This window comes from Arachis ipaensis, chromosome B3, assembly GCF_059453495.1.
Source record: "Arachis ipaensis isolate K30076 ecotype BB chromosome B3, ASM5945349v1, whole genome shotgun sequence".
NCBI lineage: Eukaryota > Viridiplantae > Streptophyta > Magnoliopsida > Fabales > Fabaceae > Arachis > Arachis ipaensis.
The window spans coordinates 27,014,185-27,086,273 of record NC_142438.1 but is presented as its reverse complement, the minus strand read 5'-3'; the positions used below and the strand labels follow the sequence as shown (position 1 = coordinate 27,086,273).

Here is a 72,089-nt window from a genome sequence, read left to right as displayed (position 1 = left end):
CTCGCATCGTTGCCGTCTCTGCCCAGCGCCGCCGCAGATGATGGGTCGCCGGGAACCACCACTGAAGCCCGTGTAGTCATCATCCTTGCCAACAGCGAGAGAGGAGCAAGATGAATCTTTCTGCCTCTGTTGTTCTGGTCTGCTGAGAAAGGAAAGATGCTGCCTTTGTACTTCACGCGTCGCCGACGAGCACGGAGAAGAGGAGCTGTGTCTGCGTCACTGCCGTTTGAGGGGCTGTGCTTAGCCGCCGTTGTACCGCCCTGCTTCACCGTGACTGAGCTCTGTCACTCCCTGCTCTTTGGGCTTGTGATGTTGTTGCGGAAATTGCTACAGGAAGAGGAACAGGCTGAGTTACCGTGCTTTGGGCCATCGGGAGTGGTTATGTGGCTTCCGGGATCACCGCCGGAGCTCCGGGCTGAGCTTCTGCCACTTGAGACCCTGCTGCTACTGTGTTCCACCGCCGGTAAGAGTTTTGAGTTTGGTTTCTGCTCTTTCGGAATTCCAGAAAGGTTATTAATGCCTTGTGATTGTAACAGTTGCCGTCACCGGGACTTTTACTCGCGATTGTCACTTGGGGTCACTGATGGAGCCGCTGCTGGGTTGATATGGAAATGCGGCTGCTTCGTTTTGTTAATTCAGTGAGTGTTTATGTTTCAAAAAGCCTCGCGTTAATATTCGTATGTGTTTGATTAATGAATGAGTTTTGGTAACGTGGGATCGAGTCCTGATTATTATATGTTGCGAATAGTGTTGCTATGGTTATTGCGAAAGTGGCTGGGAGCTGAGGTTTTGGTTATTGATTTCGGACTGAGGCGAAAAGGACTCCATGAGACGTTTGGGTTATGAAATTGCGTTTTGAGGTAGGGACGCTTTCCAAAAACTATATTTCTATATGTTGGAATTATTACATATGGATACTGATGTGAGAAAATGTGTATTTGGTGATTGTATCGGCCTTATGTATTATTTGATTGACTCGAATGTTTATGGATGTTGGTTTGGCTGAGTTGTTGTGCGGCTTTGTGAAATGTAATGTTTTGAAGCTGATTCTTTAAATATTTGAAATCTGAGTTTAATCCGTTGAGGATTGGTTTGAATTGAGTCAATTGTTTTGATGATGTTAAAGATAGAATACTCTTTGGAATTCAGCCTGGTTTGCTTTCACTGATTTGGTTTTGATAAATGATTTGCTGCTGAACCGATTCTTTAAAGCTTTAGAAATGAGTTAAATTGATTGATATTGAGTTGATTTCTGAAATAGTTTCCTTGAGATATGCCACTGAGGCGACTGTTGGATTTAGTTTGCTTTTGAATTGATTTCTGGTTTTGGGCTGTTAAAAAGGAATGAGAATCGGTTTAGTTGGGACCCGAACCGGGTGGCAAAAGTCCAAGTTTTAGGGGAGGTGCTGCCGAAATTTCTACAAAATCCTACTCTTGTTTGTAAAGTTATTTAAAAAGGGTTGGATTTGAGAAATTGTATTAATTGATTTATTAAGAGAATATTTATGTTTTCAAGCTTAATTTATTTAATGAACTTTATGCGTTGAGTTCGGCTTATTTAGAAACGAACTATTTGTACAGTCTGAATCACTGAAGGAAAGAATGATGCTCTAATATTGATTTCAATATAAAAAGGAGCTTTTAGTGATTTTAAAAGAATTTAGACTTTTGATTGAGTAATCAAGTTTGAGGCATTTTGGAAGAGCTAGAAAAATGGGTTCCAAAAAGAAACCTGAAAGTGGTTTGATTCAAATGAACCGGTTCTGTTTCAAATGAGTTGATTTTTTGACCGGGTTGGAACTTGTGATTTTGTATGATCGGTTTCATAATAAATTCAGTTTTATTTACTTGAACCGGGAATCTATGATTTTAAAAGTTTCAATGAATTTTAAGGAATTTATATAAGTTGACCTTCCCTAAAGACTTGGGACTCTGGCAAGAAACTTTTGTTATAAAATCCCATTGTTGGATGGGTGATTTTGAATGTTCCCAAAAAGAATCTTTAACTTTCCATGGTTTTGGAAGTTTTGGAAAGAGAATGCCGAGAGTGGCTTTGTTTTAAAAAGGGAACTCACTTTGAGTAAATTTAGCTTATGAGCCTGAGATGATTTGAGAAATGAGATCTTTAAAGCCAAGGCTAAAAAGAGTTGAAATTTGATTTCAAAGTGAAATGGCTTGAGAAAAGTGATTTATGGCTTAAATGCCGGTTTTATGAATTTGATGATGTTGAATGGTGGAAGTGTTGTTTTGTTGTGAGCCGGAATGGCCGTGTACGCTATTGAACTATGGCTGATTGCTGAATGAGTTGTGAGCCGTATGGCTGATTATGAATTATGAACTTAAGCCGAAGGGCTGTATTTATTGATAAATTGGCTGGTTCCGGATTGAACCGTGAGCCGGATGGCTGAGATGGATGGTGATCCATGGTTGAGTACAAATGCATGTATGCAATCGAATGAATTGTGAATTTAAGCCGGATGGCTGAGATGAATGTTGTATGCGAGTATGCTTGTGTTTTCTCTCTGGTTGTAAGGGTGACAGGGCACCGATACCCTCTAATGGCGACAGGGCGCAGATACCCTCTAATGGCGACAGGGCGCAGATACCCTCTAATGATAATAAAGCGCAACAGAGAGACTGTGTCCGGGTTAGCTACCAGACACGTCGGGTTGGCTTGGTAACCGACAGATGATATCATCAGCCACTAGGGACAGGCATGCATCATATGCATTTGTGTGACATTGGTTGGGTGTGCATATTATACTTGGTTTGCCTATGTGATTAATTGCTAACTGTTCTACTTGTAATAACTGTTTGCTTGTGCTTGAACTTCCTATCTGTGTTTGCATCTGGGACTCTGTTGGATTGTGGTGATTGGTTGTTGGTTGGATTGTTTGGGCCTAGGGCCGTGGTTGGAATGAGATGAACCGATGGTTGATTTCAGTTTTGTGTTTTTGGTTTGGAATAAAATATGAAAGGCTATTTTGGTTCAGTTTAGATAAACCTTTTTGAAAGGCTTTTGATATTTTGAAAATTGAACGGTTCCTCTTTTTGAAAAGATTTCCGACTTTACTTTTATTGAAAACTGTTGTTTTTGAAAAGAGGCATAAGACGGTTATTAATCACTGATGCGGTTATCTTCACGTATCCTATTACAGTAATTCCCAAAAACCCTCTACTGAGAACCCTTTCAAGGATGATGTTCTCACCCCCCCTACATTTTTTCCCTTTCAGGATATGGGCGCAGAAGTTACGAAGAGTTTAATTAGTTGTTGAGATGCTCTGTATTGTTTTAGTTATGGTTTATTGAACCCTCGCCATTATCTTGATATATTCTGTAAGAGGGATAGAAATTGTATTGGTTAATGCTTGTAAAGTTATATATATATATATATATATATATATATATATATATATATATATATATATATATATATATATATGGATGTACTCTTTATGAGTTGTTGTAAGTTGTATGGCATTTATGGATATATGATATCGGATGAAAGTATTTTTTGGATCGGTATTTCGGTTTAAAAGTTTTAAACGGGCTCATATTTTAGTATTAAATAGCATAAGTGTCGTCGTAATGTCCGAGCTATCAGAATCGCGCAGCCGGAAGCGTGAGCTTTGGTAGTTAGTGTGTTACAGTTATCAAACGAGAAAAGAAAAAAAAGATGAAAAAAGAGGAGGAGGAGGAGGAGGAGGAGATGTTGGTGAGGAAGACGATGATGATGACGACGATGACGATGACAGCGGAGGAGAAAGAAGAAGAAAAAGAAGAAGAACAAAAACGTAAAAAGTGCCTTAACTTGATTGAACTTAGTTTAAAAAAAAGGCTTAATTGTCTACAATTTTTGATAGAATTAATACTCAAATTGACTCTTAAAATTTTAATTACCTCAATTTAGATAGTAAAATTTTACTTTGTAACTCATGTTAACCCCTAAAATGATTTCTGTTAACAATGTGATGCGTGACATGCTGATAAAAACAATCGGTGCCAAATGTCTCGTTCATGTGGAATTAAAAGATGATGTGTCTATTAGTGATACATGCCACGTGACATACTAACATGAATGATAGTGCCATGTGTCAGTTATATAGCATGTGTCACCATATGATTTGTCCACTTGTCACCGGTATACTATCACTTTAAGTGATTTAAATTAGCCTCTAAATTTTTACTTACGACCCATTTTAGCTACTGAAATTAAAGAAAACAAATCAAATTATTAGCCCCTAAAATATTTTTTTTTATTTTTTATTGAGATAAATACTAAAATTGATACCTGAAAGATTCTAATCTTAGCAAAATGATACTTGAAAGATATTACTAACAAAATGATACTTCTTTTTTTTTATTGCGCCATCATCCACATCTATTTTTCAGTCAATTTTAAATTCTTCTTTACAAAATGAAAAATGGTTATGGTGGTGGACATGGTGCTGCATAGAGACCATGGTGTAGCTGGTTATTATGGGGATGGTAAAGAAAGAGGATTAGAGAGATGTTATGGTAGTAATGCTGGTTGAGAGAATGACAATGATTATTGAGCCGGTTCGATGGAAAATATGGTAGTGCCTGTAAAACACATGAGCATTGATTATGGAGGAGATGGTGGAAATGGTGGTGGCGGTGGTATTGGAGGAGCACATGGAGGTGGCTATGGAAGTGATGGCGGAACTAATGAAGGTGGTGGAGCATACGACAGTAGTGGAGGTTGAGGCGAGGCGCTATTTGAATTCTCTAAAGTTTGAATTTCACTTTAGAGATTAAAGTGTGATCTCTCACTATTTATTTTATAGATGGGGCCAAAAATAAATATGAAAGAGAAACCATCTAAGAGTAGAAAATCACAATTTATCTTCTAAAGTACAAATTTAAAATTTAGAGGATCCAAATTCCTATTTTTGTGTGAGAGAGCGAGAGAGTGCATTGAAAAAAAAGGAGTCCAATCAATTAGAGCCAACTAGGATAAAAAAATATTTTAAAAATAAAAATAAAAAATCAACAAAAATTTTTTTTCCTTTTATGTTTTAGAGGTTTTTTTTGTGTTTTGGATGAGATTTTTTTACATTTTATATATTTCTTTTCTTAATTTTTGAATATTTTTTATCTAATATTTTTTAGATGTCTCGTTTTGTTAAGTTTTAAAATATTTAAAATGATTTTTGATATTCTTTTTTGTTAGGTTTTTGATGCTTTTTTTCGTTAGGTTTCGCATTTTTTTATTAAAAGATTTAAAATAATTTTAAAAATAATTTTAGAATTTTAAAAATAAATTTTAGAATTTTTAAGATGATTTCAGAAATAATTTTAGAATATTTTAAATAAATTTTGGAATTTTGAAAATAATTTTGAATATTTAAAATAAATTTTAAATTTTTAAAATGATTTTAAATATCCTTTTTTGTTAGGTTTTGGTTTTTTTTTTTTGTTATATTTCGAATGTTGCTTTTAATTAAATTTTTTTTAAATAATTTTGAAAATAATTTTAAAATTTTTAAAATAAATTTGGAAATTTTTAAGATGATTCTAGAAATAATTTAGAAAAATTTAAATGAACTTTATAATTTCAAAAATAATTTTAAAAGTTAAAATTAATTTAGAATTTTAAAAATAATTTTAAATATTTAAAATAAATTTTTAAAATAATTTTACAATGATTTTCGATGTTTATTATTATGAAGGTTAGAATTTTTTTTAGATTTTAGAATTTTTTTATGAGATTTTGGATATTTTTCATGATAATTTGAATGCATATTTACTAATTGATTATAGGTAGCTACACTCTTTGTTAATTCCCAGAATTGTTTTATTCATTGAAGGGGAAATGCATAATAATTATCGCATTAGTATTATATATAACTAAATTTAGACTCCCATGTTGTCCGGGAAGAAAATAAATATAAAATTAAAAGTTTATACATAAATTAATTTTAAATAAAATTACAAAGATACCCAATTTTAATTTATTTATATTATTTTATATTTTTTTAATTAGTGACTTTTTTATTTTTTTAGATTATATTTAAATACTATAGTATAAATATGAAATTATTAGATGAAATGCAAGTTTAAATATAATGTTTCAATAGTTGAAATTAACATTTAATTTTCTAATGTTATTTTTTACTATTCACGATAATACTATATATTTTTAATAATATTACAACTATATAATATTAAAAAATGTAAATTATTGAAAGAAAAAAAAAAGCAGTATATAGATGATATAACTAATGAATACAATCAGACCAAAAATTAAAAAAAAAAAAACTAAAAAAAGTATAAACGGCATGAAATATAGTTGAATTTGACATTTAATCTTCTAATTTTATTTTTCATGACTTAAGTTGTAAGATCCTGAATTTTTAAAAATTAAATAATTAATTATTTATGAGCTAATATATTATATTGAGATGTAATTTTTAAGAAATTATTTTTTAATAAAAATAATTAAATAAAATTTTATGATTATTGAAGTTTAATTTAATTATTACTTATTCTATTAAATTTAAATTATTTATCAAAAAATAATTTGATAAAACAAAAATTAAATTAATTTTTATTATTATTATTATTATTATTATTATTATTATTATTATTATTATTATTATTATTATTATTAAAAAAAGAAAGAAAATTAGGAAAGAATGGCCGAAGCCATTAAATGAAACAAAAGAAAAAAAAAAGTTAAACGTAGATATTTATATGCATGTATGTATATATATAAGGACACATGCACCTCAATCATCATATAATTCCATTTTCTTTTCTTTACTTTACCGAAAACCAAAAGGCAAAAGAAAAAGAAAGAAACGTGGCTTAGGTGCATGAAAAAAAAAATATATATATATATACACACGTAACTTGACACCTAATGAATCTTTTATATCTACGAATTACCATTAGCCTTAATTGTCTTCATTTTCTTTTATTTAACACTTGAACCCAAAGAAAAGAAAAAGAAAGGCCGAGAGAGAATGTGATACTTTTATGGAAACCAAGTTTTCGACTCTAATTTTTTGCGTGATTCGTAACTCTAATAAAAAAATTTAATTCGGTAAAAGTGTTTATATCCTTCTCTTCTACACGTTGGTGTTATTTTTGTTTGGTGAAAGCTGACGGTGATGTAACTCTCTTTTCTCTTGAGTTTGGTCAATTGGAGTTCTAAGAAACACAGACGATTTCTGACGTTTCTTTCTTCAACAGTTCGGTCAGAAAGCTTTTTCAAAATTTTCGTTGATTCTGATTTCGTACGAAAGTAGGAAATTTTATTTTAAAATTAACTATTTTAATTTATGAATGCCATGGAAGTCTAGTGGATATTTGCAAATAATCTATGATTGTTTGGAATAACTGAATGATAAGTTTGAATTGTATTTGTGACTGAATTTGATGAATAAGTGTTTGATTTCTTGTTGTTTATGAATGCTGAAAATTCTAATTAATGGCTGGTTATAATGAATATTTGTAGATTTGGTATTGCTTGTTGAATGAAAAATATAAATTGAGTGTGAATTGAGGCTGTAATTGATGCTGAAAACTCTGGTTATGTCAATATCTTGGTTGGATTGTTGATTTGAGAAAAATATTGGTTTGATTTAAGAGTAAAGGATTTAATATTCGAAATGGTTGAGAAATTGTTTGGTTGGGACCCTAAAAGGGTGGCATAACCCGAATTTTAAAGAAAATGCTGCCAAATTTTTATAAAACTCTAAGACTATTTAAAGTGTTATTTAAAAGCAAATCTGATTTAAGAATATTATTTGATTTCAATTTATTACGAAAAGAGTTTTGTTTCAATTCAATTTATTAAGAAAAGTATAATGTTTTAAACTCAATTTTTTTAGAAGGAATTTTTCTTTAAGTTGTGTTTTGAGTTTGGTTTGATAAGGAAAAAAAGAATAAGAACGAAAAGTAAAGGAATGAGAGATAATTAAAAGAGTCTCTGCCACAAGAGAGTAGAGAACAAAGATTAAAGGAATATATTGATTAAAGAAATGTCTGCCACAGGAGAGTAGATGCGACTTTTTTGGGTTTTAATGCCAAATGTATGTATAGTGGGGACACCCACACACTGAGAACTATTTTTCAGATGTAAACACATTGAAACTCACACTGTATGTGGCCTAGCCGTAAGACTTATAAGTACACTGGATGCATCTGGAAAGCCATATCTGGGACTCGTGCCCAGATAATGTCGGGAGCAGGTAGGCAACCGACACATGAGCTCATGGCCTGCATTAGGAATAGACATGCATCATGTTGTTTACACATTTGCATTAGATTGTGTTTGCTTGTATTATTTATTTGTGATTGTGTTGTTTGTCTTATTGCGACTTGCCTGTATGTTCAACTGAATCTCTTGCGTGTACTATTAGTTTGTGAATGTATTAATGTGATTAGAAATTGACACTTTGATTGAGAATTAATTATGTGGCTGAGAAATGGTTAATATAACTAGTCTTAGATTTAAAATTCGTTTTGGGTTTAGAGATTTTGAAAGAGGTAATTAATTAGTTAAAGTAAAACCAAGAGTATTTTCAAAAGGTTTGATAAAACTATAGTTTTCTTGAGTATGTTAATTATTCGCACTTTATTCATTACTTTTACGGCATTCCCATTTTCTACTGAGAACGTGTAGTTTGTTCTCACCCCAAAAATCTTCCACCCTTTTAGTGACATAGGTTCAAAGACTCACTGCGGACGGTTATTAGTTTTGTTTGAGTTAAGTTATGTGTTGAGTTGTTTTCATAAAATTCCCTCGTCTTTATTATTAAGGTTTTATTGTTATACAGAGGAATAGGAATTGTATTTGAGTTCCTTTTGATTTATTTTGTACAATATTTATTATTATTAATAATTATGTAATTATTATTACTTGGTGTTTTTTGATGATTGGGTTTGATTAATAAAAAAACACAAGTTTCCGGCATGTTCTTAAAATTTAAACGTGAAATCGAACTAAATACTCAATATTAAATAGTAAATAAGAAAAATAGGTTAGTAACGCCTCACTGTTGGTACGATCATGACGTGCTAAAAGTTAAGATGTTACATAAATTAATACGATGCATTTTCAATATTACAATAAATGATATTGAAAAGTATAAATTGTTAAAAAATAATATATAAATGATATAATTAATGAATACAATTAGACTAAAAATAAAAAAACTAAAAAAAATTGTAAACGTATAGTATTTTAGGAATTTATCACCTGATATACATGTTTAACAAACTAAAAAAAAAGAATTGTGGTTATGAATCAAATTCTTCAAATATTTGTGCAAAACATTGAAATACTAAGAATGATGGAAAAAGAATAAGAGACGAATGATGAAAAAAGAATAAGAGACAAGAGATTATATAAAAAAAATGAAAACGAAATGATTAAGTACGATTTTGGTCCCTAAGAGATAGGCCAAAAAATTTTTTATCCTTAACCTTTTTTTTGCATACAAAATCGTCCCTAAGGTTTAACTTGGTTTTAAAACCGTCCTTCGAACCGAAATACTCTTCTCCTTCTTCACCAAAATACCTCGTTCTTCTTCTCCATCACAGCAACATCTCTTTTTCTTTTTCTTCTTCATCATCATCCGTAGCGCAATCAGAAGAAATCAGAAGAGCACAAAAAATTAAAAAACAATGAAATAAGAAGAACAATAAAATCAGAAGCGCAATAACAATGAATTCAAAGAAATAGAATCAGAATCAGAAATACAACAACAATGAAAACATAATTAAAATCAGAAGCAGGAGAAACAGAAGCCATCAACCCAACCTCCGGTCGCCACCACCCCCCACTGTGCTGGTTCTACCTCCTTCTTCCTCCCCTTCTTTTCTTCTTCCTCTTCCCCCCAACTGCCAACCATCGCCATCCGTCAAAAGCCAGAACACGTCATACTACCGTCACATCTCTCTCTCTCTACATCACCCATCGCCGAGGTAACCTCCATCTCCGCGGTTCCACCTCTCTCTTCCCCTTTCCGCGAACCCAAAACCTCCGAACCCTAGCGCCGCCGTCGAAACCCAAGCCGCTGCAACGTCTCTCTCCTTCGTCCCTCCCCAACCTAGTCGTTCACTCGTGCTCGCCATCAGTTCCCTCACTGAACAAAGATCATCAAGGCTTGGCCTCTTTTCTCCACAAGCTCGTTGTCGCCGTCGATCCGCCACCGCCGGCCCCATTGTCCCAACCACCAGCGAGCTACCCATTCTTCTTCTTCTTCCCCTCTCTCCTCACTTCCACCGTGACAAATGTCGCAATCTCTGTTTCTGTTCCTGTAGCTACCAGCATCAGCGACCACCACAGCCACTGCCTTATCCATGCCGCTGCTTCCTTCACCACCATTTTTCCTTCCCCGTGGTTTGCTTCTCTCTCTCTCAGCTCTAGTACTCTCTTTCTTTTTTTTTTCTTTTTTTTTTATAATTTTTTCGGTTAAGGGTAATTTGGTAATAAAATTTAAGATTTAAGTAAAAATGACGATTTTAAAACCAAGTTAAATTTTAGGGACAATTTTGTATGGAAAAAATGGTTTAAGACGAAAAAAATTTTGACCTATATCTTAGGAACCAAAATCGTACTTAATGTGAAGTGAATGTTGATTTATATAGTAAATATAAGGAGTGAGTATGAAAGAAGATAATGAATTGTGTTTTATTACTCAATTTATACCTATTAAGAGAAATAAAATTAACATTAAAATCATATAATATCCTATATAAAAGTAAATAATAAGAGAATATGATAAGGATAGAGACTTAGAGTAATTTAAAGAAAATAAATGGCATAAAATTGAGAAAAAAAATGAAAAAAAAATATAACTTATAATAATGACACACATAAGAAGTAAAAGCAAAAAGATTAAAAAGTAATTCAATTAAAAACAAATGAATTAAAAGGTAATTCAATTAGATAAGTAATAAACAAATTGTACCAATTAACTACTTAAACTGACATGACAAAATATTAAAAAGCTAAAAAACTAAGAATGCATTAGGAGACTACCTTGGACCCTATTTTAATATATTACTTGCATGTTGCGCAGGAATAAAATAGATATACATTGTACAAAATGTATAAATTAATTTAAAATTTAATAATTATAAAACTAAAAATTTATACATAAGTTGGACTTTAAGTAGAATTATGAAATTACTCGATTCGAATTTATTTACTTGATTTTATATTATTATCTTTATTTTTATTCTTTTAAGTAGTCACTTTTATTTATTCTTTTTAGATTATATTTAAATACTATAGTACAAATATAAAACTATTAGATAAAATGTAATTTTGAATATAATGTTTCAATAGTTGAAATTAACATTCAATTTCTAATTTTATTTTTCATAGCTCACAATAATATCATGTATTTTCAATAATATTACAATTAAATTATATTAAAAAATGTAAATGGTTGGAAAGAAAAAAAGTGATATATGGATGATATAACTAATCAATACAATTACACTGAAAATGAAAAACTAAAAAAAATTTTAAAGGACATGATATATAATTAAAATTAACATTCAATTTTCTAATTTTATTTTTCATAACTCACATAATACCATGTATTTTCAATATATTACAACTAAATAATATTAAAACTATAAATTGTTGATAGAAAAAAAGAATGATATAACTAATAAATACAATTAGACTAAAAATTAAAAAAGAAAAAAAAAACTAAAAAACTGAAAAGGTCTAGTGTGTTAGAAATTTATTCCCTAATAGATATGTTTAGCAAATTAAAAAAAAAAGTTGTAGTCATTAACCAAATTTTTTAAATACTTCTGCAAAATATTAGTAAAAATAGAGGAAGAAGAATAAGAGGTATGAGATTGTATGAAAAGAAGAGATAAAGAAGACATGTGACATGTGAAGTGAATGTTAATTTATATAATAAATATAAGGAGTGTGTATGAAAGAAGAGAATGAATTATGTTTTGTTACCCAATTTATACCTATTAAAAAGAAATAACATTAACATTGAAATCATATAATATCCTACATAAAAGTCAAGAGTAAGAATATAAAAAGCATAGAGTAACTTAAAAAAAAATACCAAAAAAGTGAGAAAGAAAATGAAAAAAAATCCTAAGTTATAATTTTATATAATAATTATAAGAAAGAGTGGATATAAAAGATGATAAATTATGTTTATACTTAATAGAAAAAATAATATTAATATTAAAAACATATAGTATTTTATATAAAAATAAAGAATTAGAAAATATAAAAATTAAAAAGTAACCTAAAAAAAATAAATGTCATGAAAGTGAAAAAGAAAATTAAATAAAATCCTAAACTATAATAATGAAGCACATGATAAGTATAAGCAAAAAATTTAAAAAATTAATTAAAAACAATAAATTAAAAAATAATTCAATTAGATAAATAAGTAAAATACGCTAATTATTTACTTATACTAGTATGGTATAATATTAAAAAACTAGAAGACTAATAATATATTAAAATATTATCTTAAACTGTGTTTTAATATACTATAAATAGATCAATAAATAGATAGACATGATATTACCAAGAGATTGGAGGATAAACAAATTACAACGAAGAGTTTATCGCGTTTGTAAACATGCTTACGTACCTAGTATAACTTTTTGTCATCAAATAATTATGATAGATTCATAGATCCAAAAATGTGTAGTCAGTCTCGTTGTCAAATTGTATCATGTATTGAAAACTGGAAAGTTTCCATATTATTCAAACAGAACATCAAAATAGTTATGATTCTACGCTTAAGTGGTGTAACTTTTATACCAAGGGTCATAGTCTATTTGATCAGTTATATTTCTGGAATATTACTAGAAATGTTTCGTTAGTAAAATATAAGCAGAATAATAATAAATGGTTAGAATAATAGTGACTTCTTGAACATTCCGTCACCAGAAGGTATTAAAGAATTACAAGTGATCTAAAGTCTAAACTGGTGATACTTGGGAAAATAAGGTGCCTTCAGCTTTCATATTCTTTCTTTAGATGAAAAACAGAACTTCAACTATGATGGGGGATCAGAGTTCCAATTCTGTGCAAGACATGGTCATGGATGTTAAGCTTTCATCCTTTGTAGCGCAGTAACCACCTTTTCAAGCTGAAACTGAAAAGGTAATCATATGGGGTTGGTTTAACCATGGAAACTTGGGATACATGAGAACCCAATCAAACCATTCTGAATCTGATGCAAGCTAAGCATGGACAATATCAGCATGATTTGATGTAACTAAATTAACAAGAAATGCACCACCCTTCTGACGAGCATTTCTTAACCAATACATAAAAATTATCTTAGAAAGAGAACTCAAGCCTCTCGTTTTTCTTTCTTTTTTGTTACTTTCGTTTTCTTCTTTGCCACAGAGGAAAGACCAGAGTATGTTTCTTGACAGGCTTTGATGATAGCAGATACCTCGCTGTCATCTTTCGGAATTTTACTTAGCATAAAGTTAGCAGATCTATAATCTCCCGATGCCAAAAGTGCTTGATACATCCTACAACCACAGAAGTCGTTAGTCGTTAATAGCCCCAGCAATGAAGCAGATGGAGTTATAGCACTGGAAACTTTTAAAAAACGTACCTCAAATAACTTAGCACATTGTATGGAAATCCAGCAACCTCATATTCTCTCCAAATCAAACGAGCATTACTCAAATCTCCAGCATTGGTGCAGGCACTTAGAAGAAAATCAAGACATTGCCGTGAAGGCACGAGACCAAGCTCGTTCTTGACTGCCCAAAGCAAGTCTAAACCAATCTGCAAATTTGAGGACTCGGATGTTGCAATTGCAGCAAACACCTATATATACATGAACAAATTTGATGTGACTGGCTCCAAAAAGAGCAATTGTCAAGACGAGGTTTAGGACCAAACCCCTCATTTTACAATACTTTCATGATCCATCACAGGGTAGCCAAAAAGAGTTTCAACTTTTTCAGAATTGAATTAATAGCCAATGGATCCATTTTTCCAATATTGAAAGCAACCTTATACAAATTATGTTGGGAGGGAACAAGAACTCACTTCATCAAAGAGAACTTCCAATACTAGTTCATCACTTTCAAACTTATCCTTGAGTTTCTTGAACAAGTCAATAGCAGAACTGATTCAAAATGCGGTCACGTATAAATATAAGCGCATTACACATTGCAATTTAATTACAAAATGAATGAGAAATCAAATAGATACCGAAGGGGAAATAAATTAAACCTTAGATGCTTGTTGTGAACACAATATATGATAACTCTGAAGCAGCCATCGACCCAATAGTCTAGATCACTCAATTCTGTAAGTAGCATAAGCATCCCATCCAACTCTCCTTTGAATTTGGTGAACTCTTCCTAATATGTCCCTAAATTAGTTAAAGAGCTGAAGAAAGATAAAGCAATATTGTGTATTCAGAACCTTACGATAAGACTTATAACAGCTTTTGGTTCCAAATTGTATCCAGCTTTATTAATCTCCTCATATACTAAAAGTGCCTCGGACAACTGCCCATGTGATGCAAGAGCTGAGACAAGGACGCTCTTGATTTCATTTAAGCTTTTTGCTGGTATGTTCGGATCCAAAATGACCTGCAATGTAAAACAAATTTTGTTTAGTTGGATATTTGAAATTATATCAGATATTTTATCTATAATAAAGATTCTATAAGATGATGCATAAATGATATTAATAACTACTGTATCAATATCTGTCTACTTCTATATGCAAACATGAATTAAGGAAACGTTTGAAAAATAAATTCGGTGTAGAGAAATCTAGGTTTATTTTACAAAGTTACCCTTACTAATGCTCTCATTCTTTTTTTCTTCTTTCCACCTACTCCCATTTATTTGGGGTATAATTGGAAAGACATAATTAATATTATCTAGATTTCTAAAACCAGCAGTTTATTTGTAGAAAATTAAAATTTCAAAAGTAGACAATTATTCCAACATGGAAGTATTATAAAGAATAAAAAGGAAAGGTGAGAAAAATTGTTGCATATTTACATTTGATGAAGAAATCAAGTTTTGCTATTTTTAGTATTACTGGGTAAGCAAATATTTTGTATATAGAACCTGCTGAAGCACTTATTCAAAGTTCATCTGCAAGAGCTAATTCTACAGTATTTTATAAGCAAACATCATTTTACAATAAGTAAAATTGCATGCCTGATGTTATATTGCCAATGTAAGAAAAATATTGCCTGTGAATGGAAAGCAAGAACCATATAGTTATTTGGAATATTTGGAAGACAAACAACTTCAATCAGCTAACTGAATGAGGAGGATATGGTTCATGGGGGCAGTGAGGAAGCAGACTTGAATGGCCACATTATATCTGTCGTTTTCTTGTTCTTGGGTTTTATTCCATGATTTTAGTGGAATTATTCCAAGTTGTAAAATTAATGTCTAGGTTCCTGACACTTTTTTTTATATTTGAGACTGCAGTTGCTATAGAATTTTAGTTTTATTTATCGCTGTCCAGATCTTCCCTTCCCTTCCCCTCCCCTCCCCTCCCCCCCCCCCCCCCTTTTCCTTTTTCTTTTTTTCTTCTCTCTTAAAAGGACTCCAAGGTCTCGTGCCTCAGAAAATAACTTCATTTTGGTTAGATAGAATTTACTTTCAGGAAAATGCAACATGGAAGATCAATCAGATATTAGATAACTGTTGTTGCACAATGGATATACATCTCTCCTTCACCCATACCTGTTTTGCCATATCCAATTTGCCACAAGCTGCATATGAATTAATAAGGGCCATAAAAATCGGTTTTGCAAGTGGGATTTTATATTGCTCCATTTCTTCACGATACTGCAAAAATTATTCAAGTTAGCAACCTATAAAAAAGATAATATACAGATTGGCTAAGACCTTTTGTTGGACAATACAGTATGAAAGAATCAAGGAGACCTAAGAGGATTACCAAATCTGAAGACTATATAATTGAAGTTTCTTAAAGAAGCAGAAGTTCCAAGAATAAGGAGTCAGGTTCCATTAAAACAAACAAAAAAGTAAGTAGAAGCTGTCAAGTTATAGTTGTGAATTTTAGAATGCATGTTATAACACTGAGATACAAAATTCCTAGTAAACTTAGGATTTTCACTTACATATTATTGCAAAATTGATTTTAAAATTAAAATATTTTTTTGTTTGAAATAAAGAATATATCACATAACATCTTCACAGTATCTTTTGAATATAAAAGAGTGTCAGTATCTTTAGAATATAAAAGAGTATCAAATATCATCTAGAAATAGTTTTGATTATATGATTATTTCCTTATTTAACTAGGAATAGGGTTTTACCGTTATTATAAGTAGAGGTTAGTGATCCTCTCTTATAAAAAATCACAAAATAATCAAAACAGAACTTCACTTCATATTATTAACCTATTACTTTTCTCTTTTCCTTTTCTCCACCTAGACCCACAATCTCAACATTTTTTTAACATCATTGTACAATTCAGGACATCAAGCAACTTGAGTGATGAAATTTCAAAAACAACAAGCCTCAAGCATTCACAAAGGAAGTGCAAATAGATTACCTCATGCCTAAAGGAAAATTGATCGTGTTTTTCTATTTCCATAAAGCAACAACAACAACACCACTTTATCCCACAAGGTGAGGTTGACTATATGGATTAAACAACGTCATTGTATTCTATCCTATATATCATGTTTATAGTGGACGCATAGATCTTTTTTGACTACCCCGTGCATAGTCTTTTTAAGTCTACTTCTACCTTTCGCCACTTGTCTATGTTCCATCTGCTCCACCCTCCTAACCAGATACTCTGCCAATTTTCTCACATATCTAAACCACCTAAGACAAGATTCTATCATCTTTTCAACAATAGACACTATTTTAACTTCCTTAACTAAGATGGGGATGTTAATACACACAAACACACAAAAATGATCAAAACTTGAGAGATACAGAGGCAATGCCATCATACAAAAATAATCTTTTACCTTGATTATATCCTCTTCTGTTTCACAATTACTAATCAAATAGCTGAAAGTCTGTACATCAGGATTAACATTGGCATCCTGCATGTGCTTGAGGACCCTCAAAGCACCACTGATATTTTTCTACAAAAAAAAGTGAAAATAAAACAAATCAAAGTATGGTGAAAAAGGGAGCAAGTAATTTGAAGAAAATAGGAAATGGATTAGAGGGAACTACTCAGAAGAACAACATCCAAAAATGCAGGGGTAAAGAGAATAGAAAGGGCTCTCTAATCCAACAGTAGATTTATCAATATATTATTTAAAGAAATTTTATAAAAGAAAAGAAGAAAAACAAAACAACAAAACAAAAATGGATGCTAAAAGAAACCAAAATTAAAAAATATATAGAAATCAATACTAAGAGATCATCTGAGGTACTCTTTAATATTCTAAGATATATTGCGAAATATTCTATGTTTTTATAACATATAATGGAGAAATTAAAAAATTTGGTTTTTTATTTCTAATATTTCTCCTGAATATATAGAAATCAATACTGAGAGATCACCTGAGGCACTCTTTAATATTCTAGGATATCTTATGAAATATTCTACCTTATTATAACATATAATGGATATTACCAAATTTTGTTTTTTATTAGTAAAATTTCTCCTGAAACTAAAGCATACTAAGCTTATGTTTGCTCCAATCAAATCCTAAAAGGAAAAAAAAAAGGCATAAGTAAGCCAGGATTGCTTCGAACAAAATAGGCCAGACTAGAAATGCTACCAACAAAGTCAGACTAGAATTGCCAGAAACGAAAAAGAACTAAATGGAATTGGTTGTAAATCTGCCAGAAAATTGTGTCCAGTGGTAGCAATAGTTGACAAAATGGGTAATAATTATCACTAATAAGAGGTTGCCAAAATGATTATATGGCACCAACAATGACCAAAACTAAAGTGATGATACTGTTAGCTGAATAATCAGTGCAACATTCAATTGCTAGAAATAACTTGTGGCCACACATGACTGGAGAAGCACTTTAGAGCTGTATCAACCTGTTGGAAAATAACAGGACTGCCAAAAAAAGAAATCGAGACAGTAAAGAATTGCTAATGAATAAATCAGGACTGTGTAGAATAAAGAACTAAATTAAAACGAATCAGGACCATATTACAGTAAACACTGAGGTTGTATAAGACTGAAACTAATAAGCACTGCATGGGAGTGCCAAAAAATAAATTCAGGATGTTCAAAAGTGCCAAAAACAAATAGTAGGAGCTCCAAATACGCAGAAAAAATGCCAGACAAAATGAGAAGGACAGCCATAGGCCATAGAATACAAACCACAAGTGAGGTACCACAGAAATCAAAGAGCTCCAAATAGTAGGAGCTCCGCAGTAACACAGTGGCCACAGGTCATGGAAGATAGTACCACTTTGATAATAAGAATCTGAATAATAAGATACGTTGATATGTTGTGATATTGTGTAACAGTGGTGTAATGCAAAATACAAAGCACTACACTGATTATAACATTGATAACAAAATCCTAATCCTAAATCTTATCAAACGAAGACATAAATCATGAAATATAAGGAAATATAATGTGTAATACAAAGGATATGTTTGGTTGCAAGGTAAAATTAATGCAAAACTTTTCATGAATGAGCTCAATATGTAATTTTACACATTAAGGTCATCCATGAAAACATCCACTCCATGTCTCCATTTTATCCCCCAAACACCCTTAACATGTATAATAATCAATAGGAGAAGTCTCAAAGTGAGAATAGAGATATCCTCAAAAGAATGTCACCTCTCGAAAATATCCTGCCATTATAGCATTGTACATGGCGGTAGTAGGTTTGAAATTCATTTTCTCCAAGTCATCAACCATCTTGTATGCACCTTTAAACTGCATCATAGAAAGTAATTGCAATAAATTTTAATAGAAGTCAACATTTATGGCTAGCGATTGACCAACCAAAGAGACCACATAATTGAAAATATATATGAGTATATGTGTGTGTGTGTGTGTGCTTTTTTCTATAAATTATATAGAATATATATGAGATCTCCCTATTCTATTAATAAGGATTTATCTAATATAATACCAATCTAGTAATATCAATGTAACCATGCAAAAAAAAGAAAGGGGGGGCGGGGTTGTACAACTTACATCTTTCACCCTCACGCAAAAATTTACCAAACACCTACATATTTCACCATTCAACTTCAAATGGAACCGCTGTATGATAGAATAGATCCGGTAAACCTTGAATGTTGAGAGAGAGAGAGAGAGGGTTAAAAGAGAAAAGGATAACTGTCAAGAAGGCTTAAGACAAGTGAAAGTCGTTACAGAGAAAATTTTAACATCAAATAATTAAGCTCTGGTGAAACATTCAGACTTTTTATGTTATAATAGTTCTGTATGCGTAATACAGAAATGGAAAATGCAAGTATAACGAAAGGATGTTTAAGTTGCAAGTCTTGAGATTTTGACGAAATACAAAAAGTTCATTTGGTTTGTAACACTCCTCATCATATTTGATAATGGTGGCTGAAAGTAATCAAATCCTATAAACCATACTATCCTTTTTATTATAAAATGTTTTTTAAATGAAATGGGCTTAATTAAAAGCAAAAGTTCACTTGTCTTTAATCTTTCTCCCCTTTTATAAAAGAGGAGTGGGGCACAATTTGATAGTTATACACTCAATCACTTACTACAGCAATTGAAACAGTATGGACGAATTGCGAAGGGAGAAAAAAGGCAGAGCTGTTGCAATTAATCTGTCCTACCAAAATATGTTCATAGGTTTCCTCACAAATGTGTAATATGGACTGTAACATCCTAGTTGACAATGTAAAGCCTGCTTCACACATATTATCAACAAGATCAAGTGCAACATCAACCTGCATTGAAAGTTAAAATTATCACCAAGGGAATTCAATTTAAATGCATGCTCCAGAGAAGTAAGGATAACTCTATCAAACATACAAACATCAAGTTAGAATATCCCTAAAACACATTATGATCTTTGAAGTAAGAAATGTAAATAAAATAGGTAACAGAAAAGTACCATTATTTTAGGATCCCATTTAGTACATGATTTAGTTACCATTAGTAAGAGTAAAGAGTTACTTAAGAGAGAGTTAGTTAGTTAGTTAGATATGATTAGTAGGGGATCAGTATGAATAAAGAAAATAAGGAACACAGAAGTAATTTTAATCACTCGGTGAGCCTTTGGAGAGAATGTGGAGCTCTCATTCTTCTACATATTGTACTAAGGGGTTTTCCTAGGAGTAATGTTCCTTAGCACATAATTAAATTTTCCTAATTCTTGTCTTCTCTAGTACCAGTTCTAAGAGGGGAAATCGACCAAAAATTGCAAAGACCCCTAGAGAGTTCAGCTTCTGGCAAGAGAGTCCAAACCCATGTAAATATAGCAGCTAGAGAAGAATGAAGCTTTCAGTCATATTGGTCTTGGGTCACTGGACTTGATTCAACACCAATGGAGAACACAATTTGGGTCCATGATAGAAAATGTTTTGAGATATTTCTATTTTGGGGCCAAGCTGAAGAGGAGAGTGGAGCTCTCAACCTTCCAGATATTGAACTAAGGGGTCTGGCCCAAATTCTATGGTTCATTAACACACTATTCACTAAGGATTTCCAAATGCACTGCCTTTGCCTAATTCTTGTCATATCTGGCACAAGTTCTACCATCTAACAAACATCTTTAAAACGCTATATTTTACTAGGGATGGTAGAAATTAGCAGTTGGTACTTTGACTTCAAAGCAGAGCACTAATAATTACACTTGCAAATTCTTCAAAATCGGAAGCAACTGGTTCAAATCAAGCAAAAAGAAGAATGAGTTAACTTTTGGTAGCCAGTGGGATGGTGGAACATTATCAGCATAAATCCAATTTTGAAATTGCAATTAAGTCTTACCGACATTCAATAAAAAATTAGGGGTAGAGAAAGACCTAAAAAGACTTTGAATAAGGTGGTCAAGAGAGATTTAAGCATAAATGATTTTTTTTCTTGGTGGTAAAGCATCACTAGAGAGATCTTGGTCAATATCACTTTAATTTTTTTCTTTCTACTCTTTCCTTATGAATTTATATCCTTTTGACAAGACAAGCCCTCAAATGTCAATAGATAGAACAAAGGAAGAACCGGTTGTGGAACTAGTGGAGTTATGACAAGACTGAAGAATAAATTATATGAAAAAATTACATTATTGAGTGACTCGTTCTTTTTAAATATATGAATAAACATATTACTATTTCATCATCTTGTCCAAAGTTTGTTCTTCATATTATGGTCAGGCAAAGGATGATGCCAAGAGAAGTGCTTTAGTGCACTCCAAGGGTTCTAAAGGTCTTGTTATCATTTTCACTCTACCATCCTTTTTCAATCTGATGGACAAGCCTCTTGTAACCAAATGATACTCATAATACTAAAATGAAAGAAGTAGCTGTACCTTGCCTATATCACAGCAATACATAATCAGCTTTTCATATGATGACGATGAATGTAAAACTTCCAATAGATCATGCAAACTCTTGAATTTTGAGATGATATCTTCAACCTAAGAAAAAAGAAAGAAAGAAAATTTTCTTAAAAAGAAATTATTTTAGGAAATGTTATGCCAAACACCACCTTTGAAACTGAAACTTCTGCCCAGATCTCTGAAATAAGATCACAATTTATTAACATTTTGTGATTAGGGGCATGGGAGAAGCCCATTTCCAGCAGCACCCAACAGTTCCCCTCATGCCCTCAGAAGTATCTACCAACTTTCAGCAAACAATTCTGCATAATATATAAATTGAATAATGCATATACTATATAACTGGATTTAATAAGATATGATCACTTCGGGGGATTTATATCTGCTCAGACACTTATTAAGGTACATATCCGTCCACTGTTCAACTAGCATGTGTACCACTTCTTTTGCCAAAATCAGTAAAAGTGGGCAAAAACGGTTTTAAATCATTTTGCATGCACATCGGTCATTTTATAGATATGGAAAATGGAAAAGTTTGTTTGTCCCAGGTAAAATATACGCAAACTCACGGTCACGGACCAACTAGATTTATATAACATTCACAGTGACTCAAGTCTCAATTATCTTGAAAACGTAAAAGTAAAAACATAGGTCAAGGACTTCCGTTTCGGACATGTTGAAAGATTGGAAAACTATGCTTTATAGATAATTCTTTCTTTTGCTTTGCTTTTGGAAAGGGATCTCTTATCACCCAATCTTGTCTTTCCCTTTCCTCCTCTTGATGAAATTTTTAAAAAAAAAAAAAAAGAGGGAAAAGAGGAGGCAGAAAGTTATAGATATGCCGACAAGCCTCCTGACATCACACAGCATCAAGGACATTACAAGAAGCATTCATGAGAAGTTCCTCACCGCTAAATTTGGAGTGCTAACAGCAAAATCAGCAATGAAGCCTGAAATATCATCTTCATCAAAATCTGCATTACAGAAAAAATGAATAACTCTAACTACTTACAAAAGACCACCATTAAGGACAACTTTGTAGAGCAAAACACAACTCCCTAGCTAAACAAAAGTACAGAACCAGAACTCAACAGATTCAACATCAACTCATTCTTTCTGCTTGGAAACAGATTTCTAATGTCTTAATTTATTTTGGCTCAAACCCTATTTGGTGTTTAGAATTTAACTCATAATTGGAATTGAGCTTCTGAATCCAAATACTTGAAATGCCTATTAGAGATGGTGTGCCTTTCTAATGTTTGGAGTTGGTGCTCTAAAAACATGCTTCCTTTGGTCAATCCATCAATCTAGTTGCCTACATGGATAATATTGCCATTACATGTAATGATTGTAAAGGCCAAAAGAGATAGAAAGTAAACAATAAAACTAGAAGAGATGGGGTAGGAATGAACTAGTGTGAAATCACCCCTTCCCCAGTTATAGAATTATACTGGAAATGCAGGAAATTATAGAGCAGAAAAACACTATGGTAGTGTTAGATAGACTCCCATGCTCTGTTCCCCATTCTGTCTTAGTTCTACCTTCTCATTATCCCTTTTTCCTCTATAGAGCAAGAATCTCTCTCTCATCCCTAACAGAATCGGCCCAGGATCACACACCCATCCACTAACTCTTGCACATGGCCTAATTAGTTACACAAGTGGTTCCCCACCATTTGCACTTTTATGTCTCCTATTCATGCTAGTAAAGGAGGAATTCTATTGGCCCCCTGTTGCTGCCTCAATAGAATCTTCTTTCTTGCTCGCACCCTTCTCAGAGTATGTATTAGAATCATACAACAGGATTAGGTGCAATATTTTTCACAGGATTGAAGTAGCTCAATCAAAAACCAAAGTTGTCATATCTCGAAGAAATATGTTTCTTGATATTTTGGACAAAATTGGGAATGGTGGGTGACACTCTTGTAGACCCAATATTAAGCTTCAACCAGATCAAAGAGATTTGAACAAAAGAAGATATCAAAAGATTTGTTTTATGCATTACATGTATAAGCAGAACATCTTTAAGACAGACAACAAAAGCAGAGAAAAGAACAGGTTATTAATGAAGTGGAGTTTTCAGATTCTATAAATGTCTGACAGGGGAAAACCTCTAAAAAATCGTGAGTTTTACACCAAATAGAGGACAAATATCCAATTCTGCCCAAACTTTCTTGTCCATGTGTTTGCTATCTAATATAGTTACGCCCCAACCAAATACACCAATTAGTGGCACAGATAGCACACTACTGCAAAGATTTGGCTTCCTTCCTCCTCCCAAAACCAACTTACCTAGTCAACAAGAACTGCTCCAGAGATCTAGAACACCCAACACGTAAATATATAGAATTAGCCATAAAACAAATATCCAACTGATTCTAAACTAGCACTGTACATAATATATATATATATATATATATATATATATATATATATATATATATATATATATATCATGGGAAATAGTCTTTAATGTCTTCAAACCCACAATGCATCATTAGTGTTAATCTATTAAGCACAACTGCCCAAATAAGCGATTTAATCTTTAAGGAGCTTTGGACTTCCAATGGATGTATCAAGGCAAAAATGAATTTAGATCAAAGAATGGGCTAGGAAATTGAAAGTAAGATTTGAAAGAACATATTCTATCAGACTGTGAAGTACCTACTCCTTAGGGAAACCAAACATTAAGAGCTAGCTGTTACGAGGGAAGAGCTAATCTCCTTAAATACAACATCAAGCATCCCATACTACCCAATATTGGGCTTTGGGCACCCCATAATACCCAAGTACCTAACACAGACACAAGAGACAAAGACCTATTACCTAGACAAGGAGACAGGATGACAAAGTTAAAGAGACCCAAGAGTAGGTGAATTCCTAAACATGATAAAAACTCTGGATTGAGAAGTTGTGGATAGAAGATGACTACGTGGTTAGCATAGTATGATCTATACCCTCAATGTGTTGTATATTTTGTCACTATCAACATAATAACTACTTAAGCAAGTGCAATAGTTGGATTATACTTGATCAGCAGTGAATCTGTGTATATATTAGTACAAGAGAATCCAAAACACAAAAAGGAAACAAAAACATGCATGCATACATACTAACATACACATGTATAAAGACTTCTTTTTAAAACAGAACAATGATCTTCTTCTTGTACTATTTTAAAGGAGCTTAATTAAGTATAAGGTCATAGTCATACCTTGTGCTCTCAAATCCAAAAATAAATTCTCGGCAAGAGATTCCAACTGTAGCCTTCCTAATGATTGAAATACACTTGCTATAGATTTTGCAGATGAAAACATTGTTATGTCTATATTTTTCAACACATCTGTAATCTGGAACTTCAGATCACTTTCACAAAGAGCCAATAAGTAATTTTCTGCAATAAGATTTGTTTCCAATTAACGTATGTTAGTGCCATATGTAACAAAATTCCTTTTACAATGGGACGTCAACATACACAATAAGCGAAATTGCATCAATATGTGTCAGGTTAGGCTAGGCACAATCACTTCTATTATTATGAAGCTAGATGGTAGCTATGTCCTGGGAATACAATTTAGCATGAATTTTCAAACCATGTTTCTAATATCTAAGATGTGAACAAAGACTAACTTGTTAATTGCAGTACAATGGCAAAGCACACCCATGTCCAACAAAGATAACAAGTTAAACCAGAATATTTAGTATTTCCATTTCACAATGCATGGCACACAATCCCAAATCAAATGAAGAAGGATCTCTTGTAAAAAGCATCAACATAGTCTCTACATTAAAATAAAGCAAATCATGAATGTCCCACATGGTACTGCTAAAAACCTGTGCTGTATATTCAAAAATATGTTACTGTTATCTGAAATAAACTATAAAAAGTTCATGCACGTGAAACATAGATTCACCAACCTCGCATAGCAGCAGTGTCTTGGCCATCTTCTACGGTAATATATTCACAAATATCCCGAATCATTTCTTCATCTTCAACTCTTATCCACAGCAACATTTCATAGTAACCTAACCGTGAAACTGAACACTCAGCTCTGACCACATCAGAGAAAAGTTGAAACTCTTTAACCATGCCCATGTCTATGACATACCTAAGCAGTGGTTGATATGTTTCCTCTTCTAGCTTAAAACCGCACTCCTTCATATTTTCTAAAAGGTGAAAAGCCTTACTCAATTCTTCTATGGCAATGTATTCATTATCAGTAGTCCTTGCCTTCTGTATACTCATCTTTATTAATGCATTGAACTCTTTCACACCAGTCTCTCGACCCAGCTGACGAAACACATCAAGGGTCGTCCCTGTTCCTAGTCTTTTCGCACACATTTTAACTAACCTATCAAAACGGACATCATGGCTGAGTTTAAAAATCCATTTGCTTTTCCTCTCACGGGCTAACCCCCTCCGTTTAGTCAAAAGGTAGCCAGGAGACAGATTAGGACACCACGTTAAATCTGCTACTTTTTCCATTTTTGCTTTGCGATAGTCAACTTCTTCGACAACAGGTTCCTCTTTCACGACAACAGGTTCCTCTGCCAGAGATGGACCTGCAAAACGAAAAGGGTGCACAGCACACCCCAAAAGATTAGCATCAACCATTTTAAGATGTCTGGAAACATTCCAAATTGCAGCATAACCAAGTCAACTTTTAGCACTCCGCATTTCTCACAGTAAATTTCACAAACACTTACTGTACACTATAGAAGAAACCTCGGAAGCCGTATTATCATCATCAGGAGAATCCTCTGCACCTAAACATTCAAAAGAAAAAAACGTTACTACGAACACAACAGAGGGAACCCGATCATACAGCAACAAAAAAACAATGCATTTGATCACACACAAAGTTCAGTTATTATTATTATTATTATCCTCTTCAGGTGGAAAAACAAAAACCCAGCTACTTTACTCTATTTATTATTATTATTATTATTATCATTCTGTTTCGCTCCCTCTCAACTCCAAGAAACAAAACCCATTAATGCAACGAAGTTCAAAAGCTACTGAGAAATGAGGAACAACGGTAATGGTGGTTAGGGGTAAAAAAAGTTGAGACAGATTGGATACGGTTTGCGAATATGGAAAATTTTTTTTTTTTGTTACCTCGAGAAGGGACACGGTTGTGGCTCATAGAAGAATGGTTGAACTCAGAAGCATTGTGCTCAGAAATGGAAACGGAAGAGGAAGAGGCAAGTGCCATGGCTTTCCATGCTGAGTGAGAGCGATATAGGGTGCTGAGGGTGCATAGTTTTCTTATGGTGGAGGCGCGCATCTAAGTTCTACAAAAACGATGAACAATTGAAGATGACGGTTGGGGGTTTCGCTTCTTCTGCTCTTTCTTTTTTAGTTATAGGTTAGTTAGCGTGTGGGTTTTAAAAGGAAGTGGTTTGTTGTTGTCTTGCACTGCGTTCGGATTTCTGAAGTCGCGAGGCAACGATTGATTATACAAGTGGCTCTCTGAATGCAATTGAAGAGTGCAACTGCAAACCCAGCGCCAACAAGCACAAAACATGAATGATATTGCAGAATGGGGTGATTGTGATGGGGTGACTGATGAGTTCAAATAGAGCGACCCCGGAAAAAAGAAGAAAAAGAATTTGCTATTATTATTATTATTATTATTATTATTATTATTATTATTATTATTTCCTTACCTTTCTCTTATATTTGATTTAAAACTAGCCAATTTTGTTTTCTTTATTCACTAGAAACTTTAAAGTCTCTAAACATTTTCTAAATAAAATAAATCTTGCTTGAAGCTTTGGGTGTGAGCCAAGCTATGGATGCCAATTTGAAGCAACTTCTTCCAATCCAATTTATTCCGACTTAGATAATGACAAACTTTTTAACTGTTGTCTAAATTTGAACTTTTTATTTTTAATATTGGAGTGATAGTGGTATTTTTTTAAAATATGAATTGTTGGTGTGTTATACTCAATTGTGGAATCGTTTAATTATAGAAGCAGAAATCGGATCGTCCGATTTATTAGAGATACAGAAATCAGATCGTCCGATTTCTAGAAGTACACAAATCAAATCGTCCGATTTGTAGAGGTACAAAAATCAGACCGTCCGATTTGTGAGAGGTACACAAATCGAACTATCCGATTTATATTAAAAGAAAATTAAAAAATTTGAGATACAAAAATCAAACCCTCCGATTTATGTACTTTCTACAATTTAAAAAAACGCCAAAAATTACAATGTTAAGGTATATTACCACTTCTATTTCTATAACAAAAAAAACGGGCCTACTACACATACAAGCAAAAAGGCCTTACAAGTTATCCAAACCCCCAGCCCACAAACAATCCACACGCGCAGAGAAGAGCATTGAATGGGGCGTAACATTCACGCGCTCCACTCAAACGGTTACGCTTCGCATAAACTGCCCCCTTAATGGCAGACTCTTCCACTTCTTCCACTTCTCAAAGCCATTCAGAGAAAAAGCAAACGTTCCATTTTCGAGCATCATTCGATACTGAAAATATACAACTCGTCGCTAATATTGGAAAATTCCATCAACACAACAAAGAACTCTCGATCAAGAATCTCCAGAGAAAACAAAGCTATCATACTCAAGGTACGTTACATTACCATTCCTGTATATTTTCCACATTTCGAAATTGAAGAACTAGGTTTTACTGTTCTTCTACGTTGTTTTACGTTTTACTGTTCTTCTTGCTCTACGTCTCATTTTACAGTTTATGATGTTCTACTTGTTCTAGGTTTTACTGTTATTCTTGGTTCTATGTTACACTGTTCTTCTTAGTTCTTCTAGGTGTTACTGTTCTTGTTGTTCTAGTTCTTCTGGTAACTGATTTTTGGGGTATATTCCGTAGTTTGGTGGATGTATATGAGGTAATTTGTTGGGTGTATATGGCACAAATTGTTGAGTGTATATTTCTGAACTGATATACTGTAATAGTCAGCAGTTGCAACTGTTCTTATATTTGCTTGTCTATGGGTGTATATTGCTTGACCTTGTATATTGATGCATGTTTGAGTGATATCTGACTGATATATATGGGTGTATCTGAATCATATCTAAGGGTGTATCTTACTGATGTCTATAGGTGTATCTGACTCATATCTATGGGTGTATCTTACTGATATCTATGGGTGTATCTGACTCGTATATATGGGTGTATCTTACTGATAGCTTTGGGTGTATTTTTCATTTCAGAAAAAATGGCAGCGAGAAACCAACCTGGAAGAAATGTAAGAACAAATATATGTCTTAGATGAAATCAGTTTTATATAATAGAAACATATCTGACTATAATTTTATTTTTGTTTACAGCAAACAAAAGACCTTAAGTGTGCAACACATTTGTTAAATGATAAATTCAGAAACATGAGTGAGGAGAAGAAAACGATTGTGAGGGATTTGGGATTCGGTGGCTTGATGCACATCCCACCACTAAGGGTGCATCACCAAGTGTTAAGGGAGCTGGCTAACAACTTCAAATTAGGGGAGAACAGACTGGAAATCGGATACGGTTCTTTTAAAATAACACCAAAAAAAATAGGTGATGTGCTTGGCATCAACGCAACAGGTAACTCGCTAAAAATTATAGGTGTATATTAACTGACGCTTGGGTGTATTTTAGTTGATGCTTGGGTGTATTTGAACTGATATTCATACTTTGTTGTTTTCCTTTTTGTAGGAGATCTATTTCCTCAGAAAGTCGATTATAAGAAATTTTCTGAGGATGACAAAGAAATTTTTAGAAGATTCCAGGGTAAGACCCTCAAAAGTCTTACAGATGAGATGATGGATATTGGCGTTGGTAACGAAGAGGATCGCCTAATGTTCAAGAGGATTTTCATCCTCTATATACAGATGGCGTTCCTTTTACCAACGACAATAAACAAAATCTCGCCTGTGCACCTGGCCCCAATTTTTGAGATGGACACCATAACAGAGAGAAACTGGGGAGGGCATGTTTTGAGTTTTATCGTCAAGGGTATAACCGACTACAAGGAGAAAAAGAAAAAGGCAATTGATGGCTGCCTCTTTGCCCTGATGATAATTTATTTTTATCTTTCTAAAAATAAAGACAAGAAGAGGGCTGAAAGACCGCTAAAACCCTGGATTGCCAACTGGAGTAAGGAGCAGTTGGACGAAAGAATGACGGCGGAAAGAGAGAAAAATATGGTAAGTGAACATAATATGTTGGGTGTATTTTATTTACCTGAATGCTGCTAACTAAAATTTCTAATGTTTCAGGGGATTGTAAAGATGGCGCAAACAAGAGAGAAAATGAAAAAAATAGAGAAAAAAAGAAAAAAAAAACAAGAAATCAAAAAAACAAAAAAAAAGGAAGGCAAGTTCAACATCGTCTTCGGAGCAAGAAACAACTGATAGTGACAGTTCTACCTCTGAGTCTGAGACTCAAGAAGACTCAGAGCATTCACCAAGAAAACAACCTAGCAAAAAGGGAAAAAAGTAAGTACCATACTTGGGTGTATTTTCTTTATCGAGTTGGGTGTATTTTGTGGAACCATTTGGGTGTATTTTGTTTATGAAGTTGGGTGTATGTTGTTTATTAAGTTGGGTGTATTTCGTTTGTTGTGTTGGGTGTATATTGTCCATTCAGTTGGTTGTATCATGTGCATTCATTTGGGTGTATTTTATATCTTTAGTATGTTCTAAATAATGATTGTTTGCCTTCCAGAATGGACTCCAAAAAAAGGAAGAAGAGTCAAGAGGATGAGGATTCTGATTCAGAATCTGAATCAACTGATGAGTAATGTTCTGAAATTATTACTCCTTTCTCTTGGCTTAATTATCAAGATTTCGTGTATTAACTGAAGTGTCTCTTATTAACTTATAGAAGCGAAGAATCATCACCAGTGAAGAAGCAAAAAAAAAAAAGAAAAAGACACAAAGAACACCAAAAAATTAAGCACTTCTTTGGATAATATTCTGTGATAAAATTATTTTTTTTATTTCTGATTCATACTTATTTTTTCCATCTAGAACACAATCCAAAAAGAAAAAGGTTGTTGTTGAGCATTCATCTCCTGAAGAAGATCAATCCTATGATGGGTATAGTACTTCGTAAGCTATATTACCGTCTATCATCATAATTATTTTTGTTAACATCTTCTTTTATGAATGTAATGGCAGATATGAAATAGGAAGTGAAGATCTAGACGAATTGTTAAGGAAAAACAATGAAAAATCTGCTGCAGAGGGGTATGTCTTGTTGGGGTGTATATTTCAGATTTTAGTGTGTTTTCTTTGCTAATAATTGTTTCTTGTTTCGCAGGGAGAAGGAAGCTGACCTGCGATCGACAGAAGGTCGCTATGTCTCCTCTGAAACGTAAGAAGAATTATTTAATAAAATCTTGTTATCATGATTTACCTGTATCATATTTTGTCTGAATAACATGAAATCTGTTTAGAATACCGGACGTGAACTTGGGAAGTGATGATCCTTTCTCTCAAGGACACACAGAACAAAGTAGTATAAACAGGCCGGCAGAGAGCATGTAATTTCTCTTTCAACTAACCGTTACTTTTGTTCTCTTATTACCTTCTACTTCTAATTCTGTATATATTTTTTTTAGAAAAAAATCCCTTTATTATTTTATTCGAGAAAAAAAGGCAGGAAAAAAAAGCAAAAACTGCAAGTATGCAAGTTCTCAAAAAACAAAGCCTGTCTTCCTTTTGAATTGTTCGGGTGTATTTTTTTACTTCCTTTGGGTGTATTTTAGGTTGAGTCTGGTTCAAGAGTCAGCCAGTGAGCCGGCTGATTCGAATATAATGGTTGTGAGGGAAGAGACACCGTCGGAAGCGCTTGCAATGTGAGTTTTTCAAGAATATTTCAACCTTATAACCTTATTATTTTCAAAGGCGTTGTTAACCTTTCATTTTTCTTCTTGTTTAGAGTTCCAATTCAAGTTTTTGTGCCAGTGTCCCAAACAACCACTGTGCCGGAATTTGAAGAAACACCTGAGACAGATTTTGAACCAACCCCTCTGCTACAAATTGAAGGAACTACAAAAACGTAAGAAATAGTATTGGGTGTATATTTGTTTAGAGTTTGGGTGTATATTGGGTTACAGTTCGGGTGTATATTTGCTTACAGTTTGCGTGTATATTATTCCTGAATAATTTTTTTGTCATGATTAATTTGATGTGCCGTACAGCACTCCTGAACCCCCCCCCCAACAACTTGAAGAAAGCACAGCCACACTTCCCCCAGCTCCATCTAAAGGGTAAGTTCATCAGAGTAAAATCAATGTATGGGTGTATATTGGGTTATAGTTTGGGTGTATATTGGGTTACAGTTTGGGTGTATATTGTTCCTGAATAGTTTTTTTTATGTCATGATTAATTTTCTGTGCCGTGCAGCACTCCTGAACCCCCCCCCCCAAAAAAAACTTGAAGAAAGCACACCCACGCTTCCCCCAGCTCCATCTAAAAGGTAAGTTCATCAGACTAAAATCAATCTTTACTTATCATCCGTATATTCTTACTCTTATAATACGTTATACATGATCACGCAGTTATCCAGCCGAAGAAGACGCTGCTGCGCTGATGATGATGACACGGACAGCATCGTATGTTCCTAAAACAGATCCAATGCCATCATTCAGCCTGGACTTCACTGATTCAAGCCAAGAAGAAGCAGCAACGCAGGAAGGAGCGTCAACGCAGGAGGCAGACAGGGCAAAAACTCCAGAAACTGCAAATTTGCTAGAACAATTAGAGGATTTGGTACAAAAAATAGCAAGCAGTGCGGCGAAAGAAGAAAGTAAAAGACCACAAATTCAAAAGGAGACTGGCGGAGAAAGTTCTGGGAAGTTTGAAACTCCTGCGGGAATAAATCAGAATACGGGTGATATGAAAGAGAAGTGCTACATCTGGGCGACGCGAGTGAAGACATACACAGATAGCAGTACTAACGAGTTTGACAACCTGTGCACTCTGATTGCCCATGACAAATACATTTTGAATAGAATGCACCTTGCATCGCTCCAGGCAGGAAGTTATATAGAATCTGAGGTAATATTAGAATAACATTAATGTTTTAACACCAAAGTTAACTGCAATGTTTATTAATGTAAATTGATTTCGGCATATATTTCTAGATTGTATCTACCATGTGCCTCATCCTCAACCAGAAAAATGATAAAAGGTTTCAAGAACAAGTATACTGTCTCCCCCCTGATATTGTGGTAAGTGTTACTTCTACGAATTTTGGCTGTATTTTCTGTATTCCTTAGGGTGTATATTCTCTGATCAACGGGTCTATTTTTGTATTCATTTGGGTGTATTTTTTACGTTCAATTGGATGTAAGTTGTGTAGTCATTTGGGTTTATTTAAAGTATTCACTTGGGTGTATTTTCAGTATTTCATTTGTTGTTTCACAATTGTTGCAGAGCATGGCCGTTTCGAAGCACCCAAACGGGAAATTCATATCACCTAAAACCAATAAAGAATTCAAGGTGGAAGACTACCCAATGTTTATTCCCTTCATAGATGGAAAAAAATTAGCTTTGCATCGATATGTGAGTTTTCATTTGTAAAATTTGTTAGTACCGTTCTTTATTTATATGCCAAATAAAATAACACACTGTTGAAATGTGGCAATCCTTCAGATTTTTGCACCTGTTTGCTACTCAGGCCATTAGTGGTTATGGGTGATTGATACAACAAAGGGGAGATTTTATATACTTGACCCGCTACACAAGAAAGCTCCAAGCGATAGGAGAAAGCAGCTTAATAAATTCACTGTAAGTTGGCTCTGTGTTCTTTATTTTAATAGATAGGTGTATTTCAATTCAATATAAGGTGTATGTATGTTTTGCTTTGGGTGTAAGTATGTTCTCTTTTGGGTGTATTTCATTCGGGTATATTACTGATTTGTTTTGTTTTTTAAGGGATATATAATTTCAAGAATTAGAGCATATGCCGGCGGGGCACCTCTGAAGAAAAAGGAGAATGAGTTAGAAATTAAAGCAACATACGTTAAAATCTCAGGCCAAAAATCAAGGTATAAATTTGTGTCTCTGAACATTAAACTTTCCTAAATGAGATTTGTAATTTATTTTCTTCGTTTTCAGCTATGACTGTGCTATTTACGTTATGAAGTGGCTTGAGTTAATTGAGCCCGAAAACATTAAAAGGGCGAAGTATGAATGGGATAATTGGCCACATGTAACTGTCTTTAAAACTATATAACTCTGTATTACTTTACTGGAATTAATATTATTGTTTAAACAGAATATACTTTTTAATTGTAGGAGGAGGTGGACCACTATAGAGTAGAATATGCTTCGCGGATACTATTCAGTGAAATGAATAAAGAGAGAGATCAAGCAATTAGAGCGAGTAATGCAATAAGACTGTCCAAGCCATCCTTAGTATTATTGAGTCCATTTTGTCAGATAAATTCTACTGATATAGAAACTGAGTAATCTAACTGCTAGCTAGTTTGTAAATTGAACAAATGTTGTAAAAATTTGCCATTTATAAACAACTTCTGTTCAATGAAATTTTTTTCCATAGTTAAATTGTCTGTGCTGTATTCAAAAGCTTTGTATTACAGGTGGTAAAATATGAAGGAAAACATCAAGGCAGCTCGAAACACAAATTATAAACTTTTACATCGAACGGAAGTTTAATATACACCCAAGATTGCTTAAATATACACCCAAACTGTCTGTGTTGTTAAACTGTCTGTGCTGTATTCAAAATGTATGAATTATAGGTACTATAATATGAAGAGAAACATCAAATCAAATATACGCCCATAACCTGCGATTTTTTACACCCAAAGAAAGTTGAATATACACCCTGAGATCTATCCCCCCTGATGCTTTGAGCCTAAAACCCTGAACCCTAAACACTTAAAACATAAACCCTTACCCCTAACCTGTAAACCCTAAAACCCTGAACCCTAATATTATATATATGTATCTATATGTAGAATGTGAATCACAAGAAAATTCACAAAAATACACCCAAAAGAACAGTGCTTTTACACCCATATTCTGTAACTATACACCCAAAGAGTTATCCCCTGCTCCTGGTACCCTGAACTGATAATTCATAACATGTCTTTGATATTGGCTGGAATTTGAATGCACCACTGATGCGGCATCAAACAAGTTTATCTGAATATAAGAAACTCACATATTAGCTAAACTACTAACGAGAAAAATAAACTCAATCACCACAAATTTAAAGAACATTACTTTTACCTCGCTTAAAACTTTCGTTTTCTTCTTCTTTGTGGCATTTGCGATCTGTTTGTCCAACTTTGAACCTAGCCTATTTTTTGGACGTCCTCTTGTTCGAATCCTTGGCGGGCTTTGAAGCTCGTTAACGGATTCCAAGTTGGCGTCTTCGTGGGATAAAGAAGATGTCCACTTCCTTTTGGCTTTTAATGATTCCATCTCAGCCATGACGTTATCGTACGCACGGTGCAGAATTGCAGTCAGCTCCTCCGATTCGGATGCAAATTCGCAAATATTTTGCGAACGAAAAACCAATTGGTCAAACCTCTTGCTTCTTGGCTCCAACAGTGGCTCATCGTGGCTGCTCTTGATGTGTGTGTGTCGCCTCTTTACCTTCTTGCTCCATCGTTCCAGTATATATCTCGGTAACACTTGGCTTACTTGTTCAAAGCTTAACACGCTTAGTGCGTGACGACACAGTATCCCTCTCGACTCGAATAATAAGCATTGGCATTTTACCTCGGCTGCAACTGAGTCGTAAGTAACCACAAACTTGTTGAATATTGAGCTGGAAACTTGTTCTCCGAGTTCGTATACTGAATAGCCTAGAGCGGAATTCGTTAATCTGGTGATGCAATTCGCCTTTCCTCTGAATTGCGCTTGGACTTCCCTAAACTTTTGATGAGTGTACACATCTTGAAACTAAGCTTCAATGGAGGATTTGGTTGCACACGGTATGACCGTATGAAAATCTGCAGCATCTGATTCTCTCTCTGCTTGCTCCCGGCTTCCGAGGCAATTATCGTATTGTTTGACGAACTGAATAAGCGAGCTGTTCCGGGTGATAAACTTGTTAAAAAATGAATGTATGCTCTCGCTCATTTGTGTGTTTCTCATCCCTGCCCAGAAGTGGTGATCCAGATAGATAGGAACCCATATATGATGGTCTTCATACAGATCTACAGAATACACCCAAACACAGACTATAAATACACCCGAAAAAACATGCAATTTACACCTCTGCTGCAGATTTTTAACAAACATTACCTGAAAGCCACTTGTTATCCACAAGACCAAAATTCAGCAGAAAATCATTCCAATTCCTATCGAATGAGTCTTTCCTATGAGAGTTCCAAACAACTTGGCTCATTTCTTGTTCGATATCTGCATGTCCCTTGTACCCGTTTAATTTGCTTGGTATCTTCTTCATGATGTGCCAAATACACCAACGGTAAATTGTTGTTGGCATACAGGCCTCTAAAGCCCTTTTCATTGATGCGCATTGATCGGTGAGAAACCCTTTCGGAGCGTTTCCTCCCATGCAACGAAGCCAACATTCAAATAACCATTTGAATGATTCAATTTCTTTGTTTTTCATCAAAGAGCATCCGAGAAGTGTTGACTGACCATGGTGATTCGCCCCGACAAAAGAACCACAAACCAAATTATACCTGAAACAAATTACCATAGTGCAGAATGCAAAATCATTAGGTACACCTAACAAATGCTTCGTATACACCCAAAAAAACAGCCAATATACACCTCTGCGGCAGATTCAGAAAAATACATTAATTTAGCATCATAAACAGGGACAGTTTGTTACCTGTTTGTATTGTAGGTGGTGTCAAATGAAATAACGTCTCCGAAATACTCAAAGGCAGCTCTGCTTCTTGCATCGGCCCAAAAAGCCAGCTTAATCGATTGATCCTCCTCGAGTTCAAGCTCAAAAAAGAAATTCTGATTCTTCTCTTTCATTCTTAACAAATATTTTCCGAATTCCTTTGCATCTTCTTGTTCGGAAACATTCCGCACTTCTCTCGTAATGTAATTCCTCACATCCTTTTCGATAAAATTTAACTCGCGATGACCCCCCGCAGCCGCAACAAATGATTGGTAGGTTTTGCTTGGTCTGATACCGGCCTTCTCGTTATTCTCTATTGTACGACGAATGGACATGCTTAGTTCCCTGTGCTGTTTGAGCATCTCTGCTTTACTTGGACAGTAGGGGTGTGAATGATCCAGCACAACCTTTGAAATGATCCAAGCACCGACATCCTTCAATGTGTGTATATAAATTCTTGCAGGACAGTTTAAACCGGCTGTCGGATTAGTCTTCTCGGTCGGAGATATTTTAGATTTCCATTTTCCCTCTCTGCTACATGTAATCAATTGATTCTTAATCTCGTTTCCCTTCCTATTTGTGCTCCGAACTCTTGTAGAAAAACGTGCAGCCTTGGCGTAGTTCCTGTAAAATTTTTCAGCATCTTCAAGGGTGGTAAAGGTCATTCCAACCTTCGGAACAAACTGGTCATCAACAACAGAGAGAGGCTGCAGAATACACCATGTCAAAAACTAAAAATACACCCAATCATTACTGATATAATACACCCGAACCGAAACAACTCAACTAAAATAACAAAAAAAAACCATAAACTGTAAATACACAGGCTGCAGAATACACCATGTCAAAAACTAAAAACACACCCAATTATGTCTGATATAATACACCCGAACGACAACAACTCAGCTAACATAACACAAAAAGCCATAAACTGTAAATACACCCACACTTCTCGCAAAAATACACCCAAAAAAGTTTTGATCTACACCCGAGCGTCTGCTATAAATTCCAGATAATTAATCAAAACTAATACATTACATTCAATCGACAGATTCATGTTAACATGTTAGTTTCACAGTCAATGTTCACGAATTATTCAGCTACACAATGCTATTCAAATGACTACAACAAAATTCAAAGTAATCGTATGTAAATCAAACCTCAGGAACTTCGTTAGATTCAAATTCATAATCCACTTCGCCCTGATTCAGCTGACAATCTGAGGTTGAATCATCCATAATCTTCAAAACGAGTTCAAACTTTGATTTCAGAAAATAACAAATCAAATAGAAAACGAAGCTGGAGTTGTAGAGAGAGGAACTAACGTAAATGACGAAGAATATACCAGTGAGAAAGGAGGGAAAAAGAACGATTGAGAAGAAGCAGGAAAGAGGCGCGAGAAGAAGAACGAGCAAATCTGAAAATAAGGAGAACGAAGAAGGAAATAAATCTTTTAAATTTTGGTAGTTATATATACGCGAGATCTTATATAGCGCGTGTATTGGACGTATGTGTAGCAGCGCGTCTTTTGGGTTTATTCCTTAATGAACTTGTAAAGCATACAAGCCATTAAGGCTTGTATGCAGAGCTTTTCTGCAAAAAAAAAAAAATTAGCCTCTAAATTTGAAACAGATATACTTAAAATTTCAATATTACTAGTATAGGGTGGGTATGCGTAATAGTTGCCATGTTCGATATTCATGACACCCACAAACACACAAGCATATATATAATGATAAACTATCATTTTTAATCCTTAGTTCCTTACAAATACCTGTTAGCTCTCTCGTATGGTATACTATCTATGACTATTTTTTTTCTATTCTATACATTTTATCTTCGCCTCTCCGTTTTTCCCTTTATTTCTATCTAGATTCTTTTCGTCGTTGCCTGCTAGTTTTACTTCACTTTTTTTTTTGCCTTGTCGTCTGTCATTCTCATTTCTTTTTTGTCATCTCTTATTCTTTTCTGCTCTGCCTTCTTTATATTATCAGTACCTTTCCCTTCTACTCAACCTGGTCTTTCGTCAGCCAACTTGAATCATATTATCATCATGATACTAACTTTTTTTTTCTCCAGCGATCAAATTCTTTTCATCGTCGATGAGCCCACCAGTGCACATCATCTTTTCTCTAAAATGATTTTGTTCTTCTGGGCCAACTTTTGCTGTCCAAGACACTAACTTCATCAACCTCTTCCTCATGAGTTCAGGTATATAACTTATTGTGAATTTGTTCTTGTTATAGTTGTTTGTTAATTTGTTTTGTTATTTGGAAAATTCAATTTATGTAATTGTTCAAACTTTGCAATTGTTTTGCAATTGTTTAAGATACTTTCATGATAGCTACATCATTCTTTCTGATATTGTTTGTTATAGATTTGTAAACAATATTATATTTTCATTATACTTGAATTTAAATTATTTGTCATTGATCTAATTGTAGTTTATGTAGTTGTTTCTAAATTGGAAATGCATCATCAACTTATTTCAGACAAGTAAAAAGGTTAATCCTACAGTACCTTAAATTGAGTTTTAATTATTAAGGAATTTAAATACAATTTAATAGAAAAATTTAGATAATCAATTTTTAGTAAGTCAACATTAGACGAACTTTATTTAAGAGTTTATAATTTAAGGTCTAAAATGATGGGTTTATGATTTAGGATCTATAATTTAATATAAATTCTAATTTGTAAAAAGTTGGCTGATGCTGGTTTAAAAATATTGGTAACCTAGCATTATATAAATTAATAATTTAATTAATTGTTATCTATGTTTACTCAAGTGTTTAATGTACTAAGAAATTTTTTTATAAATAATATAAGTAAATTAGGTGAAATAAGAACTTGAGAAAATCTTAAATAACCTCAAAATCGAATACGAGCAAACAATTCATCTCTGAAGTACGACTTCAACTGACAACCAATCATAATTCTAAAAATTGAATCAGATTATCGGTTGGATAAAAAATTTTGCTCTTTCGTATGTAATTTGGTTTGGTTAAGTAGAAAACCTCAAAAGGGTTAACCACAAAAACGCCTCCAAAAATTTTTTACGCTAACAAAAATATCCTCAAATTTTGTTAATAAAAATATCCTTAATAAATTTAAAAACATTACAAAAGTGCTCATACGTAAAGAAGGATCTCTCCATCAACGAAATTGGCTAAGGTTGCAAATGAAAAATGGGTAGATGGTATACTGAGTAATGATATGGCATCATTTAAACCCCCCTCCCCAAATTATACCTAATCTAATTGCAACCACCATCTCCTCTCCCTCTTCCCACCTCCTCACCCTCTACTCCTTCTCCTCCCTCGCCATCCACGCCGTCCACACCTAGGATGCCTCTATCACCTCGTCCTCCGACGCCATCAACATCAAGCTCCATTCAATTCTGCACCTCTATTAGTGATCATCCACAAAGCAGCCATATCAGAGCCCTCATTGAAGATATTAATCTACCCAACACTACACGTCACTACAAGACCTAAAGGTCATCAGACGTCCATTCTGCGTTTGTTTCTGTAGAGGTGGCGGCAGAGGACGAGAAGAAGACATGGTTCTGGAAGGTGAGAACAAGAGTGGTGTTAGGGATATTGGTGGATCTGATGAGAGGAAAAACTTGGTTTCTCCACTGTAGCTAGAACCACAGTCAACAACATTGTTTCGACGCTTCATCTGCCTCCATTTTTGCTTATTAGTTGAAGTCTCCAACTTCTGTCAGAGTTAGAATCAAATACATGAGCTTGAGTTTTGCAAACTACTTGCAAATCCAAGGTAAGTATCATCGAGTTTATCGTTATTCATGAGAACCATTGTGAGATTTCTCTACTAATGCATTTTACCTTTTTTATTTTCAAAAAATAAATGATGCACTACAAGAAAAACACTGAATATCGTCGAGTTTATTGGCGGAATAACAAAAATAATCTGCCCAATAAACTATTATTGTCAGATTTTTCAAATTTACCGTTAAAAAAATTCCGATGATATAATCCTCGTGAATTTGACGGTAATTATTGGTGGATTCTGCAACGGATTCTTTGACCCAAAATATATTTGGCTACTGGGGAAAATTTTTTGCCAGTAATTTTGGTGCCACACTATATTATTTCGCGCCATTTATCGTCGGATTTTTTCACCGATAAATCCAATGATAAATTCAAGGTTTAATTACTCTGTTGGTCCTTATAGTTTCACCAAATTTTTAATTAGGTCCCTATACTTTTTTTCCTTTCAATTGGATCCCTACACTACTATAATTTTGTAATTAAGTCCTTCCTAGTGTAAAAAATATTAGAGTTAACTGAATATTTATTCGCAAATTGAAGGTATTTATAATTAAAAACTTAATTAAATCTTTGACCGCATGCATTGTGGTAAAAATATTATGTTAATTTTAACATTTTTAACATGAAAAGGACGTAATTACAAAATTAAAAGTAGTGTAGGGACCCAATTGAATGGAAAAAAAGTATAGGGACCTAATTAAAAATTTGGTGAAACTATAAGGACCAACAGAGTAATTAAACCTAAATTCAATACACAATTAATAGTCAAATTCTAAATAATATAAATTAAATAAGAATTTTATTAAATATTAAGTGTACATATAAAATAATAAGTCAAATAAATAAGATACAATCAAATAGAGCAGAACAAAACCTTAATCACTACGGATACTGATAGTCGTCGTCGCCATTCCACTGGTCCTACTAAGGCGGCGGTCTAGGCGGTGATATTGGTGCCCCTCCAGCAACACCTTTGCCACCAGGGCGCATCTGCTGAATTTGCTCCAGCTCATGTTTAAGCTCCAACCTGATAAAATCTGTGTTTGACACGTGTATGAGGATCTCGTTATACCTCTCTTTAGACTGTTGTAGCTACTGAGCTTGTTGGTAAAGGCTCTGGGTGAGATTCTACACGTGCTCCATCAAATCGATGATGTCCTCGAAATTTTTTTACGAAAAAAAAAATAGATGTATATTTTTATCCTATCCGATTTTATCACATTTTATTTTGATTTGTATAGATCCGTTTAGCTCTTATATGTCCTCATAACCGCAAATAAAATTAAATTTTAAAATGTACATATTTTAGTTAAAAACAACAATTAATCTATAAAAATGTACATATTTTAAGCATAAAAATAAACACTAATAAAAATAAGAGAAAAGGATAAATAGGTCATTGACATTTAAGTACTCGAGGATTTGAAAATACATTTAAGTCTTTGACCTTTTTAAAATTTGGACATATCGATTCCTCATTTTCACTTGGTTCTGTCAGATTCAACGGAAAAATCAAACGTGACTCCTATTGTACTGACTTGGTTGATACGGATACATAGAGAGTTTTTAATTAGACAAATTAGAATCATAAATCGATATGTCCAGATTTTAAAAAGGTTAAAAAGTTAAATATATTTTTAAATCCTTAAAAATTTAAATATCCACAAATAAAAATGTCAAGAATCGATTTGTTTTCTCTAAATATTAAAAAAAAGACTAGTCAGGCGTCATCTATGAGGATGGCTTGCACCTGATCAACTAATTACCCACCTTAAACAGGTAGAGGTAGGTGAGGTACCTACCGCTCCACATACTATTGTCACCCTATCAAATATTGTATTTGCCAAAATTATTTAGGAGTTATTGCATAAGATTTTACTACATTTGGTTTTAGTTAGTTGTTATTGCATCATACATAACTCCGTTCAATGGAATAAGGTTTCGTTATCGTTGTTTTACTATTGTGTCGGAGATAGTAGAAGTAGATACGGTGATGATAGGAAAATAAATAAAAGAGTAAAGTATTATTTATGTCCCCAACGTTTGGGGTAAGTCTCAAACCTGCCCCTAACGTTTCAAACGTATTATTTGTATCCCAAACGTTTTTAAATCGAGTCAATGTTGTCCTACCGTCCAAATTACTAAAATTTCGTTAACGGCATTTTACAAAGGGTGAGAGAAGACACAATTTGATGACGTTTTGCCACCAATCTACAGAAAACTCATTGGAAGGCCTAAACTGAAACGGAATAAAGCTGCAGATGAGAACCCAACTAGGAGAGGAGTATCTCGCGAAGGGCAGAATCAGAAGTGCTCTTATTGTTTTGCTAGAGGTCACAACAAACGGACGTGTCCAAATAAGCGCAAAGTAGCTGCAACTGCGTCAGTGAGTACTTTGCTTGGTTTTTTTCTGGTTCGGGCTTCATTTTTATGAATTGCATTCAAAGATTATAATGTGGTATTGTGGCTGTTAACTAGGCAAACAAAGTTCCTGGATCTACAAGAAGAGCTTCAAGAATCATCTCTAGCACTATCTCTAGCATTATCTCTAGTACTATCTCTAGTCAGGCTTCTAAGCAATCACAAGCTGCTTCAAAGAAGACCACAACGTCAAGGCCAAAGAGAAAATCATTTGCCAATGATGTGAGTTCCCAACAATCGCAGGCTACTTCAAAGAAGGTTAAGTTGACCCCATACAACAATAATTCTGGACAACAACTCAAGGGTGCTGCCAAGCACAACAATCTCAGGGTGCTGCCAAGCCCATCGAAGCACGTCAGCATATCCCAACTCAAGTTCATGGCTAGGACACCTCCCAAAGCATGGAAAAAGATGTGATGATTACGATGTGTGCCGTTTTATGTTATTTGGAAGTAAAAGACTTCTCTTTAGTATCATTATAATGTGTGAAAACTAGTTTAAAGACTATAGTTTGTTATCTCAGACCGTTATTGTGGAGCAAAATGTGTAGCTCTTGTTTTATTATTTTGCTGTGAATCTGTTGTGGTTGTAGCCAATGACAATGTTATGGTTAATGATTAAGTAATATGTTAGAGTTCTGATTGTTGTTATGCTCATGACTTGCTTGATTTAAATAGGATGCAAAATATAACACTGCATTTCATTCAATTCATTTTCACAATTCAGATGAGTTCAATAAAACAACATTGCAGCTGCACAATCTAGCCTTTCATCAAACTTAATTCAACAAAATATCATTTCATTACAATTTCATTGAGTTCAATAAAACACCAATCAGTTCAACATCACTGCTATTTCTAAGCCAAAATACAGAGCACAAGTTAGGGATCTAATCATTTTCTCCTAAATCTCATCATCTCCAGCAATATCATTGTAGTAAAAGTCTTCCAAATTTGGTGGTGGTTGTTTTTTCACAAACCAATATTAGTACAACTGTCCATCCAACTAAAGCAACTCCCACTGCAACCATGAACCTGAACTCAACCTTATTCAATTTGCCCTTCAAATTTATGACCTTCATTCTTAACCTTGAAACTTGTGGAGGATCTTCCTCTGGTTCTGCCCATACAAAATAGCCGCATTCTTCTTCAATCTAGACCAAACATCAGACAACCGAGTCACACCCACAGATTGTCAAAACATATAACTCAACAACAAATAAACATATGGCTAAACCTCACCCTAAAGTTAACGCAACCCTAGAACCTCCGCCCAGTAGCAAGTTATCCTCCTTTGACGTGCTTGGTTTCTATTTCGTGTCGCCAGCTTGCTGCTTTGCGTCGCTTTAGATTGGCATGCTTCATACTCCATCTTTTTTCAAGTAGAGGAAATCGAGCTTCAGAGAAGCTGCAGCAGCAAGAAGAAGACGATTTTGAAATTACGGTTTTGAAGAGGACCCTATTTTCACATTTATCTATTTATTTTTTCTTTTCTTTTTAATTCAATAACGGTAACAACAAACGCCCTGCCACCGTGTATACTAACCTCCACGTATGCAACGCCGTTAACAAAATTTTAGTAATTTGGACGGTAGGACAACATTGACTCGATTTAGAAATGTTTGGGATACAAATAGAACGTTTAAAATGTTAGGAACAGGTTTGAGACTTACCTTAAACGTTGGGAATAAATGATACTTTACTCTAAATAAAAATAGTCAGAATTTTTTATTAATATTTTTTTATTATAAAAAATTTTCGAATTAGATACGATGAGAACCTAAAACATATCTGAAACACATGATACAGAAGTAAGTTCTTAAATATGAGAGCTATATGCATTCAAAACCAGCACTAGGAATTGCTTTGCAATGTTGTCAAAGTGCTCAAAATTTTTTTCCCATTAGAACAACATTTAAATTAAATTTTAACTGGAATAGATCCTTAATAAACACTTAGCTTGTAGTAAAGTCCATTTCAGATTACTTTATCGAAAAAGTTTGGGAATTAAAAATAGCCAAAATTTTCTGTTCTTAACTTTATGAAATGAGTAATGTTTATCTATTATCTTTTTATGTGCTTTATTTTTTTTACTGTAATATTTATTGTATATAAAAATATTAATTGCATATATTAAATAGCATATTATAATCATATACATTTATTAATTTATATTTTTATTAAATAAATACATATAATTGATATTATAACATTTAATTTATATTATAATAATAAAAGTAAATTTTTTATTTATTATGTAATATTCATAAATTCATACGCATAATTTCTATAATTAACAGATTTTTATAATTAATATTACTCAATTTTAAATTATATATTATTGTATATTTCAAATGATTTCACATGTGCACCAATAAATTATAATTTTAAATTATTTTAATCCAATTTTTAAGGGCATTGTACATTTAAATCATCATATAATTTTTAAGTCATCCTCCTCGATAATTTGAAAATTTGTTTCATGTTTTTTAAAGTGGAATGATTTATTTTAATTTGATTTTTTAATATCATATATATTTTTAAATTTTATCATAATTAAATTTAAAAAAAGAATAACAAATATTTAAATTAATTTATTCAATTTACAAATTTACTCATAATATTTATAAGTTAATACACATAATAATATCTGTAATTAGGTACATATAACATTTATACTTTTATATTAATAATATTTATAATTCTGTGCTCATAACATTCATAATTTCATTAGTATAATATCCACAATTAACAAATTTATACAATTAATATTACAAATTTTAAACTATGTGTCTTATATATTGTATATTTTAAATTATTTTATATGTGTATTAATAGGTGATGATTTTGATTATTTTAATAATTTTTATTTAACATTCATTTATTTATTGATTTTAATATAATGAGTTAATAATTACTTTTAAAAATATATTTCTTAATTTTTGTTTATATTTTATTTTTTTATTTTATAATAGTCTATATGTAAAATACGAGTTGTATAATAGAATGAAGTTGTTAAATTTTTTAATTTAACATAATTTTATACGTATAACATCTATAATTTTAAACACATAATATCTATAATCAATGAATTAGTGTTAATTTATTATTTATTATTTTATTTTATAGGTCACACACTACTAATTTTGAAATTTTTTTATTTTTAATAAATAGAGACTAATCAAAATTAAGATGTTTTTATTTTTTATAAAATATTTTAAGGTGATTTAAAATTTTTTTAGGATTAAAATATAAGATTAATTGTGTCAATTAAATTAAGAGAGTAATTTATATTTTTTTATAAGTGTAAGTGTTATTAATTATGTATTTTTATTTAGAGTTTAGTTATAGTATGTGCTCTTAAGACATATGATAAGTTTATTATTAATAAAAAAATTTAAATTTTTTATTTAATAGTTACAAAATAAATATATTAAAAATTAAACTTTTTGTATTTTTTATAAAAAAAAAATTTAATTTATAATTTTAATCTATACCTTTAAGATACATGATAGATGAACTCTTTTATTTATGTAGCGCAGCCAAAGTAAATTGCTTCATAGAAATTACAATTAAAATGTAAGACTCATGATAATTGACGCATATGATGACCACAAAATATCATAATCAAAGCATTAAATGCCCACATAATCAACATTGCAAATCAATTTCAATTCATAATCTGTTTCAACTTTCAAGTGTTTAATGTTTTTTTTACTTTTTTCGACTAAGCTCATATCAAACAAATCTTTTAATGAAATCAACTATTGAAAAATATTGACTCTTATGTGATGGTTATTAGTTCACCGTCCATACTTTCTTAATAATTCATTAATCTCTTACTCATCAAATATTCGCAAAAGAAAATATAAACCGAGAAAGACTCGTCACAAATTTAAAAAAAAAAAAATACAGTATAACATATTTACTTATTTCAGTGTTGGCGGAAATGTATCATAGCATCCCTTTTTGCATTCTTCGAACATTATCTTATCATTCCCAAATATTACCATGCATCTATAGACACAATCCCTCCGAGCATCATCTGCAATATAACAAGATGAGCCTAAGGTTATTTTAGTAATAGTACCATGAAATTCAACAACGGAAAAAAATCAGATAACCACTAAAATCATCAACACTACTTGTGCTTGTGTCACACTATTTAAGTTTAATTATTTTGTTAATTTTTATAATTTTATTAAATTTTTAATTAAATTTTTATATTTTTTTAATTATATTTTTATACTTTTTAATTTTGTAATTATATTATTTTTATGTAAAAATATTAAAATTAATAAAATAATTTTTTAAAAAAATATGTGATCAAAGATCTAATTAAATTTTTAATTATAAATATCTTTAATTTATACAAAATTATTTAGTTAACTCTAATAATTTTTATATTAGAAAGAATTTAATTACAACATCAAAAATAATATAAAAATTTAATTAAAAAAAATATAAAAACTTAATTATAAATTTGATAAAACTATAGATATCAATAAAATAATTAAATTCGCTATTTATTATCACAAGTCATTAGTCCTATATTTTGTACTAATATCATAAATTTATGTTAGATTATGCTTTTGAAGTACTTATTTCAAAGTACTTATTTAATATATTCAATTTCAGTTATACGGGGTGTACTATAAATGAATTATTTAAATAGTTTTTTGATATTCATTTATCTCATGAAAATAAAAACAGTAAAAGTTTAGAGTGAATATTCCATCCGACCTCTGATAATTATTTCGAAAGGACAACGAGGCTCTCAAAAAAAAAAAATCCAATCCAGTTTTTGATATTTTTTTTGGGATTGGTTAGCCTTTGCGCAAAAAAAAACAACATTGACTTTTTTTGGTACAGAAACCTCGTTGTCCTTTTAAAATAATTGTCAGGAGTCGAGTTGAGTTTTTTTTGTTAAAGACTTTGTTGTCTTTCGAAATAATTGTCAGGAACTATTTTAGATTCATATAAGATAATATAAGCTCAAAGTGATTACCAGGATTTTGCCGGAATGTCTCATAACATTTCTTTCTGCATTTCTGAAACGGCATTGGGCTTGGATGGCGTTTCTTGCACTCAAGTATACATAACTTTAGAGGATTATCTGTAACATACTAACATATATTAAGATGGAGTGAAAGGATATTAGGAATGCAATTCGATAAAATAAATAACTAATTAACACTCCAATCATCAAGATTAGTAAGTGTTGAGCTTAGAAAATAATAATTCAGTTTGACGATCACAAACATATTATATTTAGTTGAATTTAAAACCCTAAGTATTTATTTGATAAAATGTATTGTGTGTAGGTTTATATTAAATATTGAGTGACAAAAACACAATCCAATATTAGTGTTTCTTATGCAGAACTAGAGAATGGAAACTTTTAAAGAACTATTTAAAAGATTTTATTATTGGAGATCTATCACAAAGTGTCATAACTAGATCTTCTTAAAAAAAATAATTGAATAAAATAACATGATTTTAATTTCTCAAATTGAACATAAAAATATGGAAGTATTTGGCAATTCCTTATGGGTGAAGGCTATGGAAGAGGGACTGTAACAATTTGAGAAAACAATATATGGACATTTGTATTTGATTCTAATGGAAAGAAAATGACTGGAATCAAGTGAATTTTTTAAAACAAGTTGAAAAATAGTGGTAGCATAGCTAGAAATAAGACAAGACTTGTGGTTCGAAGTTATGATCAAGAAGAGGAAATTGATTTTGATGAGTTATTTGCATCGATTACTAAGATGGAAGTCATAAAACTACTACTTGTCTATGCCGCTCACCAAGGGTTTAAGTTATTTTAAATGGATGTAAAATATGTATTCTTGAATGACATCATAGGCGGAGAAGTATATGTGGTTCAACCTTCCAAGTTTGAAAATGTAGAATTTTCAAATCAAGTTTTAACTTTCAAAAGTTCTTTATGGTTTGAGACAAACTCCTAGAATTTGGTATGAAAGACAAGCTCCCATTACCAACTTCCATCGCCAGGCCACTAACCATTTTTTCTCGAACATGTTGGTCGTTCATATTCAACTGACATATGTCTTTTCAGGGTCCTCCTCTTATCGGTAAAGGTTGATTTGCTAACATTACATTCGGGTTCAACTTGTTGCACGAACAAACAATCTTCTTCCACAGTGGGCACTTCTCCTTTGAAAACCGCCACCACCACTTAAACAAGAATGCTGTGTTTCGAAGCACTGCATCCCCAACCCCCAAACCCCCAGCCTTTTTCGGAGCCTGGACCAGCTCCCACTTGACCAAAGGTATACCACAGTTACCATCCTCCTTGCACCACACATAAAGCTCCTTTGTAATGCAATCAGCTTATCAGCCACCGCCTTGGGCATCTTGTACAAACTCAGGTAATATATGGGTAGGCTATTTAGTACCGATTTGATGAAGACAAGTTTACCTGCTTTATTTAGGACCTTTGCTTTCCATAAGCTTAGCTTCTGTTCCACCTTCTCTATGATTGGTTTCCAAGTCTTCACCAAACGGATATTTGCTCCTAAAGAAATCCCGAGGTATCTAACAGGTAAAACAGCTTGCTGGCACCCCAGTAGGCCACACGCCTGATGAATCCATCCTTGCTCACAGTTTACCGAGATCAGATTCGATTTATCAAAATTGATACTCAGCCCTGACATTTATCAAGTGTGTGCCAAGAAAAATATGTCAAAGAATTGGTTAAAAAATTTGGGTTGAAAAAATCAAATCCCATGATCATGAGAACTCCAATGTACTCAAACTTAAGGTTGGACAAGGATGAAAATAAAAAAGATGCGGATGAAACTAGATATAAAGGATTGATTGATTCTCTTATGTATCTTACTTCTTGTAGACCGGACATTGTACAAAGTGTTAGAATTTGTTTTAAATTTCAATCACAACAAAAGGAGTTTCATCTTTCAGCTGTAAAAAGAATCATTAAATACGTTCTTAGTACATCTAATTATGGCTTATGGTTAAGGATGGCAATAGGTATCTATCAGGACAGGGACCTTCCCCTGCTCCCCATCCCCAAAATATCTTATTGAAAACTAAAATATCTTTTTGTTTTTTAATAAGATGAGAAAGAAAACTACTATAAAAAGATGAGTATTCATTTAAATGCACCCGAATATCCCTGAATATCTTCGAAAACTAACCCCTTCTCAGCCTGCTTACACTCATATTCACATTCACTCACTCTTTATCTCCATCTCCTCTTGATCTTGAACTTATGGCACAAACCAAAACTACTACACCTCGATCGACGGGAGCGTCTCAGGCAGCAAAACCATCTCGTCCTAGTGTTGCCAAAGGGAAGCATCCTATGATAGAGGAAGAACCACCAATCTCTCCTCCTCTTCACTCTGTAGAGAAACTTGATGATTTCGAAAAGAGGTAACCCTCACTCCATTGTTCACTCTGTAGAGAAACTTGATGATTTCGACCCTATTACTTTAAAATCTCACTTCGCTAAACTCCCTCACTCTAACTATGATCCACAAGCACAGACACATCTCTAAATTATTGTGTCGGCGTGTTGGACACCTTATGAACACGATGCATAGACACAACCCTGACATGACACGGCAGACACGACCCAAAAGTGAACTCCCCCAAATTTTACATGAGTAAAATTCTTTTAAAAGTAGTAAAAACCATAACTTTTCTTCTTCCACCCATCCCCTACTGTCACACCCCCTTACTCTCACAGTCTCACTCTCTCTTTGTCACTGCCGCCATCTTTGGTTGTCGCCGCCGTACGAGTGTTTGTCCCCCGTTTTCGTCATTGTACACGCTCCAAAGTGTTCCAGTCGCTCAATCTCAACATATTTTCTTCACTGCTACCACCTCCACTGTGCTCGTTGTTGTTACTCCCGTGCTTGCTATCATGTTCATCGCCCCTCTGGTCGCTGTTTTCCTCCTTTATTTCAAGTAAGAGAGGATACTTCTTTTTCTGTCATTCAATTTTTGGTTCTGTACCTCTTATTTGCTCTTTACTTTTCTTTGGTACTATTTTGTTCTATACTTCTCTTTGGTTCCATCCACACAGATGCTTAATTATCATTGTTCAAGAACCTAATCTACTAATTCCTTTTAGCTGTAAAAAAGTAAGCTATTGTTTAGTAGGTTACCTTGCTCATGATAATTAAAGGCTTTGATGGTGATCCTAGATGTATTAATTCCTGTAAGGTTTATAATATTATAGTTGTTATATGTTTGGTTGTTGTATTAGTCTGCTTTGGCTTTGTTTTAATTTGTTGTTTGTGGTTTGCTCTCATTTTTCTTTTTGGGATCTTAGTGAGTTCTAAAACTATCAGAAAAAAATTGAATTTCAGATGTAAATTTGGATAGTGATTATCAATTCTAATATTTCACATTTAACTAGTGATTACATTGTTCAGTGGTTGTTATTTCATACAAAAGGAATTAGATTGTGCAAAAGTAATTTTTGTTCTTAAATTATTGTAGAATTGTGATAGATGAGTTTAGAGAATGTTCAAAATGATTTTGAAGAAAGTGTAGGTAAGCCTCTATGAAAATTTGTAATAAAGAAATATAAGATTGAAAGTGATGAAAATCTTGAGTTTTAATGTAGATTTTGCAAGGTTTTATTCAGTGGTTCTTACATTAGACTAAACATATTTATTAAAAATTTTAGAAAACGAAATTAGATTTTGTACAAAAGTTACATCAACAAAGCTTGAAAAATTAAAAAAAACTTAATAGTGAAGGTACATTGTTGCATGAAAGTAAAAAGCTTAAGTCAATTCCTCTTTTATCTTTATCTAATGTAAGTGAACTTGATTCAAGAAAAAGAAAGGCTATTAGGCCTTTAGTGAATGCTTCTAATATGAATACAAGGGAGACTCCAGATTTACATATTACTAGAATATTTTTTTATTTGAATTACCTTTTCATCCAGCAAAGAATTCTTATTTTATCAAAGTTTTTTCTTATGCTGTCAATAATTATATTGATGGTTATATTCCTCTTAGTTATAATAAATTGAGGACAACTTTGCTTGAGAAAGAAAAGCAACATGTGAAAAGAATATTAGAACCTACCAAAAATTCATGGAGTGAAGAGGGAGTGAGCATTGTAAGTGATGGATAGAGTGATCCTCAAATGAGACCTCTTCTTAATTTTATGACTGTGACTGAAAGTGGGCCTATGTTTTTGAAAGTTGTAGATTTTTCATATGAGATCAAGGATAAGAATTATATTGCAAAGCAAATAACAGATGTGATCAGAGAATTTCATCTCTCAAATATATATAGTGCAGATTACGACTAACAATGCACCGGTTTGTAAAACAACTGGTTTATTAATTGAAGCTGAATTTTTATCTATTTATTGGACTCCTTATATTGTTCATATTATCAACTTTGTTTTAAAAGATATTTGTGCAGCTAAGAATACAGAGAAGAACAATTTTATTTATGAAGGATGCTTATGGATTACTCAAATTGATGAAGATGCATCTTTTATAAAAAACTTCATTGTTAATAATCATATATATGAGGTTATCTATATTCAATGAATTTAATATATTGAAGTTGCTTAATGTTTCTCCAACTCGATTTGCCTCCACCATTGTAATGCTCAAAAGGTTTAGGTTGTTAAAGCAAGAACTCGGTTATAAGTGAGAAGTGGTCTTCGTACAAGGAAGATAATGTTGGCAAAGTTGAGTTTGTTATAAAAAAAATTGAGTGAAAATTGGTGGCAAAAAATTGATTATGTTCTTGCTTTCACAAATTCTATTTATGATATTTTAAGAAGTATAGACACGGATGCACCTACTCTTCATTTGGTTCATGAGATGTGGGATTCAATAATCAAAAAAGTGAAAAGTGTTATATATATTTATATGAAAGAAAGGAGGAACAAGAGTCATCATCCTTCTATAATGTTGTGCACTCAATATTAATTTAAAATAAACAAAAAATAGTACACCCCTTCATCGTTTAGCACATTCATGGAATCCAAGGTAACCCTTTACATTTATAATTTATATCTTCTATTTATAAGTATTAAGTAAAGATAATTGAATTACTACTATTTTTTCTCAACCACTAATTATATAGGTATTATAGCCACCAATGGTTTAGAAAAGACCATACACAAATTTCTCCTCATCAAGATATTAAGATCATTAATGAGAGAGTTAAATACTTGAAGATGTGTTTTCTTAATAAAGAAGAGAGGATCCTTGATGAGGAGAATATAAACATTGAATTTGCAAACTTTTTTTTATGGTAGAGGGGTCTTTGATGATTATGACTCCTTGAGTGATAGAGGCATAGTCAATCCAAAATTTTGGTGGCTAATTCATCGTGATAAAGCAAAATTTTTTTCAACCAATTGATCTTAGGCTACTTGGGCAACTATCTTCATGTTCTTGTTGTGAAAGAAATTGGAGCACTTGTTTCTTTATATATTCACTAAAAAGAAACAATGTGAAGCCTAAAGTTAGAAAATTTAGTATTTGTCCACACTACTCTTCATCTTCTTTTAAGAAAAACTCCACAATACAATGAAAAAAAAACTATGATGTGGGATATTGCTGAAGATGAGTTTCCACCAATTGATGAAGAAAATTGTATTTTTAGAGTTGCTCACCTTTCTCTTGATGAACTGGAGTTGAACAAAGTAATTTTTTCTAATGATAAAGATATCAACCATATATAATGGAGAAATAGTATGACTTTAGATAATTTTTGTATGTGCATGTGATGTACAAAACTTACTAACTCTATTAAAACATAAGAGTTTAGGATTTTATCTTTTGAATACCTATATACTTTAGAAAGAAATACATATCATACGGTTATTTTTTAAAATAGTTATTAATTTAATATTAATAAATATATATCATTTATATACATGTGCCCTTATGTTCGACAATTTTTTAGAATTGGTGTGTCGCTGTGTTCTGTATCGTGTCATCTATTATGTCCTTGTCTATGTCTGTGCTTCATAAGATCCACTTCATTTTTCTTCAAGCATGAACTATGAGTTTTATAGGGTTATAGTAGTAAACTGTCCTCTTTTACTTTAGCTATAAAAGGATTCGATTTGATTGCTAATATGGAGTTTTTTTTTATTGGAATCACCTTTTCAATATTAGAAACCAATGTAGCCTGACCTGGTTAGAGAATTCTATGCTAACATGTTTTATCATGAAAAGAATGTTCACTCATATACTATGACTTGCTTCATGGATACCAACAAAATGCATCTAATTCAAGTAATGCATTTGAGAATTTTACATAAGAGCTACAGATGAATGCAAAGTAAGATAATAATGCTGCTTATCAGTTGTATCAAACAAACGAGGAGGGAAAATAGTTTATTTGTGAAGACTAAATTTGATTATTATATAGAGGAAGATGTTCATCCTTTGAGTGTCGACTTTGATATTTTAGCTTAGTGAAAAGTGAATGGGGCTAGGTTTCCAACCCTTCAAAGATTTGTGAGAGATATATTTGTCATCCCTGTGTCTACAGTTGTTTTTGAGTCTTCTTTTAGCACGAGTGGTCGAGTAATTGCTCCTCATCGTGGTAATCTTCATGAAGATACCATGAAAACTCTTATGTGTAATCAAAACTGGTTATAGGCAGCATATCATCAAAGAGATTATTTATGGTTTAACTTTTTTATTTGTTTATATTAATGCTAAATTTATATATAGATTGATTAATAAATATTGATTTATAGGTGAAATATTTGATTATCAAACTATAAATGATGATGATGTTGTATCTAATGTTATAGACTAGTGATGGTATTGTTGTTGCAAATGGAATGCTCATGAACTTACAATGATTTTATTTGTGTTTGTTATTAATTTTAGTAAAGACTTTTATGTAGAATTGAACATTTGATATTTTATGTTGTTTATGGGATGATTGTGTTATTTGTGAGATAATTGTGTTGTTTGTGTTAAATTTTTAATTTGCATGCTCATCAGATAATATAATAATGTTGCATCTTTTTGGTAACCCACAAGTAAGGTCGGATACCCATAGATTGAGAATGGGTAGGGTCGGATACCCACGAGTTGAGAATGGGTAGAGTTAGAGTTTGGTCCAAACCTTATCCTACCGTATCCATTGTCACTCCTAAACTAGATGTAGGTCATATTACACTAAGTGACTGAATCAGGATATATGATGGTACAAACTTCTGTTATTTGCTCTATTTTACTACGTTCATTATGAGATAAAAATAATTTGTCTCTCGCACAATTGTTATATTAGACTTAGCTGTAACATGTTTTTAAATCTGTTTTGGGGACAAATTTTAAAAACTTAAAAAGTGGTCTTAGATTTAATCTCCTCTAAATCATTGAAAACCTTCACTAAAGTATGTGTGACATCATTCTTAATTATATATTCTTTGTTTTACTACACACAAGTTTATGCTAGGTCAAGTTTTATACAAACTTTAAAAATTTTACCATATTATTATGCTGTTAATGCTCAATTTAGTACTTGTGGGTACAAATTTGCGTTATTTTGGTTGTGATCAGTTTGAAATAGCAATACATTCTTTATAAGAAACAATCATGATTCACCTTAATCTCTAAAACATTTTCTATCTTAATTCTATTAATGGAGGGATAACATGTGACATTAGGTATTATTTGTTTAGTGAGTGTATCCACTAAATTATGAGACACAATGACACACTCATGTTCTATGTTTAATTTTCAAAAACATAAAATAAGAAAAATCACAGTAGTACATAATAGTATACAAATATATAAAATTTGTGTACTACTAATTTATTGAGACATTAAAATACAAAAATTAAGACATAAATTTTTTCACTTCTATTATTAATTAAATTTTATAATTCCAATTTTTATCCTTTCACAACTTTTTTTTCTCTCTCTTTCTTATCTTTGCCTGCATCTATCTTTTCTCTTTCCTTTGTCTCTTCTCTAACCCTCCTCAGTGCCACCTCTCTTTTCCTTATTTCCACTACTTGTCACTTTTCATCTTCTTCATTCTTTAAAATTTTTCCCATAATTCAAAAAAGGTGAATTTGTACAATGAAGGAGCTTCACCTCTATTTCTACCTTTCAAATCTTTTTTTTTCAGAGGCATGTAAGTCTAGATCTGATGAATATAATAAATCTGGTTGAATTTTGGATAAAAAAAAATTATTTTATTTTATTTTTTAATGATATTTTTTTGTTTGATTTGTATTGATGAAGAATGACATAATAAAAAATGTTGGTCAAAGTGAGTGATAGTATTTCTCTATTGTAAATTATGGTAAAATGTTGGTGATGGTGACGAAGAAAGAAGCGATAGTGGTGGTGGTGGTAATTTTTTTTTTCGTGATAAGGATAATATTGATATTTGTAATTTATTATTCTGTTTTGTGCATAATTACTAAACAAAATGATAATCTTGTGTTTCATTATGTCTATATTTTCAATATTTATGTATTTATATTTATGTCTTCACCCATACATAAATCAAATACAATCTTACTTAACATGTGACAAAATAAAATGACCTAATAATAGATGATGTGTTTAGGATTGGCAACACTAATTATATCTACGTAAATTCATTTCAATCCAACCCATTCAAGTAGGATTGTAGGTGGAGCCGGTTAAAGGTTAGATAGAGTAGTTAAAGTTTAGGTCTAATTCTACTAGACCTATCCGAACCTTCTAATATATTAGTGTAATTTGTAAAAATATTATACATATAGAATAAATTGTGGGATGGAACACATCTCTTTTGCTTTGTACAATTTTTTCGAATCACTCAGTCAATTATTTTATTATTATATGTTATTAATTTTAAAAAAACTTGATGATAAATTGATGTTTATGTCATTTGTAATTTTAACATATATTTAATTATGATTTTGTTATTTTTAATTTTAATATAAATTTAATTTGGTAATTTTTATATTATTAATATGTTTATTAAATAATTTACGATTAAATATTATCTATTTTTTATTTTATCGATAAAATTGGGTATAGGACTCTAGAATGCGAATAGGATTTTAGAATGATTTTCAATAAGCAAGTATAATTATTAGAGGAGTGATAGGGAGTAGCAACTTTTGTGACTTGTAGCCATCAAATAGTCATTAATGATGCTTTTAATGGCGTGAGATTGGTGTAAAATTTCATCCAATGGCTTACTTTTTTTTTGTTGGTTACATACTGGCCAAAATTTGATAAAGTTGTTAATCCCTAGACTTTTCCTAATTATTATTGAGCCTAAATCCTACTCTGTGCCACTCATTACCAGCCTTACACGTGTTACAAAACAATGTTATTAAGTTTGTAACATGTTTAATTTGACATGTAGGTTATACCAATTCCCATATAGGTTCAAATTTTTGCCTCTACAAGTATACTAAACAAGCTAGTTTGGTCTATCAAAATCTAAAAAAACGCGAGTCATATTAATCATTGGACTACTTTCTTGTATTTTCTTTCGTAAATTATAATTGTCAATATTTTAAAAACATACTAATTTCTCTTTAATATTTACACCCTGCCAAGTTTCAGATCTTATTATGTTATAAGTCATTATCTCGAAAATTTAGCCATCCACAACCACCCTAGAAAAGTTAACTAGAATATCAAAGTTAGATTAAAATCATCAAAAGCTATTTACCATAGTTATAAAAAATAAACTAGTATTTCATCTATTATGTATAATTATTAAGGCTTAAAAATATGAAAGATTACTTGGCAAAGAGTCAAGTGATGGGGAGGTATGACACCAAGGCCTATGGTCAATGGATTTAACACTATCAATTGAAGTTTTGGAATTATTTCAAAATTTGCCTTAGTTTGCAAGGTTAATGGACAAGCGGGTCAATGTCTAGTTTGATGAGTGATTTAAAACCGGTTCGATGTGAACCAATTAGTTTGATTGAGCTTATTATATATTAGGTATAATAGTTGATCAAGTCTGACCACCAAGGTAGGTTGCTGATTTTTTGTTGAACCAATAGGTCTGGCAGAATTTTTATAATTATGATTTACACTACAAAATGTTAAGTTCTTTCCTTATAATTTTAATTATTTTTTAAATATTATTAAATTACTACCAAATATTTTTTATGAAAATAAAAAATTATGAAGCTCACAATTAGAAGAAGAGGATCAACACTGCAAAATACTTGTTAAACTATAATTAGTGAAGAAGAGAATCAAAGTAGTTATCTTTTCATTTGTTGGAAGGTTATTTGTTTAAATTTCAACTTGGACAAACTTATAATAAACAAATGGGGTCTTAAATAAAGAATGCTAAATGGTTATCAGAATTTATTGTTTTTGGCCATCACTTTTAGTTATTAATGTTCAAAAGTATAAATTAAAATATATTATTGGATTATTAGACTAAAAAAATTAGGTTGAAGACTAAAAATAATAGTAAAAAATAATAAATTTTAATGTCTATCTATTATTTCTGATTTTAAAATGTAGGATAAATTACATGAATAAATTATTTAAACTCTCAAAATAATTTATTAATATAATTTACCTTAGAATACATACAATTAATGGAAAATATATGGAGCTCATAACTTCTCCACTAATAGTTGAACTACAGTGCTTCCTAGCTTGAATAATTATAAAGCACAAACCAAACATAACATTAGTCCAATAAAAAAATAAAATTCAAATAGTCTTTTAAATTATTGATTTCATATATTATAATGATTACATTAAACATCATGATTTTAATTTCTTAAATTTTTCTTTGATTTTTGTATTTTTTTATTATAAATATATATTTTAGATACTTTCTAGATAATTTACTAATCTCTCAACAATCATATATAAAAGAATGGAAATGTATCCCATCAAATATATATATATAAATAAGATAACATGAACTTAAAGAATCTAAAATAAATTAACAAAAACCTAGATATACTTTACCAGAAATTTGCAGGTACTTAGCACGACATCTTTCTTTGCATTGCTCTTTTTCTTTTGAGTTGTTCTGATAAAGTATCGTACACTTTTTATAACATTCTTTTAGATTTTCAGCTGCTACATAATAAGGCAGAGTCCAAAATTGTTTAAAAACAGTGCCGTGAAATTCAACAATAATAGCAAAACAAACAATAATTATCAACATTGTTGGTACATGTGTCGCACCATTCCTAGCCATGGGGCTTTCTATTGATTTCACAGTATACCAAGTTTTATACATGCTTAAATTTTTCTTTGGTTATTATATACAACATATTCTGTAAATAGGTTGCCCTTAAAATTTTTCAAGAGTTGAAGTTACTATTATAAACAAAACCAAAAATCTCATTGGAGAGAGTATTGTAGTAAGAGGAGTGCTAGGGGCCAGCAGAAATTGTGATATATAGCTATCAATTAGCCATCATAAGTGTGTTTAACGGTGGAAGATTATATCCAATGGTAGAAGATTACTCATTTTACTTTTGATGGTTAAGTGCTGGCCAAATTTTAATAAGATTGATGGTCCTCTAGACTTTCTCACAAAAAAAAAATGAGTAATCTTACACTATTAGATAAAATCTCATACTATTAAAAACATTAATGATGACTAATTAATAATTACAAATCACAAAATTCGTTGGTCCTAACACTTTTTATATTTTATTATTTTGATTAGGTTTAAGTGACTCTTTAGTTCAACAACCTTTTAAAAGTAATCATTATTTAATAATGCTATTTTATTTTATGTAGGAACTAATATTATTTATTGTACTCTAAATTGTTGAATATTACATATTACTTAACTTACAAAGATGTTAAAAGCTATATGTCTTAAGGAACATTGAAAATGTAATATCAATGTGGAATTCCACGTGTAATGATAGTGAGAAAAAATGGCTTAATTGCTTAAATGATAACTTAAGAAAGGTGAATTGAGTTGTTAAGATATCTTTTAAATCTTTACATATAGATATTTAGGGTTTCAATATGATATATAGAGCTTTAATTACCTCAAACACAAAACCAAATATTCATCATAAGTATTTAAATTATAATTAGTTGTTTTCTATTTTTTCATTTTACTTCAACATATTTTTCTCGTCAAATATCACATTTCTACTTGTGATTTTTTTTTTATTCTTGATTATACAATTTATATATTTTTTATGAATATTTTTAATAACCAAATAAAAATATGTTTTTCGCTTTTCGCTCCAAATTATTTTTAGAATTTTATCATGAACACTTTTTGTTAGACACCTATTAAAAAAGTATATTTAATTGTAATTATTTCTGTTCAAAATTTTTTATTTAGACATTTTTTTTTTAATTTGAGCATGCATCTTAGCATATCTACGATGATTCTATTTTTCTTTAACAACTCTATTTATTTAAAATAGGGATGCTACACATTCATATAACCATGTAACCAAGTTGGCCCAACACTAAAAAAATCCAATACCATTAAATGAAACGTGAAATACACGCGTCCAACACACACGAAATCGCTCTTACCGGACGCTTCTTCTCTTCTTCTTCTCTTCTCCATCATGCTTCTTCTTCTTCTTCTTCTCTTCTTCTTCTTCTTCTCACGCTCGTTTACGCATGGAGCGTCTTCTTCTTCGCCTTCCTCCCCTTTCTCCTCATTTTTCGCGTTCCTTCTTCTTCACGTATTTTCTCTTTATCGTCATTCTTTTGCTGTTGTTGCTGCTGTATTTTTTTTTTGTCTTTTCCTCCTTCTTTCTTGTGAAGAAGCAGTAGAAGGTAAGGAAGCAGAGTTTTGAATAGTGCAGAATGAACCGAACACAGTACTCATGGTGAAACAATTGTATAGTACTGAGTGAACAAAACATAATCCATTATATAAAATCAAATTCAAACAGCTTTCTACAGAATGAACCGAACACAGTACTCATGGTGAAACAATTGTATAGTACTAAGTGAACGAAACATAATCCATTATATAAAATTAAATTCAAACAGCTTTCTGCAGAATGAACCGAACACAGTACTCATGGTGAAATAATTGTATAGTATTGAGTGAACGAAACATAATCCATTATATAAAATCAAATTCAAATAATTCTACCTACAATTTACATATTATCAATTTAATTCAATTCAATTCAGTACACCTCCATCCATTTAATTCAATTCAAATTAGCAATTGCATTCCATTCAATTCGATTCAAAATTGAATAATCCAAACTTTGTCAGTTTACTTCGTTTTAGAAAAGTAATCCAAATCGCTCTCCATTCAACTGATTTGAAGTTGAGTCATTTATTGTTTCGATTCAGAAGTGCAAATCGAAGAAGAAAACGAAGAAGAATAGGAAGAAGATAAATGCAACGTAACCAGATCAAAATAAGAAAATGAGAAGATGAACGTGACCAGAGAAGAACGACAAAGACAATGCAGATCAATAACGAAGAACGCGAGCAGAGAAGAAGATTTAGGTTGCAGCACGTTATATGTAACGCGTGTATGACAAACGAGTGAGGGGTGAAAGACGCGCGTGGAGGAAATTACTTGGTTAACAACTATGTAAAAAATACATGAATGCAAAACTTTTCCGTATTTCAAAGTATATTTAATTGTTAGTTGATATTAAATTTTATATTGTTTAAAGTAATATGAACAATCAAAATATTATGTCTCTCTATTTATTTTAAGAATTTTGATTTTACAGTGATTTTATTTTTCAGCAAATACTTTAAAAGTATTGAAGGGATCATGTGATGCTTCTAGTTTTTTATTTTAGGAAATACACTCGTATATTTTTATTAAAATTATCAGTAAAAATTATAAAATACCTAATATCACGGTTGCTTAGAGCAATTCCAATAAGTAGGATCTTGAGACCCTATTTTTAACAAAAGCAAGAAGGCATCGTTGGAAGGGAGAAGGAATGAGTTTTGGCACGGATTTTAAGGTGGGAGAATTCTTTAAACAGGAACTCAAATTAATCATTAATAACTTGTCACTTGATAAGTTATTATAACAAAAAACAATAATATAAAAATTTAAAATAATTAAATAATTATATTAAATAATTAAATTTTTTATTTAATTAATAATTTATATTAATTATTTATATCATAATTAATATTAAATATTATTTATATTATTATATTAAATTATAATTAATTAAATTTATTTATATTAAAAAATAAATTTAATTTTTACACCTTACAAAATAATTTTTAGTTGGGTTAGTTATTTTTATTTTTAAAATTTAAAATGCTAACGACATTATTAAAATTAGCAATTGTAAACACAAAACTATAAATTAGTGTAATCCCAAATTATTTATTGTGTATTATTGTTATAAATGAATTTATTTAATATTAATATTTTGTAATAGTGAATTATTTTTAAATTTATAAATTTAAATAATATTATTAAAAAAATTAATTACATTAATTTTAAGTATTTTAATTAATTAATTAAGTAAGACCACAATAGAGACCAAAGTGAGTTCCTCCTAATGGAAAAGAGAGAGATGCTTTGAGTTTCTATTTACTGTTTATGACGCAAAAGCTGATGTGGAGTTATTTTTTATGACAGGTGGGCCATAAATAAGGATTAGGATGAATTCCCTACTGAAGATGGTTTTAGAACCTTAATAGAACAAAAATCTAACTACAAAATTTAAAGTAGTATTCTAATTTTCCAGGACTTTTTAGTACGGAATGAATCTACATACTTCTTGTCCTTGACAAATCTCACAAACACAATAAAAAATATGAACCATTAGCAAGCCATAAACTAGTGCTTCACTAGATAAGTAATCCAGACAAAAAAAAGTGAAAATGCCTAATCTGTATATGCCACCTAGGGCCAACTAGCTATTACCGGGTAATATACAGGTAACTTTTTGCGCACCGCTCTCCATAGAAAATTTTTTATGTTTGATGGTATTTTCAGCCTCCAAATTCTTCTTCAAATATTTGGATTTTGCATAGTTTCAAGAAGTTGATCAACTGGGACATGTGAGAAACTATAAGCAACCAGATAACCCGAGACTACATCATACTGCTTTTTGGAATTCAAGGCCCAAAGGAGCATCATTACCATCATCATTCAATTTGAGGTAAAGTATTCTAGCACTAATATCAGCAAGAATGTCATAGCTTAAGAAACACAAGAAGTATATCTTATGTGTCTCTAGTATCAACAAGAATTTCATAGCTGAAGGTATCAATTGTGGCACCTATACATGCATGGAAGTATTTCAACCTTGACACGTTTTGTAATAATCCATTGCTTGGTATTCTTTGACCTTACACCTTCTTACACCTTGATAATACAAACCAAATCTTTATCATTATATCATGCACTAAAATTAAATAATCTTGGTCCATCATGCAACTTAATATGCTCACTTATTGGAAAGGACATATGCTACATAGCTATACAATAAAGTAAAGTAATCTAATTGGAAAAAAAAAAACGAAAAAAGAAAAAAATATATTAACACTTCATTTGAAAATGGACTCTCTGTATCTGCCAAAACAAAAGAAAGTGCTAATTATTCATGAATGAGTAGTACATACAGTTAAGGACACTAATGTAAACTATGAAATGCTAAGAGAACTGAAAGTTCAACTACTAGTTGAAAATGTCATTTTTGTGACTAATAAAAACTCAAAACAGAGAATTTCAATCATAATTAGTAGTTAGTGGTTAGTCCATTGTTATATTTGCTTGTGTGTAATAAAAGTTTTGCTTGTGTGTAACATCTTCTTCAATGTCAACTGAAGTCACAAATTAGCCGAAAAGAGTAAAGACTTGAATAAAATTTGGAAGATTAGATTATTTCGGATATATATATATATATATATATATATATATCAGTAGTATTTTTCTTGTCATTTTTTTATGAATAGTAATTTGTGATATACAATATAAACAATTTCTTATGTGCTCATTAAAGCTTATTATGTTATTATTATCATAAAATAGAATATAACTGATACTTTACTATATATATATATATATATATATATATATATATATATATGAGAGTAATGTTAGAGAATTTATTTTTTTTCGGCTAATATTAATAATTAATTTTTTTAAAATTATTTTGTTTATCTTAAATTTTAGATTTTAAATCACAAAAACTTAAATTTATACTCTAATAAATTATAAACCTTAAAAAAAGTTAGCTAATTTTAGTTAATTTTCTATAGTGATGATTATATTATCTTAAAAAATTACTAAAATTAAAATAATATTTTTTTATTTTAAATATTTTTTTAATTTAAAAATAAAAATAAATATTACCAAAATATTTAAAGTGTATGACTTTGACGCCACCATCTTAATTGTGAAACGGTTCAACTAAGTATCCTTTAAATATGGTACAATTTTCAGCCTTTTCTTACAGTAATTTAAAAAAAATAAAACTAACACATCTAAGAATTATAAATAGATTTACTGTCTTTAAGAATTAAATTTATATTTAAAATTCAAATTAAATCAAACTAACATTTAAAATTTAAATCTTAAATTTCTGTTTTAAATTTAATATATTTAATATAATAATATTTTATAATTTAAATACACATCTAAAATTCAAATTACTCAAAATTTAAAATTTAACTTTTAAAATTCTAAAGGTTTTTTACTTTTTAGAATGGATTAACTCTGACGGGTGCAAGGAAATTATGATTAAGTTCTATTTAGTAGTGTGTTAATGATCGAAAGATATTATTTTTGTTGCATAACTTTCATAGTCAATTAGCTTGCTGGGTTGGTTGCATGGGCTGGTTACACTGAAATTAAAAGAAATACATCTATTTGTTGGGATGAGAATAGAGATAAGAACTTGTACAAGTAATTAGCGTGGATTATTACGATTCAGGACGTGTACTTAATTAGTTTGAGTAAAAAAGCAAAAAGTAATCTAGAGTTTATAAGAGAAGATGTAGTTGGTATAGTCATAAAAAATTGTGTTTTTATTTTTCAATTATAACACATCTAATAGTATGATATTATATACAAAATATTCTTAAAACACATCTAAAATGATAAAAATCTAGTTTTTAGATATAAACGTTTTCAAAATTGTTAAATTTTAGTTTTTAAATAAAAACGTACATAATACAATTAATCTTTTGATTTTTGATTCAATAAAATGCATCTAATATTTATTATTTAAATTATTGGTTGGATTTTTCGTTACTTTTCAATGATAACACATCTAATAGTATGATATTATATACAAAATATTTTAAAACACATCTAAAATCGTAAAAATCTATGATGTGTTATAATCGAAAAATAACAACACAATTTTAAATTAATTGTTGATTATAATAATTTTAAAAACTAATAAGTATCGAAAAAAATTCAACTAAAAATTTAAATAATAAATATTATATTCATTTGATCGAATAAAAAATCAAAAGATTAATTGTATTATTAACGTTTAAATTTAAATATTTAAAGTTAGCCTAATTTTGGATGTGTTTTAAAAATATTTTGAATAAAATATCATACTATCATATGTATTATAATTGATAAATAACAACAGAATTTTTATGACCATATCAACTACATCTTCTTTCTTAAACTCCAGATTTTTTTTTGCTTCTTTGCTCAAATTACTTACGTAGAAAGTACTTTATTTGCAACAACTTTATTAATAAAATTAAATAAGATTAACCTTGTTCCAATTAAATCAGCAGAGTGTTTTTATGTTTAAATTAAAATATAATTAAAAATATTGAACATGATATTTCTTAACAAATTACATAAATACATGTGTGAAAAATAATGATACCTTTTACGAATGCAAAATGAGAGAGTGCTTCAGCTGCAAGGTGGTGATAGTCTTCACCAATGAAGACGAGATGGAGAATTCAGCTGGCAGTGTCCTTTTTGGTTTGGGATTCACTAATACGTGTGAACGTCCCATAGAATAAGGAATTTAAAAAATTGTATCTGTTACGTGAAGTTACGAAAGTAAAGCAAAGTCACCGTAACCACTAATGAAGTGGGTGGGTTTTAAAATTTAAATTTAAACTAAAATCTAATTATAGATATGTATCTACAAAATAGGAACATACTACACTAAAAAAATAATTAAATATTATTTAAATTTGATTAAAGGCTGATTAATATTGCACAACTAGCATTTTCTATTGTGAAATAAGGAAGAAGATAAATTTTTTAATATATACTAATTAATAAATATAATTTAAAATAAGGGTCTATTTTATTTCACTAAATCAGATCCAGGAACTCAAAAGACAAAAGACAAAAGTATCCATCTATTTTATTTATCAGCCCATTTTTGTATCTCCTTCTACATGTTTTTCTCGGATGATCTTATTTAGCATTTGCTGATTTTAAGTACATTAATGAAAAATATTTATCTAGTTCTCTCTGCATTGGTAAGTTGTCGTGTCTATTGGTCCTTTGAAGTGCCATAATATTTTTGGCATTCCCTGGAGAACAATTAATTGTTTATATATTTTTCTAGTAGGCAAGTCTTTTGAAGGAAGAAAATGACAGTAGTTTGACCAGGATTATCATTGTAGGTCTATTTTTAAGGTTTGTGTTATATGCTCTGTTTGAATAATTACTATTGAAAGGATTAAGTAATTAACTAATCTTGTTTTGTTCATGGATCTTTGGTATTATTTCGGTGTTAATAGAACTTTAAGTTGAGTGGAAACTATATACAAACTAATCTAAAAGGATTTAAATTTTTTTTTGGTGACAAAAGGATTTAAATTAACATAGGGTATTTTGGTTTTAGTCATTCAAAAAAATTTCTTGTTTGTTAGCACGTTTTTCCAATATTTGGTTTTTAGTCCTGCTGTTCTAAACAATTCCAATTCCAAGGATTAATACACATTATTCTGACCAATGATAGAAAATTAAAAAAAAAATTCTATATAAACATTAAAAAATATCAATTTATGTCACAAACATCTAAAAAATAAAAATAATATTAATATATACAAACATATAAATAGAATGTAAACAAAATATTTTTTATAAACAAATTAATTATATAAAATAAAATATAATTGACAAGACATAATATTTATATGATATAGTTGTTGAAATAATAAATGAAAATGATATTATTTCATCGTAAAAATATGAGTTTTTTAAACTTATATATATGGTATCATATCAATCAATTGTATATATAAAAACTTTAATCACGTACCAATTTCAATTGATTGTATTATCATACCAATCAATTGAATAAGATATATCCTTATTACTTTGCAAAATTCAATTGATTGTGTGTAACAATTTCAATCAATTGAATTTTAAAAAAATCCATAAATTCAATCGATTAAATTTTGAAGAAACGTGTGATATTCAATCGATTCAATTACTAAAAAACACTATTTTTCTAAAAAAAAAATCTCATTGATTTACATTACCAAAAATATTTATGAAAGTTACTATTAATGGAATATTTATTTCGTTATTTTTTTTCTAATAGTTAATAAACATCATAAATGAATAAAAAATAATAATTTATAAAATAGAAGATAGATTTAATAATTAAATAATATATAAAGAATTAAATTAAAATTAAAATTAATTAAAAATTATTTAGCAATTATTAAAAAACTTAAAAAAATATGTTCTGTTACTGGACCATCTAACAGTCCAAAGCTTCTAGACCGTCAAAATCCTATGCCGAGTGATTCCAAGCTGAATAATTTTGAGCGCGTCTACATTCTTCTGGGATAAAACTCCGATAGTTCTTGTTGTGGGACTCGATGACTACGCCCGAAAATTTAGTATCAATGGAGACAAATATAAATGTCAATCAGGCTGCTTATCAATCGGAACTTGAAATCAACATTGTCAGCCACACTTGGGACTAGGCTCTAGAAGTGGCAGTCATTTTGCAAACCTAGGCTGAGCAGCACAGTAAAATGGCGGGAAGCCAACCACCATGGGCGGTAGCATTAGAAAAAACTCTCGGTTATTATGGTAGTGGTTCTCGTTCATCATTTATCCTCATCATTCTTGTATATATGGGGGTATAAGTAAGAAAAGGAATTTTTTGCAGTGATCTGATTTGTGCAGAAGGATAGAAATGAAATGATTTTCAACAATATTTTGTTTGATAATGAATGAATGAAACTTGACGTAACTATTTCTGTATGTGCTTCAAACTGGTTCGTGCAAGTGTACTAAGTTTTTACGTTATTCAATGATGTATTTAAGTTTTTGATTTGTGTTGCTATGATTTTTTTAGGTGCTCCTTCTACTGGTTATTGTTTAGGATTTTGTATGCTTGTGAACGCTGTATTAGTTGGAAAAGTCTAGAAATAAGGAGACCAATTAATGGTCCACTTAACTAGAGTCAATTATGATAAATATAATATAAAAAATAAAAACCAATGTAATATATACTACACTGCACCAAAAGATCCAATTGTTTAATGTGAACAATGACAACAATAAATATTTAGATTTATTAATTGCAAATTGATTCTTCTAGATTTTATAGTTATTAGATTTGATTTGTTCTGATTTAATTTAACACAAATATAATTATTTGATCTATTCTATTATTAAAAACGATTGTGTGAAAATATTTGAATGATTATTATTCTATTTTTTAAATTTAATTTCACTGCAAGAGATTTATGCATTACTTCTCCTAATTTTTAAAGTGTATGATTTTGACGTCACGATATAAATTGTGAAATAAGGAAGAAAATAAATTTTAATATATACTAATTAAAGTATAATTTAAAATAAAAGTCTATTTTATTTCACTAAATGAGATGAATTCAAAAGACAAAAGTATCAATAATCTATTTTATTTATCAGCTCTACTAACCCATTTTTGTATCTCCCTCTACATCTTTATTTTGGATGATCTTATTCAGCATTTGCTGATTTTAAATACATTAATAAAAAGTGTTTAGCTAGTTCTCTCTACATTGGCAAGTTGCCATGTCTATTAGTCCTTTGATGTGTCATAATATTTCTGGCATCTCCTGGAGAACAATTAATTGTTTACATATTTTTCTTGCAGGCAAGTCGTTTGGAGGGAGAAAATGACAATAGTTTGACCAGAATTACCATTGCAGGTCTATTTTTAAGGTTTGTGTTATATGCTCTGGCCGAATAACTACTATTGAAAGGATTAAATAATTAACTAATCTTGTTTTTGCCATGGGTCTTTGGTATTGTTTATTGGTGTTAATAGGACTTTAAATTGAGTGGAACTATATACAAATTAATCTAAAAGGATTTAAATTGATATAGGGTGTTTTGGTTTTAGTATATGTTTGGGTGCCATTATTTTGATAAAAAAAATATTTTTTAATACAAACAACAACAAAGCCTTGTCCCACTAAGTGGGGTCGGCTACATGAATCAAACGACGCCATTGTGCTCTGTCATGTATCATGTCTACAGAGAGACCGTTTACGTGTAGATCTCGTTTGACCACCTCATGGATGGTCTTCTTAGGTCTTCCTCTGCCTTTCGCCCTTTGTCCATCTTCCATCTCATCCACCCTCCTGACTGGATGTTCTATCGGTCTTCTTCCCACATGTCCAAACCACCTGAGACGCGATTCAACCATCTTTTCCACAATGGGTGCTACTCCAACTCTCTCCCTTATATCTTCATTCCTTATTTTATCTAATCGCGTATGACCACTCATCCATCTCAACATCTTCATCTCTGCCACACTCAACTTATGTTCGTGCTCCCCTTTAGCCGCCCAACACTCCGTACCATACAGCATAGCCGGTCTTATAGCGGTGCGATAGAATTTACCTTTAAGTTTTAAAGGCACTTTTTTGTCGCATATAAAACCAGATGCACTCCGCCATTTTGACCAACCTGCTTGGATCCTATGATTTACATCCTGTTCAATCTCTCCATTATCCTGTATGATGCACCCAAGATACTTAAAACTTTTAACTTTTCGCAGGATGTTTTCTCCGATCTTCACCTCTATATTGGAGTTTTCCCTTCTCAGACTGAACTTACATTCCATATATTCCGTCTTGCTGCGGCTTATGCGCAGACCATACACTTCTAGAGCTTCTCTCCATAACTCCAACTTCTTATTTAGGTCTTCCCTTGACTCTCCCATAAGGACGATATCATCGGCAAAAAGCATGCACCATGGCACAGGCTCTTGGATGTGCTCTGTGAGTACTTCCAAGACTAATGTGAAAAGGTATGGACTTAAGGATGATCCCTGGTGTAATCCTATACCAATAGGGAATTCCTCTGTCACACCACCTTGAGTCTTCACACTAGTTGTGGCCCCCTCATACATGTCTTTAATTGCCCGAATATATGCGATCCTTACTCTCATCTTCTCTAAAACCTTCCATAAGACCTCCCTTGGTACCCTATCATACGCTTTTTCCAAATCAATAAACACCATGTGTAGATCCCTTTTATTACTACGATACCTCTCCATCATCCTTCTTAATAGGTATATCGCTTCAGTGGTAGATCTGCCTGGCATAAATCCAAATTGGTTCTCTGTTACTTGTGTCTCTTTTCTCAACCTCCGTTCTATCACCCTTTCCCATAACTTCATAGTATGACTCATAAGCTTAATCCCTCTATAGTTTCCGCAACTTTGTATATCCCCCTTATTCTTGTAGATAGGTACCAAGGTGCTCTTTCTCCACTCATCAGGCATCTTCTTTGACCTTAAAATCTCATTAAAAAGCTTGGTTAACCAGTTGATGCCTTTTCCTCCAAGACCCTTCCAAACCTCAATCGGGATATTATCAGGTCCTACTGCCCTGCCATTTTTCATCTGCTTTAGAGCCTCTTTTACCTCGAAGTCTCGAATCCTTCGATAGTAGTTAAAGTTTTGATCTTCTTCCCTTGTGCATAATCGACCAAGGCTCGGAAGAGTCTTCTGTCCCTCATTAAATAACTCGTAGAAGTAGCTCTTCCACCTTTCATTAATCTTCTCCTCTTGAGCCAACACCTCTCCATCCTTATCCTTTATGCACTTAACCTGATCCAAATCTCTCGTTCTTCTTTCCCGACTCTTTGCGATTCTATATATACCTTTTTCTCCTTCTTTCGTGCCCAAAGACTGGTAGAGACCCTCATATGCTCTTGTTCTTGCTTCACTTACAGCCACTTTTGTCTCTTTCTTAGCTGCCTTATATTTTTCCCAGTTATCTGCATTGCGGCATAAAGACCACTCTTTAAAGCATCCCCTCTTTATCTTTATCTTTTCTTGTATACTCGCATTCCACCACCAGGACTCCTTGTCTCTTGGTCCTATTCCTTTAGATTCACCAAAACTTTCTTTTGCTGTTCCTCTAATAACTTCTGCCATCTCCCTCCACATCTCTTCCGCGCTTCCATTCCCATCCCACTTTGCCTCTTCTCCTACCCGTCTTAGGAAGCTTCTTTGTTCCTCCCCTTTCATCCGCCACCACCTCGTTCTTGGGTTCTTCGTATAATGTCTTTTCCTCAACTTTTGCTCAACGCGAAAATCCATGACGAGCACCCTATGTTGTGTTGTCAAACTCTCTCCCGGGATAATTTTACAGTTAATGCAAAATTTCCGGTCGACTCTCCTCAACAAGAAGAAGTCGATTTGAGAGCTTGTCATGCCACTCTTATAGGTTATAAGATGTTCGTCTCTCTTTTTAAAACATGTATTTGCAATGAGAAGATCAAAAGTTGAGGAAAAGTCCAAAATAGTTTTACCCTCGGCATTGATCACCCCGAAACCATGGCCTCCGTGAATACTCCCATATCCAGTCACTTCTCTCCCAACATGGCCATTTAAATCTCCTCCTAAGAAAATCTTATCTCCCAAAGGTATGCCTTGAACCAAACTCTCTAGATCCTCCCAAAACCTTATCTTGTGTTGTTCATCCGAACCCAGTTGCGGTGCATAGGCGCTAATCACATGGAAAGCACCTCCCTCCACCACAAGTTTGATAGAGATGATCCGATCTCCCACCCTCTTGACATCCACTACGTCTTTCTTCCACTGCTTATCCACAATTATTCCAACCCCATTCCTATTCTTCACCTTTCCTGTATACCAAAGTTTGAAACCAGAAGTATCCAACTCCCTAGCCTTTGCACCAACCCATTTCGTTTCTTGTAGGCACATAATGTTAATCTTCCTCCTTGTCATGGTGTCCACCACCTCCATGGACTTTCCTGTTAGAGTGCCTATGTTCCATGTCCCAAATCTCAACCTTCTGTCGCTTCGACCTTTACCTTTTCCTTTGTGAACTAGCTTATTTACCCTCGTCCGTTCACGAAAACGCGAGAACCCTTGCTCATTTAACACTACATCCGGGCACCGATGCAGCGGCTCTTGCTTCGACACCGTACTCGAGCCATACGGCGCGTTGCTTCCGGGCAACGACCTAGCTTTAGCGCAATAATGTCTTTGATTCATGTCATGGGGGTTCGGCTATATTTTTATGTTGGTTGCCGAAGACCTAACACAACCCTCCTCCTTTATCCGGGCTTGGGACCGGCTATGTACCGCAAGTGTAACATAGGCGGAGTTAAAAAAAAAAAAAAAAAAAAAAAA

General features: G+C 31.9%; 3 protein-coding genes, 1 long non-coding RNA gene and 1 pseudogene across 5 annotated transcripts; 3 read left to right on the top strand and 2 right to left on the bottom strand.

Annotated features, from left to right (window-relative positions):
* Positions 1–12,835: 12,835 nt before the first annotated feature.
* Positions 12,836–27,114, bottom strand: LOC107630141 (pentatricopeptide repeat-containing protein At4g04790, mitochondrial). Of its 2 annotated transcripts, none has more exons than XM_016333200.3 (16): positions 26,610–27,114; positions 26,198–26,257; positions 25,409–26,053; positions 24,705–24,884; positions 22,401–22,465; positions 21,462–21,569; positions 19,771–19,884; positions 19,148–19,243; positions 18,785–18,883; positions 16,984–17,103; positions 15,719–15,823; positions 14,435–14,599; positions 14,235–14,365; positions 14,049–14,127; positions 13,606–13,823; positions 12,836–13,519 (listed from the first exon to the last, which is right to left on the bottom strand). In XM_016333200.3, exons 1-16 carry the CDS (start codon positions 26,776–26,778, stop codon positions 13,333–13,335), a joined length of 2,541 nt encoding a protein of 846 aa, XP_016188686.1. In that variant the 5' UTR covers positions 26,779–27,114; the 3' UTR covers positions 12,836–13,332. The 2 variants fall into 2 exon arrangements, with proteins under 2 accessions (XP_016188686.1, XP_088364597.1); XM_088508471.1 differs by having other exon boundaries at positions 22,401–22,441; positions 26,610–27,067.
* Positions 27,115–27,905: 791 nt separating this feature from the next.
* On the top strand, positions 27,906–29,874 carry LOC110269420 (uncharacterized). Its single transcript, XM_088508303.1, has 5 exons — positions 27,906–28,089; positions 28,693–28,727; positions 28,810–29,065; positions 29,177–29,667; positions 29,740–29,874. The coding sequence occupies exons 1-5, from the start codon at positions 27,906–27,908 to the stop codon at positions 29,872–29,874; spliced, it is 1,101 nt and encodes a 366-aa protein (XP_088364429.1).
* A 9,626-nt stretch (positions 29,875–39,500) lies between these two features.
* On the top strand, positions 39,501–43,055 carry LOC148570127 (uncharacterized). Its single transcript, XR_015907653.1, has 3 exons — positions 39,501–40,105; positions 42,337–42,505; positions 42,598–43,055. It is a non-coding gene; the product is annotated as an uncharacterized LOC148570127 (long non-coding RNA).
* Positions 43,056–43,468: 413 nt separating this feature from the next.
* Positions 43,469–49,222, bottom strand: LOC148570126 (uncharacterized). Its single transcript, XM_088506855.1, has 3 exons — positions 48,965–49,222; positions 48,666–48,860; positions 43,469–43,693 (listed from the first exon to the last, which is right to left on the bottom strand). Exons 1-3 carry the CDS (start codon positions 49,220–49,222, stop codon positions 43,469–43,471), a joined length of 678 nt encoding a protein of 225 aa, XP_088362981.1.
* Positions 49,223–51,046: 1,824 nt separating this feature from the next.
* Positions 51,047–52,213, top strand: LOC148570125 (uncharacterized; annotated as a pseudogene).
* Positions 52,214–72,089: the final 19,876 nt, after the last annotated feature.

Bases quoted from the DNA above. Each gene is read 5' to 3' on its own strand.
- LOC107630141 (XM_016333200.3), bottom strand. From the start codon at position 26,778: ATGCGCGCCTCCACCATAAGAAAACTATGCACCCTCAGCACCCTATAT. The intron at 26,258-26,609 runs GTAACAAAAAAA...TTGAATGTTTAG, and splicing joins CAACCGTGTCCCTTCTCGAG to GTGCAGAGGATTCTCCTGAT. The intron at 26,054-26,197 runs GTAAGTGTTTGT...TTCGTTTTGCAG, and splicing joins GGTTTCTTCTATAGTGTACA to GTCCATCTCTGGCAGAGGAA.
- LOC110269420 (XM_088508303.1), top strand. From the start codon at position 27,906: ATGGCAGACTCTTCCACTTCTTCCACTTCTCAAAGCCATTCAGAGAAA. The intron at 28,090-28,692 runs GTACGTTACATT...TTTTCATTTCAG, and splicing joins ACAAAGCTATCATACTCAAG to AAAAAATGGCAGCGAGAAAC. The intron at 29,668-29,739 runs GTAAGTGAACAT...CTAATGTTTCAG, and splicing joins CGGAAAGAGAGAAAAATATG to GGGATTGTAAAGATGGCGCA.
- LOC148570126 (XM_088506855.1), bottom strand. From the start codon at position 49,222: ATGTCAGGGCTGAGTATCAATTTTGATAAATCGAATCTGATCTCGGTA. The intron at 48,861-48,964 runs GTACTAAATAGC...GTGTGGTGCAAG, and splicing joins AACTTGTCTTCATCAAATCG to GAGGATGGTAACTGTGGTAT. The intron at 43,694-48,665 runs GTAATGTTAGCA...TGTTTGGTCTAG, and splicing joins GCAACAAGTTGAACCCGAAT to ATTGAAGAAGAATGCGGCTA.